This window comes from Akebia trifoliata, chromosome 14 (genome assembly GCF_017979445.1).
Source record: "Akebia trifoliata isolate Shusen 1 chromosome 14, ASM1797944v1, whole genome shotgun sequence".
NCBI lineage: Eukaryota > Viridiplantae > Streptophyta > Magnoliopsida > Ranunculales > Lardizabalaceae > Akebia > Akebia trifoliata.
Window position 1 is genome coordinate 34,772,007 of NC_141388.1, and position 72,089 is coordinate 34,844,095.

Below are 72,089 nucleotides of genomic sequence, written 5' to 3' on the forward strand. Positions count from 1 at the left end.
TTAATTCCTTGGTTTATGGTTTTGTTAGTCACTCCTTCACATTTTTCACATTGGGTGTTCTTAACCGTTTAATTGAATTACTTATATTTTGGGTGAAAAGTTATTTACATCGTCGTCAAGTTCTGAAGATGAAGATCCATTTAGTGACATTGATGATGAGCAAGAAGTACTGATCACACAAAAGCTAGTACATATTTGCTTTTATTCTATAATATTTGCTCTTTCATATTTGATTTTGTTGTTTCTCAAGTTATCGTCCTTACAATTTGAGCTCATGCCATGGAAGCAAAGCTGAGACGTAAGGGCCGCTTGATCACTGAGAACTTCCAATACTAGGACTTAGGATTACTTTTCATGGATTCAAAGGGAGTGCAACATACAGACGATGATGAGAAGAAAGAAAGATAATCCTTTCTATCTAGTGGAAGTTGCTTCTGTTACTATTCAAATGGGAGTGGAGAAGCTTTTTACTAATATGTTGATAACACTTTTTTTCTAGAGTGTGGCATTTGGAATGCTTATTGCAGGAATTTCATGTTGGTAGTTGGGGTCTAGGTCATCAATTTCAACATATAGGGGTATCTCCAATATTCCGCAACATGTGAACCGGCAGGTGTAAAATAAAATATTTTTTCAAAAGTTTTTATAGTTACGATCGTAGTTAAAGACCTAATATTTTTATTTAAAGAAAAAACCCTATAGCAATGGCCAATAACAGCTGTTGCTATATGTATTTGCAACATTTTTTCCCCTATAGAGATGGTTGGTGACCATTGCTATATCCCTATTTTACTGTAACACTTGGAGTAGCCGGGAAGCGTGATTGAAAAATATGGTTTCAATAAACCATAGTATAGGTTTCAATATTTTATTTGTGTAAAGATGATATTAAATAAATTTTGTTATTTATTTTATAAATCAGTTTATAATCCAAATATTTTCCACATCTTTTTCTCGCGACTCAAGATTTTGGATCACGAGCGGGGGGTCTTACATTAGGGACCAAGTTAAGAGTATCAGAAATCAGAGGCGTGATATGCTAAATTCTATTGTTAAGTTTTTCTCGTAATAAGTTTTCTATTGTTAAGTCATTTGCTTAGTGGATATGCTAAATTCTTTTTTGACCACACAAAGTCAATAAAATTTCCATCTCTCAACAATTGTTACATAGTGTTGTCTATTAAAATATTTCTAGATCTCTCATTATAATAACTATTTTGGCTTCTAATATGTAAACTTTACTATTATAATGTATAGAATAACGTGTACCAGCTGTGACCATTATGTTATGTCCATTAAAATACCTAAGCCATTTTGCTTCCTCCAATTTTATTTGAAGCTATATACTCTGATTCCATAGTTGATAGAGCTATGCAAATTTGTATGGTTGATTTTGAAGACTCAACACCTCCTATAAGGGAAAAAAACCATATATACTAAATTACTATTTTCTGTTCATCCCCTAATCAATTATAACAGTTTTCAGGATGCTCAGCTTCTTTGGACATATAAAAGATTTTACCGTGATTTAGATGAGATTAAGACTAAGATTATAATTGACTATTGTAATACATGGAAAATGAAACTTTACTATGATGAACCTATGGAAACATGGTCTTCTTTCTTCTAACTAAAGGGAAGGGCAAGCTATACAAAATACAAGATTAATAAGCAAGGCTGGAGAAGGAGAAAATTAAACCAATCACTATATGTAAATCACCCTACAAAGCAAAATTAATTCCATTCAAGCAATTTCAATACACAATCCTCCCCTCCAAATTATTCATGAATGATGATAGTGTGGCCTTGGACTTGATCAAGATATATAGAACTGAGCTTTATCATTCATTCATAGAAATCTTCCATTCGAAGCAAACACATCCACAAATCAGCTCCCCAACATCTCAAAGCCCATCTGTAAGAGCTATTGTCTCGCAATCCTCTCCTTCCAGATTCAATCCGGATATCTTTACTGATGGAAGTAGTTTTTTTTATTATTATTTGGATTGTAGAATTTCCTATCTACAGATATGGGTGATGAAGGAATCCAACTGAGTTGTAGAGGTCCCATTATTTGACACCGCTTGACGAACGGCTACACCTAATTGCTGGGCTCGCTTCCTCATCTCCTTCCCTTCCTCCGACACCATCAATTTTCTAATTGCACTTTCAATAGCAATGGAAGACACTACCTCTTCTCGACATGCCCACTCTCGAACAACAAGCCCTATTCTAAGCACCTTGGTCACCAACATAGTATTCGAAGGTTGGTCAGAGTGCATGGGCCAAGCGGCTATTGGCACACCCATGCTTAGGCTTTCCATGCACGAGTTCCACCCACAATGGCTCATGAACCCGCCAGTTGACGAGTGAGCCAGGATCTCAAGCTGTGGTGCCCAATCCCTTTCTATCAATCCGAATCCCTCTACCCTCTCCTCATAACCATCTGGTAATCGAATTTTTCTAACTTGTTCTTCTCCCTTATAAATGTCACCTCGGTCGGCATCCCTCAACACCCAAATAAACTTTTGCTTACTACGTTCTAATCCGATTGCAATTTCATTGATCTGCTCATCCGATATCGAAGTCATGGTCCCAAAAGAAACATAGATAACCGAACTAGGGAGTTGCTTGTCTAGCCATTCGAGGCACTTGTGTCATGGTCCAGCTGATGCATCAGAAAATGCTACTGGATTGAGTGGCCCAACAGCCCATTTTCTAGTTTTTCCAAGCACAGGATGTTGAGTCATCTGATTGATGAACCTCCCATCTATTTCTTCACATGTGTTATAGATATCACCAACGTCGAACTTGCTCCACTCTTCGTTGCGGGCAGCAAAGTCCCAAAAACTTTCATCGAAGCGGCCCTCGAATGAGATAAGAGGCAGATCAGGTGGAATTAAGTTTCCACCATCAGCTGGCTTTCCAAGGGATTCCCATACAAACTGGAGTACGGCAAAGGCAGAGCAACTAACAAAGGAATAAGCTTCAGTGTTAGGGTGGAAAGAGGCTTCTTCAGCAGCAAATGACGTTAGGGAATCATGTAGGACAATGATTCGTCGAATCGTAGGAGGGAAAGTTTTGAGGAGAATGGAAAGAGGTATGCGGAGATTAACGGAAGCATCGAAGATGGGGAGTAGGTGGGAAGGGAACTTGTTGGAGGCATTAGGATCGGGAGGAGGAGTGGGGAATGTTGGAAGATGGTAGTCATGGAAGTGGATGTTTGATATGGTGCAAGGGTCCCAGCCATGCACACGGCTCTTTGCTTGACGATTGTGAGAGGCTGAGCCGATATAATGTACAGGGATGCCATAGGAAGATATGAGTCACGATAAATGTACTAGCTGATTGAGGTGGCCTTGTGCTGGAAGAGGAACCATCACCACCACCACACCATGATCTTGATTCATTAATTCTTTCATTTTGATCTTCTTCTGTGTGTGTATGTGTGTGTGTATGTGTGTGTGTGTTTGGCTTTTATAAACTCCTTTGCTTGGTTGATGGGTTTGTACAGTCCAACATAGCACCCGAACTGGTCAAGGGAGGTGTGCCCACCAATTCATTTTCATCATCAACATCGTCATATATATGGAATCTATGGAATGAGAAAAGAGGACCAGACAATATAAATTATAAAAATTTAGTTTAAAACAAAAAACTCCTTTGTTAGTTTGACCGCACATTAAGCTCCTTTGGTTAGCCGATTTAAAATCTATGGGTCGTTAGGTCCACATAGATTGTCCCTTTTAGTATTTACAATCCAACACGACATACTTTAGATTTCTTGGAAAAACTCGGATTAATAAAAGAATCGTGATAATCTGACTTAGGCACATGGCATATTCAATTAATAGGCTCGGGAACTGTAGATCAACTTTCCTCAGGATACAAAATTATGGTTCCCCATAAAAAGGTGCAGTTTTATATTCCGAGAAGAGCAAATCTACGATTTCCGAGCCTGTCACGTTAGATTGAGTATACCATGTGCTTAAGTCAGATTATCAAGACTCTTAAAAAAAATAAAATATGAAACAAATTCCTTTTGAGTTTGATACAAGGTGTTGTTAATGGACAGTTACTGAACTCCAAAATTTTAAAGAGTCATTGTACACCGACTTTATTGGACATTGCATTCAACACTATGCTTATGCGGCAATCCACATATAACCAAAGAAATTTTTTCTTCAAGCTATAAGTAAAAAATCTAGGGCTCTCTATGCACTACACAGTGTCCAACACGGATTTTGTTAAGATGTCTTAAGGGCACACGTTAAGATGCATTAAGTACACCTTAGAAATAAGCATTTGAGGATATTTTTTTGTATGAAAACAAAATTTTGAAGACATTTTGGTAGGAAAATAAATTTTGAGGGTTTATTTAAATCATCTTAATGTGTTCCCTTAGGGTACATTTTAACGAAATTTGTGAAAAATAACTCTTTTTTTCTATTTAATTTTTTTTTTTCAAAGTTAGAATTTTGTCACCTACTTCCCCATGGCATTGAATCATGTTTTTGGATGCCATAAGGTGATGTGGTCAGGAAATTTTTCTTATTAACAAGTTCCTAATGAACTTGTCAAGGAAAGTGTGTTTCACTTTAAAATTAAAATGCAACGGTGAGAAATAATTTTTCTAATATTTTGTTTTGAAAGTTTTGGTGCTCTACAGCCCTATGGCATTCGATCATGTTTTTGGATACCACTGGTCCGGTTAGAAAACATGACTTGCTAACTAAGGAAAGTGTTTTTCTTACAGAAAAGTTGCAAGTAGTATACACCTAGAGAGAGTTGAAACCCGCCTCCTAAACCTTAAAACATGCCACATAATCAAGAATTGAGAAAGCGTAAATCAATATTTTTATGGCATTAATTGATCTCAATTCTTGATTATGTGATGTTTTTAGGTTTGGAGGGTTATCTCTCGATGCATACAATGCAAATTCAAAGAAAATAAAAGGATTATATTCAATACCCATACCCAAATTTTTTGATTTAATTCGTAATGTTATGATGTAAAATACTCTATTAGCCCACTATCCCTGCACATTAAGTTGATCTGATTAATTTTTATGGTTTATTTCAAGTCATATTCAAATTTGGCGTCCATTTTTTGGTATTTATCAAATCTTTTTGTTTTGTTTTGTTTGTATTTAGTTATTATTTTTTCTTTTTCTTTTTGTTTTAGTTTATTTATCTTTTCTTTTCTTTTTTCGTTTATTGTTATAAAAAGATATGGTCTGGTGGTGGGATCCATTTAAGGAAAATGCTGAAATGACAAAAAGTATTTACTGCGATTCTCACAAGTCTGATATTGGAGGTGCACATAACCATAGATGCATGCTCGCGGTACAAGTAAAAACCATCTAGGGTTATGTATGCATGCCCACGTCAGACTTGTGAGAATCACAGTAAATCTTGTGTCACCCCAGCACAACTCTTTAGTCAAATCATAATACATTGTGAAACACTTTCCTTACGAATATAGTCAGATTTGAAGTCTTACTAAGGGTTGTTTTATTCAAATGGATTACCAAATCGGCAATCCAACACCATTTTCATAAAAAAAAAACTTAGATTTGAATTATTTTTATTTCAAAAATAAATTTCTTTTGAGCTTGATCTAAGATTTTGAAAGTGAAAGGCTACCACTTAAAATTAAAATTAAAATTCAATGTGAAAAATAACAATTTTGGAAATGTTTTTTTTGAGATTCATAGAATTTTCTCCTTTACAAACCTGAGACATGGGATCATGTTTTTTGACGCCAAAAGATGAGCCCAAGATGAACCCAAGGACCCTTGTTAAGGGTGAAATCCTTACTAACGTAGTAAGGGTAGTCAGTCTCTAAGACATTTACATCAAATTGACCACCCAGGAAGCGAGTTGAGTTGTGATAGCTTTTGGCAATATGTTTGTTTTATTGAAGCTTGCTCCCATCAACCTTGTTAATCATGAATATAATAATCCCACCAAATTATATATTGTTTTCTTATGGTGAATGGTCTTCTACATTGATAATCCAAACCTCTTCACCGCACAGCCAGGGCAGTTTAGCATTTATTTATTTTTTAGAAAGAAAAATGCTGAACCGACTTAATGGGATACGGTGTTCAACACTGTGCTGATGTGACAGTGTTATTAGAAGAATCATAGATTTTGCATCTTGAGCAAAATAATCAATGATTCTTCGCACACTACAACTACAGCACAGTGTTGAACACAATGTCGTAGGAAGTCAGTGTAGGATGACTCTTTTGAAAAACACTTCTTTTTAAGTTAGTAAAGTTTCTTTGTTGCCCATTCATGTGGCATCTAAAACATGATTGGATGCCGTAAGGATGTAGAATACAAAATTTTATGAAATTCAAATATTTAAAAAATAATAATTTTTGCTTTGATGGCCACCCTTTTATAAAGTTTTGTGTTAAGCCTAAAAGAGGTTTTCTTTCATCCCTTATCATTTATTTTTTCTAATCTTCTACTCCATGAATTTTAAAACGTTGAGGTAATTGGCCAACATGATAGTTACATGAACCCCACAATCTTTAATATGATTTGAAATGTTTCAAAGGTAATTTTGTCTTCTGTCAAGGTACATTAGATGTTGTTGGATAGATTCTTATCCAAGACTTCTGCCATTTGATGATGCCATGTAAATTGTTAATTAAGAACATGTGAAATGTATGACTAACCCAATAACAAAAGTTTTGTTAGGGGATTGGAACAGATAATCATGAGACAAAAGATCTTTTTAAAGAGATTCGATTCAAAACTATTATACGTTTAAGGTCCTATATTGGATTTTATCATCCATAATATTTATGAAATACTAGATGTTCATTGAATAATTTCCACTTTACTAACTACCTTAGCCAAGCGAAAGAACTTTTACTGCATGGCAAAATAATATAGAGTTCTCCTGCCAAAATATAGAAAATAATTTAAGACTCAATGTAGAGAACGGGTCCTCAAGAGTCTGTTGTGAATGCATATGTTCTTATATTAGTAATGCAATAATTGAAAGAAAAGTTTGGTGCCCACAAAGTGACTGTCGACAACAAATTTCAAAAATCTACCTTCAGATTCGTGAAATAAGATCGCAGATGATTTTATATTGATTTTGATAACAAAGAGAGATAGATCTCAGTATTATCCTCTGATTAATAGTCAAGTACAAAAATAAAAATGGTGACGTGGGCGTGGCTTTCCTCTCTCCGGGCTTTGTGCGTGATCAGATGAGAATGTGGTTTTGATTGTGGCTTTGTTGGACTTGATCTTCTATAGAGGTTTTGCGTGAATTTCTTCATTTCGTACTTCGCGCTTTATCGACTGAGAATGATTTCTTGACTTCCAAATAAGCTCATTGATTTCAATCCCCATTTAAAATATCTTTTGGGAGATCTACGATCACCATTGAGAAAAGGAAAGGGCGTAGGAAATTTAGAAAGGGAGAGGGCACCTGGACTAAGGTGTCGTGACCTTGCTCAATCCCTTGTCATTTATAAATCTTCGCATGTTAATGACCATTTGAGCTCCTCGAGAGGTATGAAGTGTCGATTTCCTCATCAAAAAAAGAACTCTTCACCTCACGAGGCTGCATTTGACTTTGAAGATTCTATTTTTGACCTCCTTTTAAAGGTGGCACTTATTCTAGTCGATCTTGCAGTCTCTTTTCACGACATGAACACTATAACATCTTTTGTTCCTCCCAGAGATCTCGACGACATCCCTACACGTTTAGTTGTGGAATCTCAAATATGTTACATAAGTTATTCTAATGCAGTAGTGAATATTGTTGGTGAGGTGTTGATTCCTGGTCTTGATCTTTCTCTGATTGGTTCTTCGGTTTAGTCTATCAATAATGACGATGAGATCCCTTTAAGCAAGCTTTTGAAAAAATGAAAAGAGGGGAAGGTACACCTTGTGAACTTTATCTAGCTATTTTATAATTGTTAATGTGACTGTACCTATAATCGTTCTTTCATTTTGTTCAGAAATCAGACACTTCTTCTCCACCTGTCGTTGTTGACCATAGTCACTTTTTGTCTCCATCATTTAATCATTTAAAGCTTATGGCGCCTAAGAGCCCTGGCGTGGAGCCCCCACTTTTTAGCATCCTTTTAGATGGCTTTCGTTTTCTCAATATGATGGACGAGGCTATGTGTAAATTCGTAGCCGATATTCATTCTTATGCATAGGAGTGCTTCCAAGTCAAGTGCATTGTAATGTATGAAATAATAGGTGTTAGCCTTGCCCCGATATGTGACACCATTATCATAAAGCCAATATCTTCCCAAGAGGATGTGGCATCCCTTATTGGGACGATGCCACATATAATCTCATTTTTATATTTTTCAATGTTAAAAAAAAAAAAAACATTGACTTGTCACATTCTTCTTGCACTAATCATCCACCCAACCTATAAAATAAGGTGCAGGGTGTTGCATAGTAGGTAGCTTGAAATTATATTTTTCAAATTTTCACTATCTATAATTAATTGGCATAACTTGCCTTGCACCTTACAAGTACTCTGAAAAAGACTGTGTCAAGTTGAAGGATCAACATGTTGTACTGACAATAAGTTGCGAATAATATAACTAAGATGTTCACCTTCTTCAAACTTCTTGAATCGCGTTTCCAATTCACTTTTAGTGATGAATTTTCCTTCAACAACTATGAATGTGGATCATAACAAAAGTTTTGATACCATTTGACGTAGCGGAAGCATGTGAATCAATAGATTCAATAGAAATTAAGAAATTGTGTTCAATGGAACACACAAAATAAATTTGAATCAATAGAGGCAATTGATAAACAAATAATAACTTAATATAAAACAAAGAGATAGAAAGTGACTAAGAGAGAAAATAAAATTTAATTGATATGTTTGAATTTTATTGAATTTCATTTTTGAAGCTCCATGTATGGATAACTTCAACAACTTATAAACATTCTAAAAATACTAGAAATTAACTTTTTAATCTATCTATAACACATTACTAACCTTCTAAATCTATTAGAACTCAATTTGAATACTTAAAAATATTTCTAATTATAACTTAAAGAATAAAAACGAATTTAAATAAACAAATAGAAATTTTAAATAAATTAGAGACTAAATAAATTAGAAACTAGATAAAATAGAAACTTCCTAAAATTGAAATAGAAACTAACCAACTTCTATATAACTTAAAATTGAAATAACCTAAAAACATATAATTAAAATCAAAATTGGGTTGAGTATTGATCCAATCGAGTCAACCCCAACCAAGCTGGTCAAACTCGAGTTGACAAGGTTTGATTGAGTCAAGTTGGTCTGAAAATTTTGATCTTCCACATGTAGATGTCCTACATCAGATGTAAAGCAAAAACATTTATGAACATTAAATATTTAAAAAATAATAATTTTCACTATGATGCCCACCCTTTTTCAAAGTCTTGTGGTAAGCCTAAAAAAGTTCTTTTATCCCTTGTCATTTTGTTTTCTAATATTCTACTCCATGAATTTTAGAGGGTTGAGGTAATTGGCCAACATGATAGTTACATGAACCCCATGATCTTTAATATGATTTGAAATCTTACAAGGGTAATTTTGTCTTCTTTCAAGGATCGTTAGATGTTGTTGGATAGATTCTTATCCAAAACTTATATTATTTGATGATGCCATGTAAATTGTTAGGAATACGTGAAGTGTGTGACTAACCCAATAACAAAAGTTTCTTTTGGAGATTAGAGCAGACTATCATGAGACGAAAGATCCTTTTAAAAAGATTCAATTCAAAACTATTATATGTTTAACGTCCTATATTGGATTATATTGTCCATAATATTTATGAAATATAAGATGTTCATTGGATGATTTCCACTTTACTAACTACTTTATCTAAGGAAAAGAACATACCCTCCTTTTACTACGTGGCAAAGTAATGTAGAGGTCATCTGCTAAAAAAATGGAAAATAATCTAGGACCTAGTGTGGAGAACGGGTCCTCAAGAAAATAAGTTGCCCTGTTTGTTTCTCTCCACCGAAATTCAAAAAAACATTCCTCAAACCATTGGATTCGATCTGCAATTTCCAACAACACTTCCTTGTACTTCCATGATGGCATGATTTCCTTCTTAATGCACTTGATAGAGTATAACGAATCTAAAGATATCATAATTTTTTTTGAAATCCTTCAATCTTTCATACTTCATAGCTTCTAAAATTTCTTGAATCTCAATGTAAATAATGTCCTTTGCCCCCATTTTGCTCCATCCTGCAAATAGAATATTCCCATCGATATTTCTACTAATGAAACCAAATCCCGCACCCAGCATCGACCTCACGCCATCTGTGTTGATCTTCACCACGTTCTCTTCTGGCCTTACCCAAATTAAATGTTTAATATTTGGGTTTACCACAGTATAGCAGCATTTCCAGTTATTAAAAATCTAAACATTTACGTGATTAGAAATGTTTTTAACATTTGTTCCATCATGCTGGTTCCTAATCGCCTCTACTACTTGTTTCAACACCATTTCCTTTGGAGTGTTAATTTCTGCAATAATAAACTATTACACAAAAGGATGAATAAAGCATTAACATAATCTCCTTTTCTTGGTATTGCACACTGTTGATCACTTGCACTTCATCCTCTATTCTCCCCATTCTTTCTCTACTAATCCCAAACTTCATCAACCATTGCTTCTAGATCCAGCAAGTATAAGAGCATTGAAAGAATAGGTGGTTGTTGGTCTCTTGATGACTACAACACAATATGCATCGTGACACCCATTTGAACCCCCTCTTGTTCAGATTTTCTTCTGTCGATAATTTCTGATGAATTACTAGCCAAGAAATAAAAGAAAATATTGGAGTACAATTCTTACTCCATAAAATGCTTTTCCATCCCAAAAAATCTTGTCCTTCCTCTAACACTGCATATGCTGATTTCATGGTAAATTGACCATTCAATATTAAGCTCCATATTATTCTATCCCTCAAAAGCATCTTAGGAATTGGTTTGGAAGATATAAGCTCAATAATAGCTTACATGCATTTATTATACGACTTTGGAAACTCCCATCGTCTATGAACAGTAAAATCTTGAATCACTGCATTCACATGACTCTCAAATTGGTGTACAATTCGATTTCCAAATCTGGAAATAAGGCACCCTTCATGTAACCAAGGGTCCCGCCATATCTAAGTTCATTTTCTGTCACAAATTAAAGATCGCACATGTTTCTGCACAAACTATCTCTTCCTTATGATACCTCTCCATTCCCAAGAGGCATTATTTGGAATTTGACAACCCTAAATATATGTTTCCCCCACATATCTCTTCCTCATCCAATATGCCCAACAAATTTTATTCTCCACCAATCTCCAAAATAATTTTACCATACCAATTTTGTTTACATCCCTTAGACATCGAATGTTAAGACCTCCTTTATCATAAGATTTTTAAACTCTTGCCCAACTAGTTGGATGAGTAGAACGTTCGAAAGAAGAATCTCCTCATAAGAACTTGTTAAGAATATTCTCAAGTTTTTTCAAGACACTCACTGGAATGTTAAAAGACACTGACCAATATACTTGGAAGCTAGATAACACTGATTTAATTAATTCTAGTATTCCCGCATAAGATAACACATTTGTATTCCACCCCTCAGCCCTCCTAATGACTCTATCAATCAAAGGTTGACAAAGAGTATGGGTTGATCTAGACGAGAATAGAGGAATACCCAAATATTTGATGGAAAGATTACTTTTCAAAAACGCCAAGATAGAAAGAATAATATTTTGATTTTTGCAAGATTTACTAAAGAATAACGGACTCTTTGATTCATTAATTTGAAGCCCATAAATATTGTAGAATAGATTTAGAACATCTCGAATAGACGAAGCTAAAGAAATATCATTGTTTGCAAAATTAGAATATCATCTGCAAAAATTAGATGGGACACTCCTGGAATGCCCAAAATGCTAGGAATACTCAGATTATTTGAGATAATATTTTGAGTTAGAATACAAGAAAAAACTTCTATAACCAAAGTAAATAAATAAGGAGATAAAGGATCTCTTTGTCTCAGACCCCATTCACTTCTAAAAACCCATAGGATGTGCCATTTATAAGGATTGAAAAACTTGAAGTGGACACACATTCCATAACTCTGTCTGTCCAACTTAGAGGGCATCCAAGTTGAATAAGAATTGATTTTAAAAAAAATCCCAATTAATACAATCATAGGCTTTTCTAATATCGATTTTGGCACAAAAAGACTTCGGAGATTTTCGGCAATGAAAATTATGAACCATTACTTGGGCAAAGAGAATATCATCTTGGATTTTTCTCCCATTAACAAAAGCCAACTAATTTAAAGAAATGATATTAGGAAGACAGACGGTTAACCTATTTGCTAATAATTTGGAGATGACCTTATAGATAAAGTTGCAAAGGGCAATTGGTCTAAACTTTTCAAGATGATTGGCATTTTCTTCCTTAAGGATTAAACAGATCAATGTGGCGTCGATTTCTGTAGACACCTCATTTTTGCATCCGCCTAATTAATCAACTCGTCAACCCAATCGCAATGATTCCCAATGATGGATGTTTAGTCCAATGCTTTATTTTGTTACTAGACATGTTTCAGAAATCCGGATAAGGTATTTCGAACTAACAAAACTATAGAAATCACGCTATGCTAGGAAAATATGATCCTAGAAACATAGAAATCATCATCTTGCAGACAAAAAAAAATTTTACAATAAAAATCACTAAAAAATGATCAAATGACCAAAATACCCCTAATCTTGAAACATCCCTAGAGCCTACATTACGCTTAAGAAAACCCATTTGAACAGATAAAATAACAAATCGAAACCAAATAAATCATTTCACCAATTTTCATAAAATTTGACAAAATTACGAAAATGCCCCTCATAAAGTTCACGACCATTTCACACAAAATTTCATAAATGACACAAATCAATATTTTCATTGAATTTCTTATGAAAAATCGATTATAAAACATCCTAGAACATCAAAAATTGACTTAAAACGTGAAAAGTCCTCTCCGAGGGTAAAACGATAATTTTACAATTTTAATAATTAAAAATTTCAAAATTAATAAATAAACCATTAAACAATGTAAAGTGAAATATTAATAAAATTAATTTAAAAATTTAAACTAAAACATCGATCAATCAGGCTTTCGGGCAAAATTGTTGATAGTTGCCAAGATATTTATTCAAGGACCCTCCATCTAAGGGCTCAAAGAATTAAAGATATGATAAAAGAGGGTTCTCCAAAAATTAAAGTCAATCAAGTAAGACTAAAGTCAATCTTAAATTCAATCATGTAAGACTAAAGTCAAGATATTAAAGGTCAACCAAGAAAGACTAAAGTCAAAGTATTAAAATCAATCTCATAAGACTAAAGTCAAAACCCTAATCTAAACTAATCAAGTCAATCTCATAAGACTAAAGTCAAAACCCTAATATAAACTAATCAAGTCAATCTCATAAGACCAAAGTCAAAATCTTAATTTAAACTAATCAAGTCAATCTCATAAGACTAAAGTCAAAATCCTAAATTAAAACCCTAAAGACTAATCAATCTCATAAAACTAAAGTCAAAACCCTAATTAAAACCCTAATCAAACTCGAATTCTTCTAAAATTTTTTATAAATAGGAGCCTCCACACCCTATTTTCGTATCAAATAATAAACCTTAAGAGAAGTAGGTCAAAAAGCTTCCCTAGCCTCCCATAAACCCTAATTTTGAAGTCCTAATTCCTTACCTAACACCCATACTTCAACTTTAGCTCGAAAAACACCTAAAAGCCCTTCAAAAACGTCTAAAAATCCATAACAAATTCAAAGGATTCAGATACAAGAAAGAGATACCTTGCCTTGAAGATCAGAAATCAGATCTGAAAATAGAACGAAGCAAGGAGTATGGTACAAGGAGCGGTTTTTATCAGATCTAAGGGAATAGAATCGTTGCGTTTCGAAGGTAAACTTTCTTTTATTTTTTTATCTAATTTTTTTGTTAGCAATGTATTCTTATTTGGGATAAGTAGAAACCGGGATTGATCGGACGGGATTGGTGTCTAACACCATCAAACCGCGTAATGTGATCCCCGTATTCAGTTTTTCTTCAGTAGATTCGTTATTTTTTATCCGTTTAGAGTCAACATTTGATTCCTAGACCGTAATAAATAGGTGGCGACTCCCAAACCTCAAAGGTCAAAAATGGATCTGCGCACCCCGCGAATCGAGGGCGCTTTCAGTGGTGATTGCACTGAGGACTTTTGAGGATCAAACTTGAAAAGCCCCAAGTATGGGAACATTGCCATTTAGACCTAAATTTTTTTTTAATTTTTTTAGTTTATTTGACTCGTTTATTTTTTAGGTTTATATTATATTCTCTCGGCATTTTTTTAATATATTATTTTGGTTCAATCAAGTATTATTTCTGTGGTTCAATTGAGGGTCGTTTAAGATGATCTAAAATAATGTAAGATTGCAAAGAGGTGATTTTTGTTGATGGTAGAATAATGATTATCGGATCAGATTTTTATTTATTTATTTTTTCTATTTTTTATTTTTTTATCTAGATCTATCCTCTTTTTTTTTTTTTTTAAGTTTTGGGTGTGTGCCGATTTGTTCCTTGATGGTATACATAAGAGAAGATTATTTTATTGGTTATTCATTAGGTATGTATCAATTTGACCTTTGACAGCATATTTTTTTTCTTTCTAAAAAAAAAATGTGCTATTGTGTGTTGTTGGCAGTAACAACAACAAAAAAAATGTGCTGGTACTGCTGGGTGTTGCTGTTGTGTGTTGTTATTGTTGTTGTGTGTTGCTAGGCAGCAATATATACGAAAAAAAAATGAGTGTTGTGTGTGCTAACGCCATGTTGGATTTTTGGCAGCAATAAAAAATTGTGTGTTGGTTACCAAAAAAAAAAAAATTTCTTTAAAATCAATTAGTTTTTTTTTTAAATAAAAATAAAAAAGGGATTCATCACTCCAAATCACAACAACTATCATGCTATCTTCAATTTAATGTTCATTGAAGCCTCGATTTATTTTGGGTCACCCAAAATCACCTTTGATTGGACCATAAAAAGATTCTCTTTGGTTTGGACTAAAAATAATGAGCTTGTGCCAACGATTGGATCCAATTATTATTCGTTGTCTCAATTGCTTATCTAATGTTGCCATGATTTTGATAGGTTTGATGTGCGTATATTTAATAATGTGATTGGAATAATATTTATTTTGATTCATGTTTATGTGGTATCAATGTTATGATGGTATGATCAGGCCCATGGGCTCAGTGTTTGGAAAAGACCCCGGATACACCCCACCCTGTTTTGTATACACCACTAGCACATTTACTGCTTTGCACGCTTGCACGTCCCATATAGCCAATGTGGCACTAATGTGTGGCCCAGTTTTTTCGGAGATGCGGCGTCATTCATGAAAACTACAACTCCAGTCACGTACCTTAGGGTATATCAAACTGGGGCATTAGTACCGTCTGATCAGGTGACTCTGAAAGGTATATCGATGCACTCAGGCTGGAGCGACCTGAGCCTTTGACCTATTGTAAGCCACACAGTCACATGTCCCGATTGCCAACCTAGTACTAGTACGTGGTCAGTCCCTTCGTGGGATGCCAAACCATTTATGAAAATTACAACTCTTGACTCGTACCCGTAGGTATATCAAAGATAATCTAAGTACATCAATTGCACTTTTTGGTTAAAATCGGTGCCTAAGCGAGATCCTTCCCTGACGTACCCTGCTGTACGAAGGGGATAGACGACGTCTATTCTAAACGAGAAGTATTTAAGTGGGCCCTTACTCAGCATCGTACGCCACCTCTCAATTGGGGATCAAACTGGCCGTTTTTTACTTCAGAGAAGTGAATTGAAGTTTTAGATTATCACATATACGGTATATCAAATCAAGTCACCACGTACCATCTGATATATAGGTGTACTTAGGCAAGGGTGGCTAGATAAAAATGCATTGCATATAGTAAGCTTAGAATCTAAAAACCTCCCCTGTAGGTCACGACTCGAACTTATCGTGGGTGTTCTCGGGTTATTTATTGAATGGGACCTTATGATTGATGAATGTATGTGATGATGTGAATGATGAGATCAAAATGTACGTATGAGATCAAAATATTTTGTTGTCCTCAATGATTAAGGTTTTGTTTTACCTGATTAAAATGGGTGCACCAGTCCATCTCAATAAATAATCCATTTTTTGCAATAATTCATAATGACCCAGTCCATCTCGATCCAACAATCATGATGGGTCTGACCATTCAAATCAAAATAGTATTCAAACTTTTTGTTGAATTCAGACTTCCATTCATTTTTAAAAAAGATTTTCTCCAAAAAGAAGAATATTTTCCAAATGAAAAATATTTTTCAGAGAAAAAATGATTTTCTAGAAGAGAATATTTTTCAAAAGAAAAGAAAATGAAAGAAAAATGATTAACAAAAAAATCTATTTTTTATGTGGACCTTGAAAAATTACTAAAATATATTTTCCTAAAAAATGATTACGAAAAATAATCAGATTTGTGCAATAAAATTGTTTCCTTCTGAATAATCATTACATGAATGAATTGGTACACAGAATTCGATAAAACCTTAGGGTTCATCTAAAATTTTATCAAGGGGGTAATACTGAAATTGATTAGATTCACATTTGATGGGATCTCATGGTTATCATTGCACCTAAGCTCAATCGTTCACCGTTTTGTTAGGGTTACTAGTCCGGTCAGTTAGAACGAATGTTAACGCCAAATCAATCATCAAAAATCCTTTAGAATATCTCAACATTTCCCAGTTGTTCCTTGAAGATAACAGTGCCTTAGTCATGCCGGTTATAAGCAATGTCTCAGTCCTTAGTCCTAATTAAGCCCGTTGTGGGTAGTCTTGAGTTTTCATGAGTCATTTGGGTTAGCTCGAGTCCCTTTTTTTCATCAAGGTCATGTCCTCTTTTCGAGTCGACTCTTTTTTCTGTTGAGTCAAGTTAGTTTGTCGAGTCATAGAGGTGTCTGTCGCCCCATCTGAATTTGATTGCATAAATGAAATTTTTGAATACCTCGAGCGCATTAACAAATTAACCAATAATATAACTTTAAGGATAGATTTCTTTCGTGAACAAGAAGATAAGGGTCGGGCTCAACAACTTTCAATCAGAAAGCAAAGGTCATTGACATTGGAACATAAAATAATTCCTAAAGAGATTCAAATAGAAACCATCTTATCCCTTGAGGAACATGAAGGGACAATGAATTTACTCAGAAATTTCGAAAGACTTGTTCGCGTGGTCTGATGATGATATGTTAGGTGCAAGCTTGAATGTTGTCCGACATGGAATAGATACTCCCTCGATGAAATGAAAATACCAATGAGATCAAAGAAAATGTTACAGAACATTTCAATGTTGTCCTCACTGCAGCTATCATAAAGTCAATACAGAGTACCTTTGGGATTGATATCTGATAACGGGTCACACTTCAAAGTCAAGGATTACTTTGTGTTCAAAGTTTAAGATCCAGCATCATCTACCTACCGTCCTCAAATTAATGGAGTGGTTGAAGCAAATAGATAATAAGAGTCTCAAAACTATCATCAGGAAAAGGTGTCAATCATATCGAGATTTGTCAAAAAAATTGTCATTTGCACTATGGGCATATCGAACTTCAATTCAATCCTCTACTAGAGCTACTCCCTACTCCTTAGTGTATGGCATGGAAACAGTTTTGCTAGTTGAAATGAAAATTTCATTTTTCAGGGTCTTGTTGGAAAGTCAACTATCAGAAGCAGATTGGGTTCGTCAACGGTATGAAGAATTAAATTTGATCGAAGAAAAACAACTAAGAGCTTTGTACCACGTGCAAGTTTATCAAAGAAGAGTCGCCCGTGCATTTGACAAAAAAATCAAGGTCCGTTACTTACAAGTCAGAGATTTAGTACCTATTTTTGACCCTAAAGGGAAGTTCAAACCAAATTGGGGAGGTCCGTTCATCATCAAGAAAATATTACCAGGAAATGCTATCAAGCTTCAAGATCATGATGGAATCGATTTACCAGAACCAACCAACCTTGACCAAATCAAACGGTACTACATTTAAGGAGGCCATCTTTGGCCGAATCAATTATCCTATTACCCAGTTCAATATATCCTTTCTCAACCCCTTTTGCAGTCTTTTTAAAAAGAAAAAAATTATGCCTTTTTATTTCTCAACCTGATTACCTAACCTAAGGGAGGGAAGAATTCAAATTACGTTTTGGTCTGATCCCAAAATTCTGGGGTACATAGGTAAGTTGAGAAATTACTTCAGGCCCGACCACATCAAAATAAAAAAATAGATTCCTCAACAAAGAAAAAATCTAAAAAGAAAAAAAAATTAAAAGAAAAAGAAATATCTTCAAAATGGAGAAGAAAATTCAAGGTAAAATAAAAGAAATGCCACACAAGGGGCATTCGGGTTTTTGAGCCTCAAAATCCATTTCTTTTTATACCCAGTCATAAGCTTACCTATAAAAATCCTCTTATGTACCATGTGAAAAAGTCAAGGAAGGTAGGAAAGCATGATCAGACAGTAACTCCAGAAGTTCAGAAAAGAAAAAAAAAACGAAGCCTGCTAAGTTGAAAACGTAAAAAGGATGATTTAGGCAAAAATTAAGGCAAGCTCGCAAGATTAAAAATCTGAAAGGACGACTTTGACAATAATTAGAACAAAGAAAAAAAGAAAAAAAGAGCTCGCTAGATCGAAAACCTGAAAAGGCGATCTAGGCAAAAGCTAGAGCATGCTCGGTAGATCGAAAACCTGAAAAGGCTATCTAAGCAAAAGATAAAGTAACAAAGAAAAATAGAAAAAAATCTTAAGAAGTTCGAGCCGAGACATTTGAAGTCAGAATAATCAAGTTCAACAATTAGCTTAAACTAGGCAGAAACTCAGAAGCCACAAGTATCTTGTATACGATGGATCTGAAAATTTTCTACTTTTCCTAGTGAACCAAAGGGGAAAAGGGTGAATTCTATGATGAGTCTCAAAAAGAAATATTTTATTTTCTTGACCCTGACTCAAAATCTTTTATAAAATTAATCAAAATTAAAAGTTAAATCTTTATTACGCTTGTGGTAATCAAATATTTCAAACCTTCATACAAGGGGCATTTTCTTTTTCTTCTAAATATGTAGTTTTCCCTTTTTACTAGGGGTATTTTTTTCATGATTTATTCAATTATTTCCAATGTCACGTTTGTTATCAAACCAGGGGCATTTTTTTTTTAGCAATGTTAATCCTAAAAGATAATGGGAACCCCAAACTTAAGGTTACCCTATTGATAACAGTTTTTCGAAAGAAATAAAAACATGGGTTTTAAATTCATAAAACTTTTGGATAAAACCTTGAGGTTCAAGCAAACGCATTATGGATCTCACATAGGAGATAGGGCATTCATTCTGTCCCAGATCTATTCATTTCCAGATTCAACCACTCTTTTTCAGATTCATTTTTAATCATTATTTCCCAGATTTATTCATTCATTCTCAGTTTTACTTAGCCAAATATCGCTAAGGGTTTTCTCGGAATTATGCTTAGTTGCCGCCGAGGGTTTTCTCGGAATTATGCTTAGATGCCACCGAGGGTTTTCTTAGAATTATGCCATAGATACCGCCGAGGGTTTTCTCGGAACTATGCTCAGATGCCGTCAAAGGCTTTCTAGGAATTATGCTCAGTTACCACCAAGGGTATTCTCAGAATTATGCTCAAATACCACCGACGACTTTCTCGGAACTATGCTCAGATGCCGTCGAGGGCTATTTCGAAATTATGCTCAGATGCCATCGAGAATTTTCTCGAAATTATGCTCAGTTACCGCCAAGAGTTTTCTCAGAATTATGCTCAGATGCCGCCGAGGGCTTTCTCGGAACTATGCTCAGATACCGCCGAGGGTTTTCTAGGAATTATGTTCAGTTACCACCGAGGGCTTTCTCGGAATTATGCTCAGATGTCGCCAAGTTCTTTCTCGAAATTATGCTCAGTTGCTGCCAAGGGCTTTCTTGGATTTTACTCAATTGTCGCTAAGGGTTATCTTGGATTTTGCTCAGTTGCCGCCAAGGGTTATCTTGGATTTTGCTCAGTTGTTGCCAAGGGTTAACTTGGATTTTGCTCAGTTGTCACCAAGGATTATCTTGGATTTTACTCAGATGTCGCCAAGGGTTAACTTTGATTTTACTCAGTTGCCGCCAGGATTATCTTGGATTTTGCTCAGATGCCGCCAAGGGTTATCTTGGATTTTGCTCAGTTGCCACCAAGGGTTATCTTGGATTTTGCTCAGTTGCCGCCAAGGGTTATCTTGGATTTTACTTTCCTCAGTTGCTGCCAAGGGTTAACTTGGATTTTGCTCAGTTGTCGCCAAGGGTTATCTTGGATTTTGCTCAGTTGCCTCCAAAGGTTATCTTGGATTTTACTCAATTACCGCCAAGAGTTTAACTTGGATTTTGCTCAAATGTCGCCAAGGGTTATCTTGGATTTTGCTCAGTTGCCGCCAAGGGTTAACTTGGATTATGCTCAACCAGTTGCCACCGAGGGCTTTCTTGAATTATGCTCAGCCAGTTTCCACCGAGGGCTTTCTCGGAATATACTCAGCCAGATACCACCGATTTTGCTCAGATTTTACTCAGATAGTTCATTACTCTTTCACCCCGAGTAAGTAGAGTAGGACTTCCAGAAAAATAGTTCATTACTCTTTCACTCCAAGTAGGTAGAGTAGAACTTTCACAAAAAAAATTAGTTCATTACTTTTTCCCCCCGAGTAGGTAGAGTAGAACTTCCCAAAAAAAATTAGTTCATTACTCTTTCCCCCCGAATAGGTAGAGTAGAACTTCCCAAAAAAAATTAGTTTATTACTCTTTTACCCTGGGCAGGTAGAGTAGGATTCTCAAAAAGCTTAGTTCATTACTCTTTCACTCTGACTAGGTAGAGTAGAACTTCCAAAAAAAGAAATTAGTTCATTACTCTTTCACTCCGAGCAGGTTAAGTAGAATTTCCCAAAAAAAAATTAGGTTATTACTCTTTCACCCTAGGCAGGTAGAGTACAACTTCTTAAAATAATTTGTTCATTACTCTTTCACCCTGGGCAGGTAGGACTCCCAAAAAGCTTAGTTCATTACTCTTTCACTCCGAGTAGGTAGAGTAGAACTTCCAAAAAAAAAAAAATTTTAATTAGTTCATTACTCTTTCACCCCGAGTAGGTAGAGTAGGACTCCAAAAAAAAATCATTACTCTTTCATTCAGGGTAGGTAGAGTAAGACATTCAAATTTTACTCAGATTATGCTTAGTTTATGCTTAGTTTTTTCTCAATTTTTACTCAGTTTCACATAGTACACACACTCACACTTGCACTTTTTAGTCAATGAGAATTCTTTAAAATTCAAGGATCTGAAAATGTCAGTGAGAGCTCTCACTCGATGACCTCACAACCTTTTAGTTCGGGGAGAGTTTTATGCTCAAGGATCCAAACACCCTGACGAATTGTTAAATCAAGCTGCAAAATGAAGTGTTATTAACTTTGGCATTCGGATATCGCACTATCTACCAAAATAGACTTGCTATCTAATTTGCTTCAACCCTCTGCCAAAGAGGGGCATCTGTAGACACTCCATTTTTGCATCCGCCTGATTAATCAACTCGTCAACCCGATCGCAATGATTCCCAATGATGGATGTTTATTCCAATGATTTATTTTGTTATTAAATATGTTTCAAAAATTCAGATGAAGTATCTCGAACTAACAAAACTATAGAAACCACGCTACGCTAGAATAATATGACCCCAAAAACATAGAAATCATCATCTTGCAGACAAAAAGAAACTTTACGATAAAAATCACTAAAAAATGACCAAATGACCAAAATACCCCTAACCTTAAAACATCCGTAGAGCCTACGTTACGCTTAGGAAAACCCATTCGAACGCATAAAACAACAAATCAAAACCAAATAAATCATTTCGCCAATTTTCACAAAATTTAACAAAATTATGAAAATGCCCCTCATAAAGTTCACAACCATTTCACACAAAAATTTTCATAAATGACACAAACTAATATTTCCATTGAGTTCCTTATGAAAAATCGATTCTAAAACATCTTAGAACATAAAAAACTGACTTAAAACGCGAAAAGTCCTCTCCGAGGGCAAAACGATAATTTTACAATTTTAATAATTAAAATTCTAAAATTAATAAATAAATCATTAAATAGTGTAAAGTGAAACATTAATAAAATTAATTTAAAATTTTAAACCAAAAAATCGATCAATCAGACTTTCGGACAAAATTGTTGATGGTTGCCAAGATATTTATTCAAGGACCCCTCCATCTGAGGGCCCAAAGAATTAAAGATATGATAAAAGGGGGTTCTCCAAAAATTAAAGTCAATCAAGTAAGACTAAAGTCAATCTTAAAGTCAATCAAGTAAGATTAAAGTCAAGATATTAAAGGTCAACTAAGAAAGACTAAAGTCAAAGTATTAAAGTCAATCTCATAAGACAAAGTCAAAACCCTAATCTAAACTAATCAAGTCAATCTCATAAGACCAAAGTCAAAATCCTAATTTAAACTAATCAAGTCAATCTCATAAGGCTAAAGTTAAAACCCTAAATTAAAACCCTAAAGACTAATCAATCTCATAAGACTAAAGTCAAAACCCTAATTAAAATCCTAATCAAACCCTAATTCTTCTAAAAAACTTTATAAATAGGAGCCTCCACACCTTATTTTCGTATCAAATAATAAATCATAAGAGAAGTATGTCAAAAAGTTTCCCTAGCCTTCCATAAACCCTAATTCTGAAGCCCTAATTCCTTACTTAACACCCATGCTTCAACTTTAGCTCGAAAAACACCTAGAAACTCTTCAAAAACACCCAAAAATCCATAACAAATTCGAAGGATCCAGATCCAAGAAAGAGATACCTTGCCTCGGAGATCAGAAATCAGATCTGGAGACAGAACGAAGCAAGGAGTACAATACAAGGAGTGGTTTTATCAGATCTGAGGAAATAGAATCGTTGCGTTTTGAAGGTAAAATTTCTTTTATTTTTTTATCTAAGTTTTTTGTTAGTAATGTAGTCTTATTTAGGATAAGTAGAGACCGGCATTGACCGGGCGGGGTTGGTGCCTAACACCTTCCAACTCCGTAATGTGATCCCCGGATTCAGTTTTTTTTTCAGTAGATTAGTTGTTTTTTATCTGTTTAGAGTTAGTATTTGATTCCTAGACCGTAATAACTAGGTGGCGATTCCCAAACCTTAAAGGTCAAAAGCGGATTCGCGTACCCCACGGATAGAGGGCATTTTCAATTTCCTTCAGTAACTTCCCTTTTTTTAAGAAATCCAACACTGCTACACAAACATCCTCCCCAACAATATCCCATAATTTGATGAAAAATTCACTCCCAAATCCATTCAGCCTTGGAGATTTTTTTTTTTTAGAGTCAAAAATAATAAATTTTATCTCCTCCTTAGTAACAGGACTTGATAAAATTTGCACATTTGCCTCAAAAAATTTAAAATATAGGCACTTGCAAACTTACATTAGGATTCTGATTGGAAAACATTGTTAAGAAAACCTGTGTCGCCCATGCTACCATATTTTCTTCATCATTAAGTAATTCTCCTTGATATGTTTTTAGCTCTATAATTCCATTTTTAGCAATATTCATCACCACCGAAGAATAAAAAAATCTAGTATTTTTATCTCCTTCTCGTAGCCATTGAATTCATGACTTTTGCTTGTACATACTTTCTTTATTATCTAATTCAACATTATAGACCTTTAAAGCTTCCACTCCAACATTGAAAATTGTTGTCCATCGGAAGTCTCTGAATCTATTTTTGAATTCGAAACATATTTCCCTTAGCTTTCTCTTTCCGACTTTGGATATTACTAAAGGAATTCCTGTTCCATTCTCTGGCAGAGTTTTTCACCTCCCAAATTTTCTTAGTAGGTTTAAACATTGGGAGTATCCCTTACTTCCTGATTCCATGCATTATAAACCACTTCTCTAAAACCTAGTTTTCCTATCCATAAAGAAAAAAATTTGAAAACTTTTCGACCTCTAGCAAAAATTTTGGGAAACACCAATTTTAAAGGAACATGATCCGAAACTCCTCAAGGCAAATAATTCAGCGTCATATGCAGAAATTTAACCATCCATGACACATTAATTAACCCCTATCTAATCTGCATAGAATTTGACGAGCTCCTGTGAATTTATTACTCCATGAAAACCACTCATTGGTAGTCCTCATATCCTGAACACCAATTAAATTAATAACATCATTAAAATCCCGCATTGATCACCAAGAAGCAGGTCTCCCTTCAAGCTTTTCTTTTTGGAATCTAACAATATTAAAGTCACCCATTATAATCCATGGATCTATCGTAGATAAACTGCTAATGTCCGCTCAAAATCTTCTCCTGTCATTCTCAAAATTTTCAACATATATGAATGACATAAAGCTCACAAATTCATCCCGTAATCAAGTAACTCTGCAACGAATGATTTGACTTGATTCATATATCTTTTTTACAAAAAAAAAACACATCAGATTCCATCCCACCCAACTACGATCGTAATAATGGGATTCATAGTTATCGATGAATTTCCAATTTCTACATATCCCCTTATGAAATTTTGGTGCATCTATCGCTTGAACCTTCGTTTCACAGAAGCCCATCAAGTTCGCCTTCTCATTTCTAATAAACTTACGAATAGCTTTCCTCTTTCAAGTATAATTCAACCCTTGAACATTCCACATTATTACTGTCATTATAAATGATTGGTGGAATTTCCCTCAATGGGGATAGCCTTTGATCTTGTGACTCTATTGACAACCTCCCCCACATTCTTCTTCTTTAAATTCTTTTTCCCTTATTCTTTGATCTTGTGCCAATTTTGCTAATAACTTCATGCACCTTAGGTTCAGAATCTATCGAATCGTTGCTACTCTCCTTAGCTCGTTGTGAAAGATTTGCATCTGCATTTTGGAGAGCTTGGAAAGCATTTGTTACTTGCATTAGTTGGACGTTTAGCACTACCTTGAGATTAGCATCAAAATCCAAATTTCCTCCTACCTGATTCGCTCCATTTGGACTACCCATAACTGATCCAGTCTTCTTTGAAGCAGATCCACGCCTGCTAACAACGAGATTCCAACCTTTTTTGGTTGGAGTGGAATCCGACAATAAATTAGGAACTCCCACATATGAATCTGGTTCTCTACCCACATCCGAACCAATTTTTATATTTAAATTGATCACTCCTTGATTCCTTATAACTAATTCAGCCACGTCATATATTTCTCTATCTGCCACATCATTGTCTTCTTCTCCACTACGCTCCTCCATGACTGCATTTGCACCATTATCTATATTACCAATAATAATCAAGTTCGATCCTTCCACCAAATCTTCATTGCCCAAGATTCCCCTTGCATCTCCCCTTGCCTATTCATTTGCATCGTCCTTCTCTCCCAATGGCTTTACATGTTGGAATTATTATTTTATTATTTATTTATTTTCATTATCAAAATTATTTTGTGGCATTTTCACATATACAAATTTTCTATAAATACTGGATTATAATTTATTCAAAACATTACGGAGAAAATTGGAAATCATGTTAGTGGTCTGACATTGGTTATCAACATCAAATATGACAGGTTAGTGAACATCCTATTAAAACTTAAGTGATATTCACCTAATACTAGAATTCTATGATGGGTAGAAAATCTAGTATTCTTCTTTATAAATAGGTGGTCGTCCCCCCTTTCTACACACAAATTATTCTATTATTGAGATAGTGGTTCCCATCACCAAAAGTGTAGGCAGAATTGGGGTAGTACACCTATTCGTAGATCAAGATCAACGTATTCTCCGTGGGTAATCAGAAAAGCGAATCCAGGTATTTTACAATTATAGTTTGTTCGATTCGATTATTCTGTTTTTGTTCAAGATCAAATCCTAGATCCATGAATATATTGTTTACAGTACTTTTCCCCATCAATTGGTATTAGAGCCCTTATGGATTTGTTCTTGTTCAAAACTGTTCATTAAATCTGAATTGAATAGACTTAATTTTAAAATAAATATTATTTATTTATTTACGTGAAATAGATTTATTAAATCCGATGTATCTGATAATAAAATCTGCCATTTTTCTTTCTTCAAAGAAGATTAACGAAGGCAGAGATTCTAAATCTCATTCTGCCAATCTAAAATAATCGAACTTTGATTAAATTCTAAGACGAACTTAAATCGATCTTGATTGAATCTGATACGAACTCAGATTTATTTTTGAAATAAATTGATTATTAATTAGAAATCAAATGCTATTCAAACAGAAATCGAATCATTAAGATAAAGCGATTTGTGAAACTCTAAAATCTAAATCTGTTAAGATCGAATAAAAAAAAAGAGGATTTTCAATTCTCAAATTTCAGTCTATTAGATCTGTCGATCTGAGTTGCGAGCTTTTAATCGAACGCTACCGGACAGTTTTCGATGGCCGTATGTATCGTCTGACACCTTCAATCAGACCTGTCGATTGACGAATGGATGGTTGTGATTTGGTGGCGGCGCGGCTAGGATTTTTTTAGTCGTTCAGTTTTCTTGATGAAGAAGACGATGCTATTGGGTTTTTTCATTTGGGCTGGGCCAACTCGATAGTTTATTCAGTTGGGCTTATCTATTATGTTTGGGCTTTTCGTTTGGTTTCGGGCAAGCCCAATAAGCTGTTATGATTGGGCAGAGCCTACCGATAGTTTCTTCGTTTGGACCTTTTGTTTTATGTTGGGCTAAGCCCGTTGTTAATTAGCGTAGGCTAAGCCTGTTTAATATTCTGTTGGGCCAACTTATTTTAAATTACATTTGGACCAAGCCTATTCGGCTATAATGATTGGGCTAAGCCCGATTCATATTAAACCAATGTTTTAAAGTCTGTTGGGTTAAACCCATTTCAGACTTGAACCGACCCACTTATCCGACTTGTTTGGGTCAACGCATGACACGGTTTCAATCAAAATGGTCCAGCTGAACCGATTCAGTTGGTTCAAGTGTGAACCAACCCATAGAAAACCAATTTTCAATTTAGAACTTTGAAAAATCATAACTAATTTATTTTAATTTCGATTTGGACAAAACAAGAGTCCATTTTGAATATTTTTTCGAGATCTATTCAATAAAATCATTAAAATAATTCTTTGAGAGAAAAATATATCAGTAAAATTCAGATCAAGATGTACCCTTTGGAGAATATATCTATACTTGCTTTCTTTTATGTTGTAATTTTTTTTAGTTGTTGTTTTTATCACAAATAGTTGTATACACATCCAAAACAAGAACAATTAGAAAGTAAATTTAGATATATTAAGGTATAGGTCTTGCCTATAGGGGTTCAGGAAGACACTTTGAGTGATCGTTCAAGGAACGTGATGGAAATATGATAGTAGTCTACCTAAAGTGACCGTTCTATGGAAGTTACGGGTTCTTAAATTTTGAGACTTAGTATCTCACTAAGATTACTTTGTGACACTCTTTTGTATGAAATCACAAACTTCTACCTAAAGGTGATTTAGGGATGTTTGTGTAGATCGAGTGAGTAGAATAGTCACAAATGTGAAGGAGAGAAAAAAATAACCCTCTTGCCTAAAGGTGTGGATAGTGTCTGGAATGAACTGGAACATGAGTGGTTAGATCTATGTGCGTACTCCAACGTAATTTTAGGGAACATACAATATATTAAGATCTTAGCTCAAATGAGAGTCTTGATGATACGACTTGTTTGTACCTGCAGAGTGAAAATTTTCACCATTAATAAAACACTGTGAAACGATTCGACCAAAATCCTTGGTACGAATTGAAAGAATTGAATCCCACAGTATATATTAATATTTGATCGTATCTTATTGCAGTTATGGATGGGTCATTGATTCAAAAGAGTCTGACAGGGATTGAACCTCTTAATGGCTCTAATTACTCATCCTGAAGGATGAATGTTGATATTTTGTTGGGATATATAGATTTTGATTTTGTTCTTTTGAGGACATGCGACCGATTTCACTTCCAGATTCTACGGAGTTGGTGAAGACCCATTTTATTAAATGGGAAAGACTAATAGATTGTCTGTCATAATCATTCGAGCATCTATTAGTGAAACTCTTCGAAGTGGTATTCAAACCATAGATACAACTAAAGAACTATTACAGATTATGAAGAAATAGTTTGTGGAAACAAAGAGATATGTTTAGTATAAATATTTGGGTCAGTTGATGAATTTGAAATATAATGGTAACGAAAATGTACGGGAACACATACTTAAGAGGTCCAAACTTGTAATTGATTTCCGAGAGCAGGGGATTATTTTTTAAAGATGACCTTCTGGTGCATATGGTAATTTTATCTTTACTTAATTCTTTTTATACTTTTAAAGTTAATTACAGTGCACAAGAAACTAAATGAGATCTGAATCAGTTGATTTTCCTTTGTATCACTAAGAAAGCAAGATTGAGAGGTTCGAAGGTTGAGTCAGCACACTTGGCAGTTCACCCAAATAGCAAGAAAGATTTCAAGAAATGCGACAACAAGAATTTCAAGCAAGGAAAAGAGTTCAAAGGTTTCAAGAATCAAAAAACAATCAAGGAAAATACAGAGACTGAAAAAATAGATAATGAAGATTGTTGGTTCTGCAAGAAGAAGGGACACATGAAGAGAGATTGCTTTGTTTATAAGAACTGGTTGCAAAAGAATCCAGGAGGGGTTCGACAACAAAAGAAATCCCAGACCAGAGGATAGACTTTTTCTTAGGAATGCAGAGGCATTGTAGGTTGAGGTTATTGGAGCTTATCGTCTCATTCTCGATATAGGACATTCATTGATTTTAAAAGAGATTTTCTACATCTCGTCTTTTAGACAGAACGTTGTTTCTATTTCTAGATTGGACATTGTTAGTTATGTTTTTCTTTATTTTTCACAATAATAGGATGCACATTTTTTTTATTTATCATAATGACACTGTTGGACATGTTTTTTATTAGATGACCTTTATAAGTTATCTTTTGATAATTCGTTTGCTTATTCTCTATTATGTTTATATGTTGATTCGCATATTCCGAGGTCTATACATCCTAATTCATCATAAACTTTTTTATGTTATGGCTTTTGAAATTAGATCATATTTCTAATGAAGACTAGAATCTTTAAGTTTAGGAAAGAATTTTAGGTCCTCTAGATTTTTCAGATTTTGATGTTTGTGTGGATTTCCTTAAAAAAAGATAATTAAGCAACGGAAGTTTGAAGTTATTAGGGTTACCGATTTGCTAAGTTTCTTGAATATGGTCCAAATAGTGGGAGTGAAAAGCGAAAGAAAGTTATATTTGAAGAAAAACATAGTGATCCACCAATATATTTTATTCCGCAACCTTTACCTCATTTGGTGACTTCACCTATTTGTACAATCGTTGTAGAAGATGTAGTAATCCAATCAGAATCCAATCCTCAAGTGGTGGTGGTTCTAGTTCTACAACCAATCATTTTCATTAGGAAATCTACCCGAGAACGCAGACCAACTATTATAGATGATTATGAGGTGTACTTTCAAGAAGGATATATTATCAAAGGCGATGTAGATGATTCTTCTACATTCAAAGAAGTAATGGACTCAAATAAATCTCAATTCTGGAAGGAAGCAATGAAAGAAGAGTTGAGATCTATGAAAAATAATGAAGTATGAGAACTAACGATACTTCCAAAAGGTCGTAAGATAATAGAATGTAAATGGATTTTCAGTACTAAAAGAGATTCAGAAGGTAAGGCCAAGAAATTTAAAATAAGGTTTGTAGTAAAGGGTTTCATGCAAAAGCCAAGTATTGATTTCTATAAGACGTATTTCCTAGTTATCTACAAGCTGAAAAGATTAATTTATAGGTTGAAAGAAGCATCAAGACAATGGCACTTGAAATTTGATCAAGTGGTGACCGGATACGGATTTAAAGAAAATGTCATCGACAAATGTATATATCGCAAGATGAGTAGGAGTCGATTCATCATTCTTGTGATTTATGTTAATGATATATTGCTAGTAAGCAATGATGCTTATCTTTTATGTGATAATAAAGCTATTACTAATTTTGCAAAGAATGAAAGATTAATCAAATGAAATAAGCACATCGAAATAAAGTACCTTTTAGTATGTGAAAAGATTCGTGAATGATTGATCGAGATTGCCAAGATAGATTCTAGCAATATGATAGTTGACCCTATCACAAAAGGACTTCCGCTAAAGATTTTCAAAGAACATGTAACTCGTATGGAAGTTATCATGTCATTTGTTCATGTTATTTAAGTGTTAAGTTTATTTTATGCATGTTTTGATTTATTTATACTTTTGATAGACTACTTATTGCTGCTTAAAGAAATTGATTATGACTAGTCATTATTGTGTACACATGTTATCTTTGCCTATGAGTAAATGTACTCGTAAAGTATTAAAAAAAATGCTTGGACTAGACGTGACATGGCATCACATTGATGAAGTCTTCATTCTGGATAGAAAGGGGATGGAATATCACATAGCTGGTTGTTAGTAAGATATCAGAATGACATACGATGAGTATGAAGCTGGACACCTAGGGAATGTATACACAGACTATATTGAAGACTGTACATGGCCCTAATACCACAAAGAAAGTTCACGTAAAGGTAAACTCCTGAATTCATTGATGGTACTAGTTTTGAGACCATGAAACTGTATTAGGGTCGATAAACGAGTATTTTGTTACATCCATGATCCATCATTAGTGGCATCTTTGAATGAAGGTGACAGTTAAAGATTATCTAAATTATTTTGAACAATTATTTTTCAAAAGAGTGCACTCATTATTCAAAAGGTAACAATCTAGAGAGTCATTTTTAAACAAAAGGTATATATGAAGGCCAAGTGGGAGATTGTTGGAATTACTATTTTATTATTTATTTATTTTCATTATCAAAATTATTTTGTAACATTTTCACTTATACAAATTTTATATAAATACTGGATTGTAATTTGTTCAAAACATTAAGGATAAAATTGGAAACCATGCTAGTGGTCTGGCATTGGTTATCAGCATCAAATACAATGGGTTAGTGAACATCCTATCGAAACTTAAGTGGTATTCGCCTAATACTAGAATTCTACAATGGGTAGAAAGTCTAGTATCTTCCTTTATAAATAGGTGGTCGTCCCCCCCCCCCCCCTCCCTCTCTACACACAGATTATTCTATTATTGAGATAGTGGTTCCCATCACCAAAAGTGTAGGTAGAGTTGGGGTAGTACACCTATTCTTCACAGATCAAAATCAATATATTATCCGCGGATAATCGGAAAAGCGAATCCAGGTATTTTACAATTATTGTTTGTTCGATTCGATTATTCTATTTTTGTTCAAGATCAAATCCTAGATCCATGAATATATTGTTTACAGTATTTTTCCCCATCATTACAGCCCAAGCAAATAGCATTTTTACAGGTTTCTTCCTCTTTAATTTTGGGTATTGGTCGATACTATGATTAAACATTGTGCAGCTCTTACAAGGATTCAGTTTCCATTCATAGATAATCCGTTGATTATACTTTAATCCATTTTCCCTTTCTAAAATAATTACATCCGAGAATGTGCAAAGACAATCGATCTCTACACAAAGCCGAGCGAATCCAAGTCTAGATCTGTTTACAGTAGCCTCATCGGGATGTAATGGAATACCAATTCTACTTCCTATTTTACCCAAACAGATCGGGGACTAAAACTAAATTGGTAATTGTGGAAGTTGAATCCAAATTGAAATCGAAGAAATCATTTCTTGAATAGGCTTAGTTGCATTGACCATTTTCTCAGGATTAATGGTTGACCTCCAATACTCCATACTGCAGAATTAAGGACCATGTTACAGTTTTCCAAATTACTGAATTTAATAAGAAAAAACCATCCTCCATTGACAGCATCTCAATACTTCCTATAATTTTTCACATCCTTTGAACTGCAATTTTCTAACCATGGAAGTAAGGACATTTTCCTAGTAGATTGCCCACAATAGAGTTCTCCCATCTTGATCCTTTTGAAACAATTGCATCTTCTGGCAATAAAATTTTGTCACCATTAATGGCTTCAAGACAATATTCGAGTCTTTTTTCTGAAGACGAAGTAGAACCCCCCTTAAGCAAATCTTTCCAAGAAATGCCAAATGAAAATGCCGTCATTGAATCCTAGAGGAAAAACACGCAGAAAGTATGGAGATTACTTTGATCTTCTCCCCAGAAGGGAGGAAAATCGAATCTACCTAAAACTTTCTTTTGATAGTTTCTCACTCTAGAATTCTCACTCTTTGCTGGAAAATCACTATTGTGCAGTTAATGAATAAATTTGAAGCTACATACGATATTGTATTCTCATAGACTCACATGAAGTGATTTCCTCATTAGTCCAATCTTTCTGTAACTTAGTCGAAAATACCAGGGATTTTTTCCACCTCTTTTCTCTGTTGTAAATTATTATTTTAATGTAGTAAGAAAAGTATTCTACAAGTCTATGACTGGATCCTAAATTATTGCAAATTATTATTTTTAATGTAGTAAGAAAAGTGTTCTATAGGAGTCCATGACTTGGTTCCTAAGATTTTTCAGACTAATATTTTTAATGTACTAAGAAAAGTATTCCATGAATCTATGACTGGTTCCTAAGATATTGCAAATTATTAATTTTAATGTAGTAAGAAAAGTATTCTATGAGTCTATTCCTAAGATTTTTTCAGACTAATATTTTTTAGTGTACTAAGAAAAGTATTCTATGAATCTATGACTGGTTCCTAAGATATTGCAAATGGTTATTTTTAGTGTGGTAAGAAAAGTATTCTATGAGTCTATGACTTGGTTCCTAAGATTTTTCAGACTATTATTTTTAATGAACAAAGAAAAGTATTTTATGAATCTATGACTGGTTCCTAAGATATTGTAAATTATTATGTGTTGGTTCCTAACAATTTTTTTTTTTTAAAGGACATGTTAGATTGCATGGTAAATTCTAAGGGTCTGTTTGGTCGTAAAAAAAATTATTTTACATATCTTGAATAAGATTTTTGTTAGTCTTGTGGTAGAAATCCTTAACTAGATTAACTTCCAATTGTTTATCAAGACACTAACTCTGACAAGGGTTTTAGTCTGCATATGTTTGTCTAACAGTGGTAGATCTCACTGGATCACACTTAATGCCTATTCTAAAATCAATATATATATATTTTTTTATGAAATTTCAATTGAAACAGAAAGTAAATGGAAAGGAAGCTCAAGTGAGCATGTTTGAAACACTTAATGAAATCATAATATTAAAAATAATAATTTGGGAGGATTAGTGTGAGAAAATTGAGATGAGTCAAGCCAGCCTGACTAACTTAGTAAGATTAATCTGATTTGTCATTGCCTCCTTCAACTAACAATTTTGAAAAATCACATCTCTTGATGTTGAAAATTAGGCTTTCGTCTAATCTTTCAAGAAATGTGAAAAAATACAAAAAGAAGACCGTTCATAACCCAGTTGCACAAAAAAAAAAAAAAAAAATACAAATTATTTCTCTAAAGAAGCGTACAAAATTCTAAAGAAGATGAAAAATATTAGAAAAATAAAAAATTCCACTGACCCTATTGAATTCCATCGAATTCCATAGAAACTAAGCTTCTAAAAATCTATATTTAATTCAAAACATTGAATTAAATCATAAAAAGTAATATAATAAAAATACGAAGATGACAACCAATATAGAAAATTAATAATATTTTCAATAAAAAATATATATATTTGCAAGAACTATGTTGAATTGGTAGAAAAAGACAATTTACCTCCTATAATTGAATCCAATGGAAAATATTTCTTTTTTCCAAAATTCAAGAATGGTGATAAGGTAAGAGAGAGAGAGAGAGAGAGAGAGAGAGAGAGAGAGAGAGAGAAAAGACGTTGATGAGAGAAAGATGAATGCTAGGCTTTAGGTGGAATTCCTCTTTCCGGTATAGTTGGTTACACAATTCTTAAGTGGGACCCGCTAAGTTATTTTAATTATATCAGTGTGACGCAAACAAAAAACATGGTGGATATACTACGTGAAAATCTTAAATTTATAAAAAAAAATATTTGTTGGGCTTGGCCCGTCGAGTTTTAAAGTACAAATCACGTTTTCGGTTTTCATCACTCAAACTCTCACTGTTACTGTTTCTCTTTCTAACTGCCTCTCTCACTATTACTGTTTCTCTCTCTCTGCCTCTCTCACAATCATCGATCGATCGACCTCTCATAGTCTCTCTCTCTCACTGCGTCAAAACAGTAAATTTTCAGCATTACTATAGCGCTAAATTCGACAGCCCAAATCCATCGTTTATATTTTTTTCATTAAACAAAATATTTTTTATGATAGTCAACCCATTTTGAAACTTCTAACCATAACAACTGTTGAGTTCAAGTTAAGGCTGAAATAAAGACTCCATAATTTCTCAACTTGTTATCCATCTATGATGGGCGTTAGAGGTTTTAGAACGAGTTACTTATTCTGTGATGAGATAATCCTCACCAAAAATGTCCCTCAACTTATACACTTGTTGAGATAGTGTAGGTCCTTTGTACAAACAAACAAGAGTCCCAGCTTGTATCAAATTGGTGCACAAGCCCATTGATCAGGATAGGCCCACATCTCAAAAATTACAACTGATCACCAATAAGCACTTTTTAGTAATATATAATTGATGAAGATGTGGATGTGGGCCATCAATGGGACACTGCATAAATAGGCAATCAATCAATGGTTTACATATAGTTTGTATATCGGGCGTCTAACAGCCATATCCACCCTACTTGAGAGCAAATCAGCCCACTGGTACAGTCAATCCAATCAAGAAGTAGCTCTTTGGTAGGTCAGAATCTGAACATGATCCGGTGGGGGAACCAAGATGATCCAAATTACAAATATGTTAAAAGAGGATATTTCAGACACGAGGTTAAAAAACGCCATCTTTAAATGAGAAACCAGTCACTATTGTGTAGAAATAACCCGTTACATACTGCAAGGAAAAGCTTGAATGTCCACACCTAGAATTATTTTCACCAATTCTTTACACTTCGCTACACCAACCTCTCCAATTAATTCTTCCAAAATATGGTATTTTTGTTTTTGTCGTTAGAGATTGGAAAGTCCCAAACACTTATGTACATCAATGCTTCTAGAATAACAAAGAAATTCATGTTTTAGATCCCCAGGATATGTAATATTAACTTTGAGAACACTTGAGCAGTCTTAGGAGTGATATTTTTTTCGACAAGGCCCAATTCGATGGGCCAGTTCGACGGTCGAGACTGTTGAATTGATCCATAATTCGACGGTTTTGGACCGTCGATATTTGGGTATTTTCACGTAGTGTCTCACAGTCTCTATCTCGGTCGACCTCGCTCTTTATCTCTCTTTTTCTTTCTTTCGATCGATTGATCGACGTCTCCATCGCTTTCTCACAGTTGCTATCTTGATCGATCGACCTCATTTTTTCACTCTCTCGATCGATCAACTTCGCTTTTTCACTCTCTCGATCGATCGACCTCTCCATCTCTCTTTCACATTCTCTTTCCCGATCGATCTCTCTTTGAATATGTTTTCCTCGATAGATCTCATCTCCCACTCTATTTGATCAATCGATCTCGATCTAGATCTGATCCTCGTTTTCTTTGTATCTCATCTATATCTGTATCTCATCGCTACCTATCTCTGATAGCTCGAATTGATCAGATTGGTCACAAAGGGACTCTCACCTGCTACATCACCTCACGCAACAAGCCAGGAATCATTGCGACTTTGGACTAGGTACTCTCTCTAATCTATCTTTTCTTTATATAGACTGTATTAAGGTTTTTTATCCGATGTATTTCGTATTAATCTCGATACCTATAGATTCCTATATTTTGAAGCATGTAATTTGATGCTTCTAGATAATGTCTGAATGTGGAGAAGAATATTACTCATGACTATAGTTATTTGTTACAAGAATATTCGCAAGCTCTTGAGGAATCGAAGAAAAGTCTTCAATGGTATAGAAATCCTTAACTTGTGTAGATAATATATGTTGTTTTGTTAGTCTCTTAATGTATGTTAATTCTTAGTTACAGAGCAGGAAAGAAAGAATCCAACACAGATTTTCGAAAAATAATGAGGGGAAAAATAAAAAAACAAAGATTCTAAGACAAATAATTACACATGATGTGGAGAACAAGTAGTGGAAAACTCTGTAATTTCCTCCCTTGTAGCAAAATATCAATATGTACATAGCAACACATGTAATTTTCTGCTTTAGTCAAAAAATGCATTTTAATTTATATGAATTGTGTACACAGAACAAGGGAAATTTTTATGTAAATGGGGACAAATACAATAGAGCAAAATGTTGGATAACAAAGAAATTTTATCACTATATATATATATATATACTAAATGCAGAGAGGAAGATGTTGAGATAATTTAGTGACAAACTATGATACTAGGAAACTTCAAAATAGATGTCACTCATATTGGTTACTTCTAGTTTAAGTGTAAATGCAGTATACATACAGTGCAGTCTCATATTCTATGGATTTTTTATTTTTTTATTTTTGAAGCTTATTCTCCAATAATTTAATAGTTCAGGGCCGTCAAAAAATAATTTCTACAAGAAAATATTTGACGGGAGAGTTCGTCAAATTTCTCAAAATTTGACGGGCTAAGACCGTAAAATATGGGCTTTTTTCACATAGTGATAGTGTATCTTACACCTAGATGCCTACAATATACTAAGCTAGACGAACACAGCTTAAGGAAAATAGCTTGCGCCAGAAAACTTTTATTTAATGGTGTTCGAGTTCACAACTAATACAAAAAGCGAGTAAAATAATTTTTCAGTGTATAAGATTTCCCATTTTTAGATGGAATATCTTTTCTCACCCCTCCCCCTAAGAACATGATTTACCACATGACACTAAATTTGGATCTCATAAATGCTCTCATGTTTACATTTAAACATGATAAAAACAAGGTCATTTTGGTATATTAAAAAAACAATTAAAATTGTAATCTACGACCCTATAATCTAGGTGGTTAGTTTTCAAAACTACAAAAAATAATAATAATAATAATAATAATAATAATAATAATAGTAATAATAAAGAAATTTGCCAAAATGGTACAGTTTTCATAATTAATTATCAAAACGGTAAACTGTAGCAATTACTTTCAAAAACGGTAAATTACCATTTTCGAAATTAATATTTTTTATCAAAATGGTAAAAATAGTAAAATATAATTTTATTTTTTTTTACCAAGAATACCTTTTTCGTTTTATATATGCATTTACCATTTTAACCTTAAAAATAAATCAAAATCCAACTAAATATTTCTCATCTTTTTAATCTTCCCAACATTAACAAAAACCTACATTTCGTCTTGTCCATCTTCTCAAATCTGACCCAATACAAATGACACCAAATAGAAATATGAAAGTGGAAAGGATTTTTTTTTGTAATTTTAGTCAAAAAATAAAAAAGGGTATTTTCGGAAAAAAAAATTACATTTTATTATTTTTACCATTTTGGTAAAAAAATGTTAATTCTGAAAACAGTAAATTACTGTTTTTGGAATTAATTGCTATAATTTACCGTTTTGGTAAATAGTCGAAATGTAGTGCATGTTTTGATAAATTTGCCTTTTAATCGGATAAAAATAAATAAAAAATTACTTTTTTTATGTATCCAAACAAGGGTGTATCTCAATCAAACCAAAATTGTAAATTAAAGGTATGCTCTCTCTATAATAAGTATTTTATGATTCATTAATGGATGCTTTTGCTTGCTTAGCCAAAAAGAAAAAAAAAAAAAAAATTAGGGTGAATTAGTATTTTGTGAGCTGAAAAGGAGTTATTTACGATTCTGGCCACTTTGCATTTTAATTCCTAAACGTGAAGAATCATGTTTTTATTAAAAAAATTCAGAACAAAGTCACTATTTCATAGGTATAAAGTAATAATTTCACAAGTTCAAAGTGAAATAGTCACTTTAAACCTGTGAAATAGTCACTTTAAAAACCTCCGAATTCATGATCGTTCACATTTTGATAATTAATATGAACAATGAGCCAGATTCGTAAATTCGTCAAAAGTTGATCACTTTTTAACAATTATCTCCATCCCATGCCTATTCTTCCATCTATGTATTGCATGCACAACTTCAGCCATGCAAAAGAAGCATACCCTCGTTTTACCACATGGAATAATAATGCTGAGGTGGCCAAATATGGAGACCTCTTTGGGCGTAGTCAATTCAGCAATGGCATACCAAAAATTAAAAACAGAAATAGTCTAGTGCAGCGAAGAGTTTTGTGATCCGATCTAGAGAACTTATGAAAATGTTTCTTATCCCCAGGCAACCAGTATTTTTCTGTTTTTCTCAGCATAGTGAATAATGCTGAAGTGACTTAAAGATTGAACGTCTTGACGTGAAAAGGTATGGAAACCACAGATGCTTTTCATAGAAATATGAGTGAAAAAGAACCCATGATTCTTACACATTTTCACGTCAAGATGTGCCATATAAGATACAATCTTGAGGTCACTCCAGCATGACTCTATATAATGGAAGGGTTCGAGTGACAAACTACCACATAAAGATTTGGACAAAATGTCATGACTGCCTCCACAATTCATAAACGAAAAATCAAAACAATTATACTTCAAAATCATCAAGGAAAAGAACTAAGACTAGAGCTTATAATTCTACTTCACAGGATAATTAAAGGAAGATTAGATCAAATTTATATTTTTAATTATTTTTCAAATAACATCAAATTCTATCTTTAATTTCATTGTTTCAACATCTATCGAAGATCAGATCAGATAAAATAGTCTAATTTTTATTATTATCAGTAAATAGTCTAAAATTTCATTTTCAAGAACAACAGGTAGATACAAGGCAAATTTACCAAAACGGTAAATTGTAGCAATTAATATTTTTTACCAAAACCGTAAAAACAGTAAAATGTAATTTTTTTTACCGAAAGTACCCTTTTTTTATTTTTTGACTAAATTATGAAAATATCCTCTCCTCTTTCATATTTCTATTTAGTGTTGGGAAGATTAAAAAGAAAAGAAAGATTTAGTTGGATTTTAATTTATTTCTAAGGTTAAAATGGTAAATACATATGTAAAATAAAAAAGGGTATTTTCGGTAAAAAAAAATTATATTTTACTGTTTTTACCGTTTTAGCAAAAAATATTAATTCCGAAAATGGTAAAATTACCATTTTTGAAATTAATTGCTACAGTTTACTGTTTGGTAATTAATTTTGAAAACTGTACCGTTTTGGTAAATTATTCTAGATACAAATCCTAAAACCAGATCGAACACAAAAAAAAAAAAAAAAAAAGATTGAGGAGAGAGAGGTTTGTCTGAAACATCTCGTGGTCCTCTCCTTCTCGATTATATTGTTATCTTTGTTAGAATTTTTCTGTATCATGGTCGATGGTAGAATTTCCTACTGACAAAAAAAAAGGTTAGTGTTTTTTTACTTCTGTGAAAATTTCGAAGCATAATACGAAAAGAAAATATTTCCCACCTCTCTTGTAAACCTAAAATATTTTATCTCTCCATGGTAATAAAATTTGACAGTGTTTTTTCCTGAAAAAAACTGCATTTAAAATATTAAAAATAAAAATAATCTGTGCTATTTTCAAAAACTCATGATTAATCGTAAAATTTTTGAAAAATGAAAGAATTTTTTTTCAAAACTTGCCCATTTAAAAAAAAATGTGATTTAATTGCCAATTAATAAAATTATGATTTAATACTGAATTTTTTGAGCAGATTTTTGTCACTATGATTGCAGTTCACAACTTCAGCCCGGAAAAAGAATCATGCCTTCCTTTTACAATTAATAAAATTTAATACTGTTTTTCTCAAAATGCTGATGTGGAAAATGTGGAGATGTCGTTAGGCCTAGTGAGTTCAGGAATCTCAAAAAAGTCTATAGTGCAGCCAAGAGTTTTGCAGTGCTGGTCTAGAGAACCTAATAAACAGGTTCTTATCCCTGACCTGTATTTTTCTGTTGCTCTCAGCTCATATTTTGGATTCTAGAGAAACCCGTACGAAAAACACGCGGGCGCGCACATACGCTAATTTTAAAATTATTGTAAACGTACTGCACTAATTTAACTTCTACATTGTAGACAACCCAATGTAGTCCCTGCATATATATGTTTGACATAAATGGATGGGGGTCGAGACTAATGTGGCCCTCCCCCTTGTTAGCAAACTATCTCCCCTTTAATTCTCAAAAATTTCACTAATTTTTTGTTTTCTTCGATGAAAGAATTATATTCCGCATTATTAAATTATTCTAAATAACAATTTTTTAAATAATTTCTAATATATATTATTTTTTATATTTATCATTTTTTTTACCCATTTTTTTTCTAAGTTTTCCCTTGCCATTTTAAACCTGTAATCCGATTTGTGTAACTATGCTCCAACGTGTTTGTCGTTAGAGTTGAACTAAAGTGACTTCCTAGGACGCTGCACACTTCATTGACACTGTGTTTGCACATAATCATTGATTTTCCTCGAGCGTACACAATTCGTATCTCAAAGAAAAATATCGACAATTTTTTACAAACACCATATGGATCCATATTCTGAAAATCTAGAGATTTCTACTCTTGTGGATTGGAGGGGGATAGCTGGGAGAGTTCTTAATTGATCTCGTCCCCACTACAAGAAAAAAGGATCGAAGATCCAATCTTACCAGTAGTAATTCCCAATCATGTTTTTCAAATTATGCTACATCTCATTCTTAAAATTTTGAAATCCAATTGAATAGGACCCTATCTATTTAGGGTTAATGTTCTTAATTTAAAAATCTACAATGAATCAAATTCGTAATTGCCTATCAATATACTTCAATTAATAGAAGTCATGGGTCTAGAAAAAAATGAAATAAGAAAGACTCAAATCTCTCAAATTCCAATTTTATCAAATTACAATTTTATTTCATTTATTATGTTTTAGGTTAATAAAAACTTAACCTTCAACAAACCTATATATATTGAAAACAATCAATTTGAAACAAATCAAGAGAGAATAATAATTAAACCCTAAAAACCAAGCCCTCGACGAGTAAGAATTTTTAAAACAACAAATCAAGGAAAAAAATTGTCAGTTATGACAACTAAAAGAGATCTAAATCCCGAAGAGTCCTCAATTCTTACAAAAAAAAAATCTCACCAAAAAAAAAAAATAGAATAAATAAAAAACACAAGATTCAATCGACTTACCTAAAGATCAATCTGTAGATGGTAGAAATTTCCTATTTAGTGATATGGTCGATGAAGGAATCCAACTGAGTTGTAGAGCTCCCACTATTCGACACCGCTTGACGAACAGCTACACCCAACTCTTGGGCTCTCTTCCTCATCTCCTTCCCCTCTTCCGACACCATCAATTTTCCAACTGCCCTTTCAATGGTGGTAGTAGACACTACTTCTTCTCGACGTGCCCACTCTCTAACAACAAGACCTACTCTTAGCACCTCCGTTACCAACATAGTATTCATAGGTTGGTCAGAGTGCATTGGCCAAGCGGCCATTGGCACACCCATGCTTAAGCTTTCCATGCACGAGTTCCACCCACAATGGCTCAAGAATCCGCCAGTTGATGAGTGAGCCAGGATTCCAAGTTGTGGTGTCCAATTCCTTTCAATCAATCCTACTCCCTCTAACCTTTCCTCATAACCATCCGGTAATCGAATATTCCTAACTTGTGTTTCTCCTTTATAAATGTCACCTCGATCCGCATCCCTCAAGACCCAAATAAACTTTTGCTTACTACGTTCTAATCCAATTGCAATCTCGGTGATCTGCTCATCCGATAATGAAGTCATCGTCCCAAAAGAAACATAGATAACCGAACTTGGAGTTTGCTTATCTAGCCATTCGAGGCACTTGTGTCGTGGTCCTGCTGCTGCATCAAAAAATACTACTGGATTGAGTGGCCCAACAGCCCATTTTCTAGTTTTTCCAAGAACTGGATGTTGAGCCAACAAATTGATGAACCTCCCATCTATTGCTTCACATGTGTTATAGATATCTCCAACATCGAACTTCCTCCATTCTTCATTACGAGCAACAAAGCCCAAAACACATTCAGGGATGCATCCCTCGAATGAGATGTGAGGCAGATCGGGTGGAATTAAGTTTCCCCCATCAGCAGGTTTCCCAAGGGCCTCCCATACAAAATAGAGTACAGTGAAGACACAGCAACCAACAAAGGCATAAGCTTCAGCGTTAGGGACAAAAGAGGCTTCTTCAGCAGCAAATGACATGAGAGAGTCATGGATAACAATGATTCGTCGAACCGTGGGAGGAAAAGATTTGAAAAGTATTGAAAGAGGTTCGCGAAGGTGAATAGAGGCATCGAAGGTGGAGATTAGGTGGGTAGGGTACTTGTCGGTGGCGTTAGGGTCAGGAGGAGGGGTGGGGAATGGTGGAAGATTATAGTCATGGAAGTAAATGTTAGATATGGTACAAGGATCCCAGCCATGGACACGGTTCTTCGCTTGACGATTGTGGGTGGCTGAGCCGACATAATGTATTGGGACACCTCGGGAAGATATGAGTCGCGAGAAGTGTAGTAATTGGTTGAGGTGGCCTTGTGCTGGAAGAGGAACCATCACCACCACCACACCATGATCTTGATCCATTATTATCTCCTCTCTCTCTCTCTCTCCCCCCTTTGTTTGGTGTTGTGATGGTTGATGGTTACATAAACAGGTAAGGGAAAACTTGGGAATAAGAATCTGGGGATATTTTGGTAAAAAAAATATTTATTCGAGGGTTTTTTCAGTACAAAATTCAATATTTATTTGTGGTCTGTCTACATTTGCCTTAAAAAATATCAAAATGTTGAATTGTGCCGGCTTGGCATGGTTGTTTTATCTGCCGTCCTTGCATCAACCTTGTCGTTTCTCATTATCTCCGTAAATATAAAAATCCCACCAAATTATTCATTATTTTCTTATGGCCGAGTTGTTTCCTAGATTGATAATCTAGAATCTCTTCACTGCAGATGCAGTATAGTCTAACCTTTTATTCAATGAGGTGTCATGTTCCTATTAAATAAGTTAGGTGTCTACGTGGCACGTTTTAATTGGTGTTTAAAACACCTTATTGGACTCTTAACCAAGCCGTTCATGTGGTCCAATGTATTTATTTCCTAATCAAATTGTAACATATGAAATTGCCTCGACCTTTTTTACTAAATAGTTTAAAAGAGTCCGATTGATAAATTGAGAATTTTTTAGAAATGATACTCACCACCTAATTTATGTCTAGAAATCAATAAATAACTCTAAATGAATTTAGATAGACCTACTGATAAGAGAAATGGGTAAGGGGTCAAATTACAGGTTTCAGAAGGTGTTAGACATCGAATCCGTCCGATTGAGATGATCGATCTTACTATGATCCAAGAAAAATCCTGAGGTCAAAGAAGACTATGGTCCAAACTATGATTCAATCATCATCATCAATTTACATCGGATGTGTTAAATGAATTTTACAACTAAAATTTTCTAATTATTATGTGATTTCTCAAATTTCCCACAAGAAAAAAATTTGTGAAAAAATCCTAATTATCCCATGATTTAAAGTTAATTAAAAATCCATATGTAAATATGTTTCAAATCAGATGAAATAAGAATTTGTGAAAATTTTTCAAATTAGAAAATTATGAATGTCAAACTGTTAAATTGACAACTTATAAAGTTTCTAAATTAGAAATTTAATATTTCCTAAAATAGAAATTTAAGAATATGTGATAAATCCTCAAATTAGAAATTTATAAAAATAAAATTTTCAAAACAGAAACTTACAAACATAGGATGAATTCCCAATTAGAAATTTGCAAAATATGAATACTCTAAAATAGTAAGTTTCAAAAAGTACAAATTTCTGAATTAGAAAACTACAAATTTCCATGAACATGAAATTTCTAAATAGGAAAATACAACATTTCTAAATTGAGAAATTACTAAAAATGTAAAATCTCTAAATTAGAAATTTATTAATGTGTGTTTCCCCAAAAACAGAAGATTATAAAATTTTCATATTAGAAAGTTCAAAATATGAATTTTCCAAGACAAAACTTTTGCTCACCAAACTTTTCAAAATAGAAAATATGAGAACGAAATTTCAGTAATTTACAAATATGACTTTCGAAGAGTAAAAATTTAAGAATATGGAGCTTCTAAAATAGAAACTTATGAACATGAACACTTTCTTTTCTTTGAAAGAGAAAATTTGCAAATATATGATAAATTATCAAATCTGAATATAACCATGCACATAAAGTTCTCAAATTGGAAACATCCCATATTAGCATGCTTCCCAAATCAGAAATTGAAAAAAAAAAAAAAAAACTGCTTGCTCATCCGATTAATCTGATGGACATATATATGTACAATTCTGGACTTTCCAAAAATGGTTCTCATTCAAAACATGTATAGTCATCATCAAATAGAAGTCCTCAAAAAACTCTAGCCACAAAATCGACAATATTGCCAACATAGAGGATAGTAAAAAAATTTAAACTTCCGTCATCATGATTCGCACAAATTCGATTCAAGAACTACAATCATAAAGTCTATAAAAAAAAAACTATTCCTCCTAACCTTGTTAACATGCAAAGGAGAAAAATAATGAAAGAATGAACCTCTCTGATCATAAATTAGTTCAAACGTGACAATCATGAGATTATCGCAAAAAAAAACTAACATGATACATAATTCGGCAAGTTGGAAAAGCATGAGAACAATAAAAATATACAAAACCACAGCTGAAAAGAAGAAAAGAACAGTTGTAGATGAGGCTGCTGGGTTTAGGACATTTTGAGAAAGAAAGGGGGATTGTAATGACTGCTAGGTTCAAGAGAAAAAATGATGCTTTCAAAGAGACAAAATTGTGATTGTTGTTAGTAGTTAAAGGGAAGATGGAATGGTTGGGGCTGCTATCAATGTGAGATTCCGACTGAAAGAGAAAGAATTGTGGATAGGGGGGTTGTTGTTATAGAGAGAGGAATGTGAGAAAATGAGAGCAGAGAGAGATGTGGGTAGGGACGTTGTTGTAGTAGGAAGAGGGAGTTGGGGTGTTGGTGCAACCAAAAGAGAAGAAGAAGACTAGAGAAGAGACCTCTACCAGATGGATGTGAAGAAGAGAGGGGTCTGAGAGAGTTGGAGAGAGGGAGCAAGTTGTGCAGCCAAAGAGAAAAAGACGTACCCAAAGAAAGTTGATCGCCCTTCTCCTTCTTCTTCTCTTTCTTCTTGCTATCCAAAAAAATTAAGAAAAGAAGATGTCCCAACAAAGAAAGACTTTAGGGAGAGGGAGAGTGTGTAGAGAATGAGAGAGAGGACCTGTTGACTAGAAGACATCAGCCAAAAAAGAAGAAGAGGGTCCTTGAAAGAGAGAAAGACATCTCTCTTTATATATAAAAAAAAACTTTCTAAATTTTTCCTTTTTTTTTAACGTTCTCTTTTTTGGAGAATGGGGGTGGGGATCCCAGACTACTCACATCTTAATGCTTCGTCATCAATTAAGTCATGATCAGTCGATTTTTATATTCCCTTTTTTTCAATTTTAAATGATCCCTTCAATTTTAATTTTCAATTTTGTGAGTTAATTGATTTTTGAATTGAAATTTTTATTGGTCGATTAAATTTTAGTTTCAATTTTGATCGTTCGTATTTTACTTCGAATTTGATTAGATTGGTCAATTGAATTTTAATTTAATCTTTCATTTGTTGATTTAATTTTTTCTTCATTAGTCGATTGAATTTTGAATTTTTGTTTTATTGGTTGATAAATTTTGATTTGAAATTTTAATTTGATTTTGAATTTTGATTTGATTTTAATTGGTCAATTAATTTTTAATTTTAAGTTGATTTTAAATTTTAATTGGTCGGGTGAATTTTAATTTTAGTTTGATGTTGATTTTACTTTGAATTTTTTATTTGACTATGAATTTTAATCGATTGTTTAATTTCAATTTTAATTTAATTCTAATTAGAAAGTTTTTCCAATTTGTTTAATTATTTTTTTTATATTATGTTTTTTTAAGAATCAAAATTTCTAGGTCAAAGTCGGACATTGAGGGACATTTCCGTCATTTTTGTGATTTCTCATAAATTTCTCTATTTTCATCAATTTGAGTCTCATTAGACTCGAAAACATATTCTGAGTGCAATGGAGGTACTTTCGTGATTTTTTAGGAGGTCCGAAATTCATGAGGGGTATTTTCGTCATTTTGATGATTTTTCAGATTTTTATAAATTTTGATGTAAGGTTTCTTTCAATCCCAATGTGATTGTTTCTAAGTCTCGAGGTCATATTTTCCTAGCGTAGCGAAGTCTCTAAGTTATCAAACTATATAACGAATCTAAACGTACGTACTTGCTAAATCGGGTGTAAAGTGTAGCGATCTTAAACGTGCGTAAATTTCTATGCCGAGTTGTAACGAGTAAGAGAGATGGAAGGATTAGAAACAAGAGATTGGGAATAGTACTCACAAGTCTTCGAGTTCTTTGAACTTATCATTAGGAATTCACCACAACCGAGGAACGAATTGTTGAATTAGACAAATACAAAAATAGGGTGTCTACACCATGTAGACATCGTTCGTATCTATAGAAACAAGACATCATATGGGATCTCGACTCTTTATGGGTTTGCTTTGTTTGAATTTGGGTTCTCGGTTCGCCACCCTAGAGTGAATCCGATTCGTATAGATAATTGACTGAAATTATGAACTAATTCATGGTTCAGCATTATGAACTTATTTGTGGTATCATGGCTACTCTCAAGAGTGCATTTTTAGAGACTTGCCTTTTAGAGAGAGAGAGAGAGAAAATCCGATTCGTATAGATAATTGATTGAAATTATAAACTAATTCATGGTTCGGAATATGAACTTATTTGTGGTATCATGGCTATCTCCAGAGTACCTTTTTGAAGACCTACCTTTTAGAGAGATAGAGAGACCCTAAATTTCCATTGATCCACGTGCATGGAAGGCCATTTCGAATTTATGAAAATGATGTTTGATGCTTTTCTAATACACTTGGACTATTGGAATTTGGGGCCTCCAAAATCAAACTTTCCTCCCACTTTTGTATTGCAATTTACAATTTCAGTCAAGCAAAACATACACGCCCTTTACCATGTGGCACAATAATGCTGAGGTTGTAAAATGTGGAGACCTCTTTAGGTCTAGACAGTTCAGCAAACATGTTCCTGTAGCAACCTTGTATCACACTTTGAACAGTTGGAAGTGTGGAGAAAGATAGAATTCAAAATTTCGGAATTCCGCTTCTTAAATAGTATAGAAAACACTAGCCCAAGTCGCACAATTAAGAAGAAGAACAACAACAATTACAATGACAAAAGGGAAATACTAATTTAATTCAAAAAGAAACTTTACAAATTGGAAATGAGACCTCCACTTGTACAAGATATGAAATTTGGAGTGCTGATGGTTTCTTACTCACTTTCTCTCTTTTCAAGGGTTATTTCAAGGACTTTGTGATGAATGAGACTCCCTACACACACACACACACACACACACACACACACACACACACACACACACATATATATATATATATATATATATATATATATATATATATATATATACAGGGAAATGTTCAGCAAACATTTTGGCAAAAAAATTTTTAAAAACATGGGTTAGAGTTTTGGAATGGGCTGATTTTTGGTAAGGATGATCTCTACGGTGAGGAGATCATCATCACCAAAAATGAGCCCATTCCAAAACTTCTAACCCCATCAAAAATGATTTACAAAAAATGGACGGTCCACAATTTTTCAACTTGTAAACTGGGGCTAGAAGTTTTGGAATGGGCTGATTTTTGGTGAGGATGATCTCCTCACCGTAGAGATCATTCTCATCAAAAATCAGCCCATCCCAAAACCTCTAACCCATGTTTTGAAAAATGTTTTGCCAAAATGTTTGTCAAAATGTTCGTTGCTGAACGTGACCCATATATATATATATAAGGTAGCATTCAAGGGCAAACTTTTTAGCAAACTTTTTGGCAAAACATTTTTCAAAACATAGGTTGGAGGTTTTGGAATGGGCTGATTTTTGGTGAGGATGATCTCTACGGTGAGGAGATCATCCTCACCAAAAATCAGCCCATTCCAAAACTTCTAACCCCATCAAAAACTGTTTACAAAAAATAGACGGTCCACAATTTTTCAGCTTGTAAACATGGGTTAGAAGTTTTGGTGAGGATGATCTCCTCACCGTAGAGATCATCCTCACCAAAAATCAGCCCATTCCAAAACCTCTAACTCATGTTTTGAAAAATGTTTTGCCAAAAAGTTGGCCATTGAATGCCCCCCATACATATATATATATATATATATATATATATATATATATGTATGGTGCTAGAGGAAATTTCTAATATGTGAAAATGCTTGTTCAAGAAGTTTCAAGAGGGTTAAAGATGGAAAACAAAATTGCATTGGGACTTGAGGTTGGTTGCATAGGAAAATAGAGATAATTGATGGTAATGGGGTTACATGGGAAATGTAAATGTAATGAGGTAGAGAAGAGAGAAAAAGTGATATGTGTCAACCACACATGTGAAGTGGGGCATATACAAAATTACATAAATACCCTCACTACAACTCTCAAAATAAAATAAGATTTCTAGAAAATTAACTTTAAAATTTAACACTCCCCCTTAAAGTGATTTCATAGAAATAATACTAAGCTTAGCTCTTATAAGAAATTCAAATAAGCCTTTGGAGAGCGACTTGGTGAAGATGTCCACAAAGTTGTTGCTTCGCATATCCAAAACTTCAATTGTTGATCAAACACCTTCTCATAAATAAAATGATGTTCAATTTCAATATGCATGGTCTTTGCATGACAAACAAGATTTGTTCAAGTTTGAAAACACTTTGATTATCATAATATATAGTAGTTAGTTTGTGAATTTTTGAAGAAACATCATTGACCAACCGACGTAGCCACACATATTCTTGTACAGTAAGAGCTGTAGCCTTATAATCTGCATCTGTCATAAAAAGAGACATCAAATCTTGCTTCTTACTACACCATGAAACACATGTCAATCCACATGAAAAAACATATTCAGATGTAGACTTACGATCATCTAAATCACCACCTAAGTCGGCATCGGAATATCCTTCCAATTCGAACATAACTCCTTTCTTGAACAAAAGATTCATGTTAAGTGTGGAGTAAACATACTTTAAGATTCATTTAGCTGCCTCCAAGTGTGGTTTATATGGAACTTGCATATAACGACTAACAAACCTAACAGAAAATGTAATATCCAATTTTATAATAGTTAAATAAATGTGACTACCAACAAGTGCACGATAAGGTCGAGGATCCAGAAGAAGATTACCTTTATCATGCTTTAACTTTATGTTAGCATCAAGAGGGGTGGAATATCGCTTACTTTAATCCAAACCAAACTTGCGAATAAGTTCCTCCACATAGTCTTTTTGTGATATGAATATTTCTTCATCCATAAAATCAACTTCCAAATCTTTCATCTCGAAGTTAATGGCAAGTTCGGCTCGAAGTTTTACAATTTCATCTCGAAGATAAAGGGGTGTTGGACGTTGTTTTTGCATGCTATATGGATATTATTTTTGACAACGCCCCTCTTTCTCTCGTGCCCATAGTGAAAAAAAAAAGAAGCAAACTTTGTTATTTGATCACCTTGTGACATTCAAAAACATGATCCGATACAATGGAGTTATAGAGGACAAATTATATGAACTTAAAAAAAAAAAATAGTTGTTTTTCACTATTGAGTTTTATTTTTAAATTTCGGTGCTCGGTGGCCATCTCTTTTCAACACCTTGGATCAAGCTCAAAAAACAATATTTTAAATTATTATTATTATTTTTTTATGTAATCTAAAAGGCTATGTTATTGGATTGTCAATGTGATAATCAACTTGGGCCCAACAATCCTTTCTAATATTTGAAATCTAAAAAAAAAAATATGTGGGTAACGGGCAAGAGAGAAAAGTTGTCTCTATTACTAATGTCATTGCGCCACATGTCAAACGTTTGTTGGACTATGAGCCAATACGTAATAGGGTACACCAAAAACAATGTCCATTTAGCATTTCTCTTTTTTTTTTTTTTTCTTTAAAAAAAAAAAATTGAAACTTACCACAATTTGAGTTTGTTTATAATAATAATAAAAAATTGGCACTTTAAGTATTGAAATTTTACTATTTTTTTATTTTTTTTTAAATTTGACACTTGAAGTGCCGATTTGGTTTTGATTTGATAATTATAAAAAATGTATTACTTTTTCTATAATAACTTTTTTTAGGTTTTTTTTTTTTATAATCTCCTCTTTAAAAAAAAAAAAAAAAAAAATTGACATCTTAACCTCTTGTGGCCATGACTTAGCTATGATTTAAAAAAAAAATCAAAAAACATGTTTTTTGATTGCGACCCAAGTCTTTAAAAATGAAGGGCTACTGATCTCCCCATCTAAAATGTGCTACAGTAACGTGTGCTACAAGTGGTGAGATCTAATTTTGTAGTTGATGTGGCGTTCTTCCAACCATTCAAAGTGTGCTACAAGGTTGCTACAAGAACGAGTGCTAGGATCCGCTTCCACCAATCACACCCACAACTTATTAAGATTTGAAATATAAGTAGAATAATGAATAACTTTCTAGATCTTTTTCCTCGGGATGCACAATTACACATCTCCTATGATTACGTATCCGTGCCAGATCATCCGAATATTGACTGAGTGAAGACTTTCAAGATAGAAAGTCAGCACTCAAATAAAAAAGGTCAGTGACCTCAGTGAGGGACACACAGGGACATCTTGATGTGGGGGCGCGTGCATATCCATAGATGTATTTTCTATGTATCTCGAGAAAAATGCATCTATGGGCATGCACTTGCCACCACATCAAGACGTTTGCTATGTATCCCCCACTGAGGTCACTTCAGCATTAATCAAAAGGAAAAGGTAATGATACCTTATCTCCCTAGATTTAGACTACCTGTATTTTTCAAAAACACATACCAAAAACATACACACGCCCACAATAATTAATTAATTATTATTATTTTTTTAATACAATGGTAGAGGTGGAAAGATATCCCAATGAAGACTGATCCCAAGGAGAAATATACAGATCCCTAGAAAATCTATATATTTTTTATTTATCTCAATAAGTTCTAGAGAATTCTCAAGTAGGGTCAAAAGGGTCTAAAAGCTTTGACTTTCGATCAAACATGAATGAATTAAGCTAGATGACATGTAAATATGGATTTGAATTTTGGATATTAATGTCATTTCCCTTGGCTAGCTCTCTAACAATCTAGGGATAATCTAATATTTGTGCACAAATTCTAGAGGATTCTATAAGTTAGGCAAAATTGTCACAAACCATGCAACTTAGTCAAATTACATTGAATCTTTTAGGATTGAGGATAATCTAGAGGGGGCGCATAAGAGTAAACTATCGTAATTTAGTTATAACAAGATGGGGTTAAAATAATAATTACACTTATGTGAGGGCCAACACTTGACCAAGAGTCCTTATTAGAAGAATTTATAAAATTAGGAGAAGACTAAAGTGGGGGAATTATTACAAAATTAATGAAAGAATAAAAAAATAAAATGAGAGTATTTCTTGAGGAAAAAAATCATTAAAGAGGGGGTTTAGAGTGTAATTTAATTTCTCTTAAGAAAATTCGAGCACGCATGGACTTGTAATTGTTCAACAAAATTGGCCTTAGGTGAGTAAAGCCAGAATAAATTTATACTTGGCCAAGGGTCACTTATGGCCAGGCTTGAATCCAAGTTGAATAATCGCTTTCAAGCCTGGTGGCTACTTGAAAATTGGGTTTTAAAGCCCTATTGAAATATACCTTTGGTCAATCCCATTCTTGGAATGCTTTTGGTGCTCTTAGACTCGACCTAGACAAAATAAGGTGTTTGCAACGTCTTGTCTCGTTCATAGATGAGACCGATCAAGTTGTCCTGGACGAGTCAACTCGTATCAGACAGGATAAATCATTTAACCCATTTTATAATAATTATTATTATTATTAAAATAATTATAATTTTTTTAAAAACTAAGATAGATTAGAAGATGTTTTATTATAAAATCATATTTTATATAAACAATAAGTATTTAAATTACAAAAAATTAATTACTTGAATTAAAATATATAAAATCCCAATTGACTCGGACGAGTTTTACTAACTTGTTCGAGATTTTCAAAATATCATCTCGTTCGTCTCATGAGATTTGCACAAGTGTGACGCTTTGTCTATCTGTCCCATTCATGGATGAATTTTAGAGTTTTTATCTCATACAATTTTAAGGTATGTTTGATTGCACATGGAAAATAGGGTAAAAAATCAATTTCCATGGAAAATGACATTTTTCAAGTGTTTGATTGCACATGGAAATGGAAATTCATTTTCCACCCCATTCAAAAAGTTCACTAAATCATGGATTTCACTTTCCCACCTATATGGGTGGGAAAATGAAATCCACCCATATTTTCCATCCTCAATTTTTGCTTACCACCACCACCACTATTACACTAAACACGCCGTCGTCGTCATCGTCACCATCGTCGTCACCGTCATCGTCGGCTCTCCTTCTTCTTCTTCTTTTTCTCCTTCTTCTTCTTCTTTTTCTCCTTCTTCTCCATCCCTCACCTCCTCCGCCACCACCACCTCCACTACGTTCTTCCCCCATCTTCCTCACTTACCTCCGTTGCCACCACCTTTGCCATCACCGTCGTTGCCACCACCTTCGCCGTCACGGTAGCCACATCCTCCCCCCTCCCTCCCTCTTCCTCTCCCCCTCCTCTCATCTTCTTCCTCCTTCTCCTCTTCTTCTTTTTTCTCATATTTTTTCCATGATTTTATCCAAGTGAAATCAAACAATGGAATTTGATTTTTCAATCCTACCTATTTTCTACAACTAATTTTCCATGGATTTCAAATTTCATGGAAAGTGACTTTCCATGCAATCAAACATACCCTAAAGTGTTTTTATCAAAGTGAATAATTGATTTTTTAGTGTTCAGAAAAGTATGAGTAAATTTAACAAATCTATGACAGGAACTCAGATTTGATCATTCTAGAACAAATTTTGTTGGTAACCTCCTTTTTATATTTGCCGGGGGGGGGGGGGTTTCAACCTCCCAAACTTCCTAATTTCTTTTTCTCTTTCTTCTTAATTTCCCTCACTGTTTATTGGCAATACTCTTAAAAACTGTTTATTATCTAAAGTAAACTATATAAGTTTAAAACTTATTTAAATAATTTATTTTAAGATAAATATCAAACTGTATAGAGCTTAGGTTGATTTGGAATTCGATCAACGTAATATGAGCCTCTCGATGTGGAGGCCTACAAAACACATAGGGTATGGTAAAACCCTTTCCCTGCTATTGGAGAACTCTAGGACTCCGATGCCCTTTAGATCATGCATTAAGAAAAAACAAGGGATTTATTTTTTAATGCCTCATAAATAATTCGCCATTAAGAACTGGCCCAAATTTTAATGCAACAAAATATATTAATGAGAAAATTACCATTTTGTGAGCTAAAAATCTCGCTAAAAGTAGCAAACCAGCGAGATTGTCACTGTATACCTAAGGAGATTATCACTTTAAACCTGAGAGATTACACTTGAAAACCTACAATGTCGTACGCTCAATTTTGGGAATTGGAATTTAGTTAAAAGTTGATCACGTTTTGGAAAAATTCCCCATATTAATTATTAATTACCGTCTTACATATATACAAACAGAAAGGATAACAAATTTACGTTTGAGAATGTATGCAATGGCTTCATACCTTATGTTGAAAATGAGCTACAGTTCAAGGGGAGCAGATCCTCTGTAGCGAGGTATCCCTGTAGCTCTCTGTAATTTAACGATTCTGAAAGCGCCATGTCAACAAGTTCGTAAAAGTAAGATAACGGATCATCTAGAAAAAATATTTTCTTTTTCATTAAATCAGATCTAAGCCATTAGCACAAGAGGGCTGTGGTGTTATTTTTTCGTAAATGTGATATTATCTTAGACTGTAGAATCGACGCTATAGGAATATGGCTTTACAAAGGATCTGCTCCGTGATGCAAGTTGAGTTCCCTAAAGTGAGAATGGAAGGCTTACTTGAAGTAGATTGAAGTAGTAGTAAGAAGAATCTAAATACACAAGCCTTGACAAAATTTATAGCTCAAAAAAAAAAAAAAAAACAGAATCATGATAATCTGACTACCCCATGTGGCACACTCAATCCACTCTCCTGACATGACAAGTTGGGGAACCATAGATCTGTATGTCTCAGGATACACGATTCCCTTGGGATACACTTTTTATGGAGAAGTATAGTTGTGTATCCCGATGCATACAGATTTACGGTTCCCGAACTTGTCTCGTCAAGAGAGTCGATTGAGTGTGCCACGTGGGGTAGTCAAATTATCATGACTCATAAAATAAAAATGATTATTGAAGTATGATTCATGTTGCTAGCCCAAAACAATTGGAATAAAGAGTAGATGGTTAGGAAAAATGTTAAAATCTCCTAACAAAAAACACCAAATGAAAAAAAAAAAAAAAAAAAAGTTGAGATAGTCCTCAGGATTGAAATATTTTGGATATTATGAAACATTTATATTTGACATTTCAGGGTCAATGTTTAATTTTGATCTTGGCCATAATTAGAATGTTCCACCGAAACTTTCTAATACCAAAATTCACTTATGGAGAATAAAGTTACTCATAGATATAAAAATAACATTCAAGTACATTAATACCTTGAATTCTTGCACATAATGCACATGGATCATCTACTAATTAAGTTTTGTAGAAAAAAACATTTACATACTAATGTGGATAGAGATAGACCGGAAGACCTTTCTTTGATGTGGGCATTGGATCCACACTGATTATCTCATTTGGATACACAAGCTCCCATCTAAATTCCTTCACAAGATTGTGTAGAAAAACAAGTATTGCAATTCTTGCAAAATTATTACCAGGGCACATCCTCGGCCCTCCTCCAAAGGGAACAAAAGTATAAGGAGTAATCACGTCTCTCTCAAATCGCAATGGATCAAATTTCTCGGGATTTGGGAAATACTCTGCAACATGGTGTGTAGAAACTGTATTCCACCAAACCTAATTAAAGAAAAAAATGTTATCCTTACTGGACGAACTGGCACTCATGTTCCTTGAAAAAAATTTAAAAATTCAATAATAATGTGAAAGACTTACCATCCAACCCTTTGGAATAGAAAATCCGGCATAGGTGAAGTCTACTTTGGCCTTCCTAAATGTTCCTTGAACAGGAGGTGAGATTCTGAGGACTTCGCTCGCAACATTCCATGAATACTTCATCTTTTGGATATCGTCTTTGTTCAATAGTTCCCCGGGCCTTTTCTGTGAAGCTATCTCCCTTTGTTCTGCAAAATTATAGACTGAATTTACACTCAAATATATATATATATATATATATATATATATATATATATATATATATAGGGTCCCTTTCAGCAACAAACATTTTGACAAACATTTTGGCAAAACATTTTTCAAAACATGGGTTAGAGGTTTTGGAATGGGCTGATTTTTGGTGAGGATGATCTCTACGGTGAGGAGATCATCCTCATCAAAAATCAGCCCATTCCAAACTTCTAGCCCCATGTTAACAGGTTGAAAAATCGTGGACCGTCCATTTTTTGTAAACCATTTTTGATGGGTTAGAAGTTTTGGAATGGGCTAATTTTTGGTGATGATGATCTATTCCCTGTAGAGATCATCCTCACCAAAAATCAGCCCATTCCAAAACCTGTAACCCATATTTTCAAAAATGTTTTGCCAAAATGTTTGTCAAAATGTTTGTTGCTGAACATTTCCCATATATATATATATATATATATATATAGTTTACAAATCACCTTATCTTCAAACCATATGCTTGAACCTATCCAAGAAAGCCCTAAATTTTTTTAAACAGAAATCCATATAATCTCTAAGCTTTAAACCCATTTAAACTTCATCTTCAATCCATCAGTTTCTATCTATTGAAGAAAACCCTCAACTTTTCTACTCTAAAATCCATGTCTTCTGCATCTCCAGAAATCTTCCCATATTAGTTAGCAAGTGAGGTATGAATGCTGAAAGTGAGGGATCTTAGGCTTTAAGATGACTTGTTTTGAGTACAAAAATCATAAGTATTTAGCTAGAAAATGAGCATATATTTTGGTCATTTAATATTTTAATTTGACTCAATTAATAGTTGAGCTATGCTTCCATGGCCTAGTTTTACATGAATTAACCTTAAATTTGACAAGGAAGAAATTAACTACCAAACCTTCAAGAACTCGTCGATAGCAATCGGGGTTTTCAGCCAAATATTTCATGATCATCATCATTGTAGAGCTACTTGTACCATGCCCTGCATCTAGTAGAATCATCACATTTTCGACAATCTCCTTATCATTTAAAACCTTCCCATTTTCATCTCTTGCGTCCATCAAATGAGAGAGCAGATCTTTTTCAACTCTACCCTCTAAAGTTATCATCCTTCTCTTCCTCTCAATCAATTCTATCAGCTCTCGACGAATCACCACCGCAGACTTCCTAGCTTTGTAGTGTCTTGTGCCAGGCAAGTAGATGGGTAGGCTAAATGAACCTTCAAACAACATATGGAATTCTTCCAACATCTTTGCTTGCCAATTGGGATCATCCATACTAGCAAATATCTCACAAGCGATCGAAAACGCGTACTTTTTTATCAACAATAAGGCCATCACCTTATTCTTACCGATCCAATCGCTTTGAAAGCAATTCTTACAACTCTTATCAAATCTTTCGACAAGTTGTTGCATCACTTCTTGCTGCAAGAAAGCCACAACCACTTTTCGTATTCGAATTGCTTCATCGTAAGGGGCTAGAAGGAAAGCGTTACCGTAAAATTTCTTGAGAAATTCAGGCCACCATGTGGTGACCAAAGTCCTTTCATTGGTGAAGAGGAATTTATTTCCATGTGCACCACAAAAGGTGATGGTTTTCTCAAGTACAATTGAAGTCTTGAAGATATCTCTGTTGTATTTATTCATTCTTGTTTTGATGAAATCTTCGGCTTTTCCCTCTCGGCATAAGCGTTGGATCTCTAATGTTTCACCGATTATTGGCCATCCCATGCTTCCAGGGGGCAAAGGGGGATTATGTTTGGTTCTAGTGAATTTGAAGAGAAACAAATATGCAAGAGATATAACTAATAAGATGAGGTACAACAGGTGTTCTTGAGTGAAATCCATTGCAGCCAAGGTGAAGGAGAAGGAGATGATCAAAAAACAGTAAACAAGGAAGACCACAACAATAAAAAGATTAATTAATAATCGCCACTCGCCAAGATCAAGTGACTAAGATGGGGCCCATCTCTAATAATTTACAAATCTATATGTGATGGCAACCAATCACTTTATGTTTCCTATGTTAGAGCTGTCTTCTAATGTTCCCTTGTAATTTTTCTCGTTATTAATATATCGCTTACTCATTTAGCAACCCAAAATAAAATAAAATGTACTTACAAAAAAGAGAATAATTTTTGAAAAATTTACTATTCAGATTCAATGTTCATTTTAATTATCAAAACGTCAACGATAACAAATTCAAAGGTTTTTAAAGTGATAATTTCGTAGGTTTACAGTGACTAATTAAAAATAATCACTTTATACTTACAAAGTAATTAATTTATTATTATTATAAAAAAAAAATTATATATATAAAAAATGTGATCTTTCAAGTTCGTAAATAACTCATTTTAAACTCACTAAATGGTAATTCATCCTAAAAAAAACCTACCTACCCATTATCAATAATGGGTATATAATACATTCAATTTAATAAAGAACTTTTACTTCAAAGATGCGTATGCCAATTACAGATTGTAAATTGAAATTACTTATATTTGAGATCAATTTTTTTTTTATCGAAATTGATAAAATGTCTCTTAACCTTGATCTTAACTTATAGACTAATGAAAAATGATCTAAATGTTTTCTTCTTCAACCCGTTTTGTAAACACATTTATATCTCAAATTTAACACATGGATATTACAAATTGAAATAACTCCCTCCAATTTAACACAAGGAAATATTATATTTAAATTGGAAAAGAAAGATTTAGGGGGCGCTATTTCATCTTGAAGGTAGAATATGTAAATAGTACTTTGGTGTGGGTTAAAGACCCAACATAGAATATGATGCATTTGTGTCCTCCTGGTCATCACGGTACTTAATTGGACACAAGGTTGGACATCAGACAAGTTGGCACGGTAGTCTGTATTATTTGAAACCAGTCTGACTAGGTTGGTTTCACTAAACAAGAACTGTAACCAAAATCGAATTGACCCCAGAACCAAACTATCAAAGGTTCGATTTGATTCTTGTGTTCCAAGCACTATAGTTCTGCTTCAAAACAACGTATATTTTAATGAAAGTAGACAATAATATTTCCTATAATAAATCATTAATTTGTGTCCTAACTCCTAAGTTTTACCCTCAATAAAAAATAATCATCTACCACCTTTCTTCAAGCTGCATTCTATAAACACACTTGAGTTAATTATTTATTTTATAAGGGGTCGATTCTTAGTTTGGTTCAGTTCTATAGCTATTCTGAATTGAGAATCGAACCGAAATTTGTTCCAAATTAAACCAAACCTATCAAATTGGTTCATTTCTCGATTTAAATTTGACCAAGTTGCACTCCTTATAACTTCATACAACACTAAAAGTCATTTGTAAAGTAGTTGGACGCATCTTATAGTAGGTTGTCACTATTATGGTTTGTGGAGCCTACTGGTACTAGTCAGCAAGGTGTATTATTCATCATTTAACACAGTGCTCAACTGTTGAGCACTATGTATATATTTCTCTTTTTGGGACGGGTGTAATATGTAACTAAATTTTTTCGCTTTGTAGTGGAATCTGTGTGATCAGTGGACATGCTTCATTCTTGAGAGAATCACGTAAAAACTTTTTATATTTTTTCTTCTTGTTAGATTGAATCTTTTAATTTTTATTTTGTTTTTCTTGGATCGATTTCTCTAAAAATAATGGATCGTGTTTGGATGGGATTGGTACTGATCCAATAAGAAATTTAGTTGTAAGGGTAATTTAGAAAATAGCACCTCCCATACAGTGCATTAAATAATTTTCCCTTGTTACGATGATCTTCTAGAAATTCGGACTCCCTGAATTTTTTTTCTTCTTTTATATTCTAATCAAAATCACCTTAATTTATAAACATTGATAATCGGTATCACGTAATGGCCCCGTGGACCTCGTGACAATAAATAATGAGCTAAGATAATCTTAGAGATGCTTCCATCACCTCCTTAAAAATTGATCATATTTCTAATAATTATATATACTCCCAATTTAGTAACTGATTTTATTCACAAATGATTTTCTGAAGTACAACCACATTTTCCAATTATATAACAGCCTTATTTTTTTTTTTAATATTTATGGAAATACCCATTTATACCTTATTCAAATTAATTAATTTATTATTTTGTTTTTTATAAAATGGCTTTTGATGTAAAGTCACGTTTGCTATTTATTTATTAAATAGATCCTATGAATCTACTTTCGACTGAGGGTATAAAGGTAAATTCATCAGCTTGTTTTAATAATGATTATTCATCAAATAATCGTTATTCCAGAATCCCAATTTCACGAAATTAAGAAAATGAATGGTTATGTAAATATTAAAATAGGAAAAAATTAATTAAAGAACCCTGGAAGGGGGGTTCCTTTATAAATAGTCTCTAAGTTTTGAGAATTTTTCAATTTTTCTTTATCTTTTTTGGAATTTCCACTTTGGATAAATAGATACACATTTACCTTTTCGGAACAAAAACATTTTGTTTATAGTGAGAAAAAGATTTCTATTTTATAAAATAATAAATATTTTCCCGTGTTTGATTAAAAGGTTTTATCTTATAAATTGTAAACTTATCATACACTTTAACGAAAATGTTCTCATTTCAAAAGAATAATTTTCCATTTTTAAAATTAAAATGAATAGTCCACTATTTTGGCAAATTTTCAATTTTCTATGCATGTTTAGGTAAAACAGCTTATTCAATGAATAGTCCACTATAATAATCTCATTGAAAATTAATGTGTATGACGTCATCGTCGTTTATAGGATAATGATTACACATTTATTAACATTATATTTACATATTTGTAAGTATTGGATTAATCAGCAATGTTCCCACAATTACTTCCTAGATATTTCTTATAACTAGCCCTTAAATAAAGTTGAAGGATAAATGGAAAAAAGGATTATTATTAAAAAGTAAAATAGTTATCTGCACCAAGACACTAATTTTAATTTCATTTCTTTGGTTTGTGGGGTCTTGACTTGGATTATTGACACGGGACAAAGTGATTCTCGTTACATTAATTGTGTGGATTGTTAGGTTCGGTATGAACCTTCATCTAGTCAAATTATGGGATCCCAAATGTGTTACGCACTTTGATTTATTGACTACTTTACGAGTTATTAAATTGAAATTTAGTTAAATTTGCATGAATTAGAGTAAATGGGAGATGCGTGAAATTGATTTTGGGTCAAAAGTTAATTATGCACTAGATTGGTGTGTTGTTAACTTTAGCACCATGTGGTTCTACAGTCTTTAAGCATGCAACTTGAAAACAATGATAGGTTATTAGTTTTGGGTTCAGGACTAGTTTCTGGTCACGTGTATCATGGATTAAAATGCACGGTCATTTTAAATATAGGAATTAAGGAGAAATCCTTTTTTTTCTTGTTTTGACAGGACGCACATACCAACCACCCTAGCATATTTTCAATTTTTAAATGTAGTCACTTTTATGTAGAAGGATAAGGGAACAAATCCAGTCGTTCTTACCATCTCAACATTTAAATTGCGAAGAAATCAACTGTGAGGAGTCTGTAATACTAGTGTTTGGAAAAAGCCTCAATCTTTATAAATAATAATAAACAACGTCGATCGATGGGGTTAGTATAAACAACTCACAGTATGTAAGGTAATGGAAGCTTCATTTGGGTGGCTGGATTTTGTGATGATTGTAGATCAAGTAATGTTGACAGTGACCACATAAAATAATAATAATAAATCTTATTGTGTAAAGTCAAATTGTTTGCTCCACGCGTTCATGGAGATCACATGAGATATAGAAACAAGAAAGTAAAAAAGATTCCTCCAACTTCTTTACATTATTTGACTTTCATTAAAGTGCTGGCCAGAGACTTTTATACTTTCCAAGCAGGGTTGGAGCTAGGATTTTGCCTACAAATCATTTGCAATGAAAATTTTACTATTGCTTGTCAGCCATAAAATATATATATATATATATATATATATATATATATATATATATATATATATATATATATATATATATATATATATATATATCTTCTGAAATCATTTTTCTTTCTGGGTAATATTTGCGACAAAAGATTATTTTTTTTTTTTCTAATGATTTTTTCTTAAAATAAAAGATGAAAATAATATTAATTTACTTGACATCATCAAAGAATTTGTTCCAATTAAAAAATATCCTCAATACTTATTGCATTAACATAGACATAAATTTTAAAGAAAATATCCTTGTTGAAGGTATAATAACCTACATATTGAAATTAAAATAAAAATAAAAATTCCATTATCAAAGAAACTTTCAGAGGCGGAGTTACGGAAGGATGAGTGGGGGCTATCATCCTTAATGAACTTTTTGAAATAACAAAGAAAAAGGGACGACTTACCTCTTATGTTTTGACCAATATTAGAGTTAGCCCCCATTGGTGTATTTAAGTTTTCAAAATAATAATATGCCCTTAAATGTTTTTTTTTTTAAATATTTATAATACCCCCTTATTTTATTCAAAGTGATGGCATGCCTCCTAACTTTGGTGTTTCATATTGACTAATGAAAAATGACTTTGATGCCCTTGTAAACATCATCATAATTATTACTATCACAACCATCATCTCATCACTATCATCATTGTCATAATCACCACCTTCATCCTCAACATCTTCATCATATCCCAAGAGGATGAAGATGATTAATAATTTTATCATAGAGATTAGTGGTTAATCATCGTAACAAGCCCAACATTGGCATAAAAGGAAATCAAGAATACTGATTGTCCATCGTTAGCACTTAACCCCTACTAACCACAAATCATGGCTCTATCCTTGCTCCTACATTGATGAGGGGCATTTTGTAATTTTTCGTATATAAGTAACTATATCTTTGATGAGATGTATTTTTTGTGAATTAATATTTTAGTTGTAGTTATGCGATTTTTGATTACTAAGATTAACATTATGTGGATTTGGAGTCACCACCATTGTTTTTAAGAAAATGGTGTGAATGGACACCCGGATAACAAATTTTAGAAATTTTATTTTTCTAAACATTGTACTGACGCTCATACAAATAAAGGACATTAATCTACTTAAGATCTAGATAAGGGGCTAATTTAAAAAAATAAGAAAGGTGTTAGGCATCCTATTTTATCCATCTTGGGTGATAACCTAAAAATTGGTCATTTTTTAAAAATTTAAAAAAATAGAGAAAACTCGATTTTATGTCTTTAAGTACGAGAGACTTTAATTCTGACCTAAATCATAAGGGCCACCCCCAAGCTCAGGGGGGATCAGTGAGGATCACGAGGTAGAGCGAAATTCTAAACCTATAGAAATCATTTTACTATAATTCAGAGAAAATCCTATTACATATCATCTTCCAGAGTGATTTACATTTTTTTCTTTCTAACTAAGAAATGGGTTAGTGATTTAGGGAGGTGAAGGACGTAGGTTCAACGGGATCTAACCCCAGCTCATGGGATCGATCAACTCCCCTCAAGCCTTTAGTTATCAACTTGGCTAAGTGGCACCTTGAGATCCTTTACAATATGTCATCCTCCTTAAATCATAGTTTTAAATCTTATTCAAGATCTAGCTGACTTGCTCATCTTGGTATCGATCACCACCAAGAGGGATTTAGATTTACACAATGTTTTAGGTTTCACACCATCTCATATTTGGAAAATTTTGGCCAAGTCGAAGGGATTTTGTATATTTTAATTAAAATAAACTCTCTTTTTTTTTTTGGAATTTAATTATTTATCACCTAAATAAAATAGGATTTTATGACTAAATATTTTTTAATCTACCTAATTTTATGAAAATTATAATTATGGATATATATATATAGTCCCATTCAACCTACAACATTGGGAGACAAAATTTATCCTATATAACTTAAAAGTTTTAAAGTGGGCTGATTTTTTTTTTTTTTAGGATGATCTCTATGGTGTAGAGATTATCCTCACAAAAAATCAGTTCAATCTGAAACTTCTAACTCCATCAAAAGAAGTTTACAAATTAACGGTAAAAATTTTATGATTCAAAATTCTTTCACTTTTGAAGGGATTAGAAGTTCCAAATTGGGCTGATTTTTTGTGAGGATGATCTTCTCACCATAAAAATCACCTTCACAAAAAATCTGTCCTATTCAAAACTTTTAATCCATATAGGACAAATGTCTGCTGCAAACCGAATTAAATGATTTATTTTATTCAAGATAAGTTGACTCATCTAAAACGACTTGGTCTTGTTTATGAACAAGATATCACACCGAGATTTTAAACCATGTATTAAATAGATAAAGACTTATCCTGTAAAGAATTCTAGTCCTTCTAAACAAAGAAGGAAATCTGTTAGACCAGCTTTTCCTAATTTACAAGTGTCTTCTCATGATTCAATAACTAATTTAATTGTGGAATTTCATGAAAGATTACGACCTTAAAATCCATAACATCTCAAAAGTATACATGCATATATAACCTAATGCAAATGGTTTCAAGAATGCTTACCTTTTGTCATTGTTGATTTTTGTTGAGCAATAATCTGGCAGTGAGATCCATAATCCAACTTATCCCATTAGATTAAATGTTCCAAAATGTAGACTCACCTTCGCTTCTTTAATCCATCTCGAATAGGATGGCTCAATAGCTTTAATTGTTGGAGAAAATTAACACCAAATCTGTTTTATCGTGTATTTAAAGGGGTTATCTTATTAGTTTATATAGATGAAAATAGAGGGCCTAGACATCTCCAATAGTAACTTTCTTAATCCATTGAGGTCTCCTGCCAAACGTTGCTATTTACTTGACTGACTCGAATTGTCTGACAAAAAGATAGAGTTGAGTTTGAAATTCCATTCCAAGGACATCTGAGTCTGAGTTGAGTTTTAAAACGTAGAGTTGAAGGTGTTCATTTCCCAAAAAGATAAAGTACATAAAGTAGGTTTGAAATTATTGGAGTGGGACCACATCTCAATTAATCATGTGATCTTGGCCATTTTAATCCTCCACACCCCCTTCCCCTGTTGTGGTCCTCCTTGTTAACTTCTTCATTGATTTTGATCATCTCCATCTTCTTCACCTTGGTTCCAATGGAGTTCACCCAAGAATACTTACTGTACCTCATCTTAGCTATGTCTTCACTTGCATTTTTGCTCCTCTTCACATTCACTAGAACACAATACAATCCTCCTTTGCCCCCTGGAAGTATGGGATGGCCAATCATTGGTGAATCCTTAGAGATCCAACGCTTAGGCCGAAATGGAAAACCCGAAGAATTTATCAAAACAAGAATGAATAGTTACAATAAAGATATCTTCAAAACTTCATTCTTGTTGGAGAAAACAGTCGTCTTATGTGGTGCAGCTGGGAATAAGTTCACATTCACATCCGAAAAGCGCTTAGTCTTGACATGGTGGCCTAATTCTCTTAAGAAATTGTTTGGAGACGCCTTCTTTACTGCACCATATGATGATGCTGTGCGGACACGGAAGGTCGTTGTGGCTTTCTTGCAACAAGAAGTGTTGCACCAACTTGTCGAGAGGTTCGATATAACTTGCAAGAAATGTTTTCAAAGTGATTGGATTGGTAAGAATAAGGTGATGGCTTTACCATTGATCAAGAAGTATGCATTTTCGATCGCTTGTGAGATGTTTGCGAGCATAGATGATCCCAATTGGCAAGCAATGATGTTAAAAGAATTTAATATTTTGCTTAAAGGGGTTTTTCAGCTGCCCATCTACTTGCCCGGCACTAGGCACTACAAAGCAGTTAGATCCGCGGCCGTGATTCACCGAGTGCTAATAAGAGTTATTGAAAGCAAGAGGAGAATGAAAATTTTGGAGGGTAGAGTGGAAAAAGATTTGATCTCACATTTGATGGAAGCGAGAGATGAAAATGGGAAGGTGTTGAGTGATAAGGAGATTGCAGATAATGTAGTTCTTCTCATGGATGCAGGGCACGACACAAATAGCTCTGCAATGATGATGTTGATGAAATATCTGGCTGAGATGCCTGATTGCTACCTACAAGTCCTCAAAGGTTTCATAAATTCTTCCTCGTTATATTCTTCAATGAAGAATAAAAAAATACATCATCTTCAAATTCTTAAATCTATTCAATTTCGTCTTCAACCACTTCAAGAAAATCTTTTTCTATCTAAATTTCTTTGTCCTTTCTATTTTATTAAGAATCTTATATTGTTCAAGAGGTATGAAGGTTAAAGGAATAGTGTACAACATTTTACCCTAGAGATTGAAGATAACTTATTCAGTAGGGAAAAAAAATCAATGATATTTGTCTAGGTTTTGAACATGAAGGCATTATAGGTCATTTAATATTTAAATTTGACACATCTGAGTTGGCTCATGGGTTTTCGACTTAACTCGATGCCACCAAGTCAATTTGAAACTATGTTTGCATTTAAGGTGAATTCAGGTTAAAATTAGCTTAGTTTAGGACATAAAAATTGTCTTTATATTCCATTTGACATTAAAAATGTATAATTTAACAGAGCAAAGGGAGATAGCTTCACATAAAAAGCCGGGGGAGTTATTGAACAAAGACGACATACAAAAGATGAAATATTCATGGAATGTTGTGTGCGAAGTCCTCAGACTTTCACCTCCGGTTCAAGGAACATTTAGAAAGGCGAAAGTGGACTTCACCTATGCCGGATTTTCCATTCCAAAGGGTTGGATGGTAAGTCTGATTCTTCAAAATTGTTATTGAAAGTTAAGCTAGAAAATCTAACATATAGTAACGAGAAATGGGAGAAGAAGAGTATGATTTTGCTGAGAGGTGAGAAAATTTAGGTCTACTCTCCTAATTGGTTTTAGTTCAAATCAATTTTTCGTGCATATACAGTTCAAATATGTTTTTTGATCATCAAGAAAAAAACTACCTTGACTTACAGTCAAAGGTGTACAACCAAAGAGCACAAACTTTTGAAAAAAAAATCTATTTTCTCTAAGATCATATTCCTTCAGAAAAAAAAAAAAAAAAAAAAAAATTCCGAAGAAAATGTTTCTTCTGCAATCATTGATACCTCAAGTCTATAATGTAGTACACTGTGACACAAACCTTTACGGTGTCATTCTTAACAAGTTAAAAATCTGATGTTTTCAAACAAAGTTCTTAAGTTCTTTGATTCTTTAGGTTTCGTGGAATATAGCTTCTACACACAAGGTTCCGGAATACTTCCCAGATCCCGAGAAATTTGATCCGTTGAGATTTGAAAGAGACATGATTACTCCATATACCTTTGTACCCTTTGGAGGAGGGCCGAGGATGTGCCCAGGTAATAATTTTGCAAGACTTGCAATTCTTGTTTTTCTATACAATCTTATCCAGGAATTTAGGTGGGAGCTTGTTTATCCAAATGAGATAATCAGTGTGGATCCAATTCCTGCATCAGAAAAAGGTCTTCCTGTCTATCTCTACCCACACTAACATACGAATGTTCTTATGCAAATTAAATTTAGGAAGCTTCTACTGCCACACCAACTTTTGCTAACTTCACCCCAAATTGTGTTTTAATTCTTTGGTGATTTACATATAAATTGGGGTGGCAGTAGCAGAAGTTGGTTTGGCTATAGGATCTCTCTAAATTTAGTAGGAGATCCATATTATGCTTAGGAACTTGTTGAAAGTTATTGTAGATGGAAGAGTAAACATTTTTTTTTTCTTAATGAATGGAGTGTAAGCAATTTTAAGTTAGAATAATTAACAATTGTTCAAAGTTTCATTTCATTTTGGAATTTTTCAATGGAGCATTCTGATTTTGGCCGAGAGCAGAACTAAACATTGACCCTAAAATATTGAATGTTTTGGATTGTCTTGAAATGCTTTGGAACATTTTAAAATATTTTAATTAATCCTATCTTGATTTTTATTTTTTACCGCAATGAAATTTGCATAATATTTGTGGTTCTTGTTGTGGTGTAAATGGCTTGCATTCTATTTTTGGAGATTTTCTTTTTAGGGTTACTAAAAAGGAATTAAGTAATATTTTCTTTCGGTTATTTTTTATCCTATTTTTGGGATTTCTATTTTTTTTTTTTTTTTTTTTGAAATAAACATGCTTTAGTAACTCACGATTTTATAAATGGAGATCTTTAGGGTTGTAAACATACAAGGGTTTTAATCTTCAAGGATTTGAAAGAGAAAGAGAGGAATGTGCAAGGGTTTCAAAGCTTAAGTTTGGGATTAAAACCTTAGGTGTTTTTTTTTTCTTATATTGTTCTCCTTTAATTTCTTAATAAAGAAGATTATTCTGATTCGTGGATAAAGGCATATTGCCGAATCACGTAAATATTTATTCAACTTTCAACTAAAAATCTTTGAATTTCTCTCCAAAAGTATTCATATTCAAACTTTTCAATTGTACCATTAATTATAGTTTACCCCCACTACAATAAGATCCTGACTCCACTCCTGAAAGTGACCACAAATTAAATTAGAGATGACTCAAGATATACAATTTATGCTTGAAAAATCTTTGGGATTTTTTGTTTTTTTTTTTTTTTTTTTTTTTTTTTTTGTTCATTTTATACTAGCATGACCCAAGTTTTGTTCGATCATATTTTTAGAATAACAATGAAATCACATCAATATTTAAATTTTACATCAATGTGGGAAAAAAAAAATACTTACAATTTAATGTTATGGTGTAAACTTGAGTCTGATCTAGTAAACCTAACTTGAGTTAGCTTAGCCAGCCTAAACTTTTATTACACATCTTTTTCTTAAAATTTGGAGCGAATCTTTCTTGTTTATTATTGCTGGAGTGACTGTGAAATTCATTCACACTGTGCTGATGTAGAGGTGCGCACAGAACCGTAGATGTTTTTCAATCGTATCTCAATTAAAAGCATTTATGATTTTGTACATATGTTCCTGTCTGTACAGTGTGAAACTCAGTGAATTCCACAATCACTTCAGCATTTTTTATTTTGTTTTAGGGAAATGCTGGAATGACACAAAAGGAGACACACAAGTGAAAAAAATGATGCAATGGTGCGCACATAACCGTAGATGCTTTTTACTCATATCTCATGGAAAAGCATCTACAGTAATGTGCACGGCACCACATCATTTTATCACCTTTGTGTCTGCGTTTGTGTCACCTCAGCATGACTCTTTATTTTATTCTATTAAAAATCATGTTTTTAATTAAATTACATTTACATCAGCTATCAACCCAAATTTTAAAATATTACATATTTTTCAACTTTCAAAAATGTCTAATAGATTATACACCACTACAATCTCTCTGTTCTCTCCCACACCTCCCACTCAACAGTTGTAGAGTCGAGTAGGGATGAGTGGGGGGGAATAACCCCCACTGAACTTTTCCAAGGAAAAAAAACATTCAGTGATTTAATCCCTCAGATTTTAATAGTTAATAGATATAACTTCACGTGCTTTTCAAACTGACAACATACAACTAGACATGAAAAATGACTTAACGACACTCGTCCTCAACCTCTATTCAAACATTAAGATAAAAAAAGGTTATTTAGCACCTCGCAGTTTAATTGATATTAGTGATACCCTTGTGTTTGCACCCACTGTCCCCAGTGATCTTTGAAAAAAGAATTGATTCTCACCCCACCATGTGTTTTTCAAGTTGATGTTACACATCTATTGTCCTCAATCTTCCCAAACTAATGAAAAATGACTTCAGGGCCATCACCTTCAACCGCTATTCAGTATTGGGAAACAAAGTAATGAAGTTCACATTTCATGATGCTTTGGAGTTTCTTGTCAAAATCCATCATCTTCAACTCCCTAAATATCCTCTCTTACTCTTGAGATTTTAATGTTGAAGAATATAAAATTTTAAGATATTAAACCTAAGCCAATTCTTTTTACGTGTCCTAACATTTATGGTTTTAGTGGAAATCTTATGTTACTCTTATGGAGTATTGTGCGGAAGCATAACAAGAGTAAAAAATAAAAAGGAAAAACGAAGGAGAGGGAGAAAAATCAACTATCAACTATAAAGATTATAGTCTCTATCCTCAGCAGCAAATAACCTCGTAAAGCACAAAAACATTAAGAAAACCACTACGTGAAAATTGGAAAATTTGACATAAAAATTTGATGGGTCAAGGCCCACGAATTTTAGAAACTGAATTTTGACGGTTTAGGATTGTCGAAATTCTTGATGTTCCCAAATTGGACAGTTTAGAGTTGTCGAATTTCTTTCATCCTTCATTAATTTGAGAGTTTCGGCCCATCGAAGAAAAAAATTTGACAATAAAAATTCGACACGAATTTGACCCTTTGGTCCATCAAATTTGGAATTTTTTCACATTGTAAACCTAGTTCAAAAAATACAATATATATCCCTAAAAAAAATTGCATGGAGAGAACTTCCCCTGAACCACCGCATGGGACCTTTCCCTCTATCTATGAGTCAAGCCCACTCCACTTTGAGAAAAATCTCTTTTAATACCTCTCGAGTCCAAGCCCAATAAGAATACTAGACATCTCACAACATGGAGATTATTGGCGAATCATATTTTATTGTGACAAACTCAACATTTGCATAGAAGGAGACTATGATTATTGGTTGACCCTCGTTCTTACTTAGCCCTCACTAACCAAAAATCCTAAATCTGTACCTGCCACGCACTATCTCTTTCATCTCTCAGTACCTCTCATCTCAATCTTCTCTCTCTTCTCTCTCTCAACTCAAGCCTCCTTTATTTTTCTTTTTCTTTTTTTTGAAATATAATAGAGAGTAACTCAATTTTTGTAGAAATGTAAGAATGTGTTTTTTTTCTTTTTTTTTGAGGTGCAATGATTGGAATGAAGTACGAAGGGAATTTTTTAAGTGATAAGTTGCAATTGGTTATAGGTAATCTCCAAGTAGTCATTCTCAATAGATATTTGAATCACAAATCTTATTTTATATATAATAAAAATATTTAAATTCTGAAATATTATCTGTTAGAAAAATATTAAAATTAGTCTAAACCAGTTGATCATTAGCTAAGTTTTTCTAAGGACCAAGTTCTTTGAATTGTCTTTTGATTGACTCAATCAAAGGGATTGGACTTGGCCGAGTGTTGAAATTAAAATGGGAAAAAATTAGAATAACAAGACATAATTAACTACATTGTCTTATAAACAATAGATGTCCCACTCAATTGGAGAAGAGAAGATGCAATTAAGTTTCTAGCAAACTTGTTTTCAGGATAGAACAAAGTCCAATTTAGTAACAAACTAACTCGTTGGACAGTCCAGCATTTTAACACACTAAATTACATTATTTTATCAAAAATGCCCTTCAAATGACTAAAACATTGGACTGTCCAACGTTTTAATAGCTTGTTTTAAAATATTAGCCTCCACCTAAAACGTTGGACTAACTTGGACTATCCAGTGACATAATTCGCTTTTGATAATTTTTAAAAAAGTAGATTCTTTTTTATAAATATTAAAATATTTAACCCTTTTTAAGTGATTTACCCTATAATTATTTAATTTCGTTCAATATAAATATGTATTAATTTAATTTGAATCAAGATTAAAATATATAAGTTTGAAAATTGTTCTTTTGAGTGACCTGGGGACCATATGCCAGAGAGACAAATACTAAGAACAGCCGCTACCCACCCCACAAGATGCCCCCAACATCCCATTTGTCTTGTAGTGCAATAATACCTTACTATAATACCTGATGTGCGTGCCCAAGCACGTATATGTGAGCAATAAGCCGTTGAGAATAACATGGGCTATTTGTTACGGTAACTTGTGTCTTTAAAATAGCCGTGCAATAGGTAACACTTAGTCTCAACGCTATAATACATTCGCCTCAATACAATGACCCGATATCAAGGTGTATTAAGAAATTTTTCTCCTTTTTTTATATTGTGAAAGATGTACAAATGTGTAAATAAAAAGATCATTAATCCGAGAGCATTCAATGTGAAGAAGCACCAACAACAACAAAGCCAATTCTCTTATTATTAGAACTACTTAATCTATTTTTGAATGCCATTCACATCCTAATTTTACAATCTTTCTTAAGCCTTTTTACTCATTCAACCCAACATTCTCGTCTCTACTACATTCAATTTATGAATATAATGCTTCTTGATTATCCAACATTCAGCTTCAAAATCTTGAGGACATGACTTTAAAAAAAAAACACACTTTAATCATTATGGTGTGGGTAGAGGTAGATGGGAAGCCCTTTAGACGATGTGGGCATTGGATCTACACTGATAATTTCATTTGGAAACACAAGCTCCCACTTGAATTTGCTCACAATATTGTGTAGAAAAACAAGTATTTCGATTCGTGCAAACTCTTTACCTGGGCACATCCTTGGTCCTCCTCCAAAGGGAATAAATGTATATGGAGTAAGCCTATCTCTCTCAAATCTCAA

At 33.5% G+C, this 72,089-nt stretch overlaps 4 protein-coding genes and 1 pseudogene across 4 annotated transcripts in view; 1 reads left to right on the plus strand and 4 right to left on the minus strand.

The window, feature by feature from the left end:
- Positions 1-1,888: 1,888 nt before the first annotated feature.
- On the minus strand, positions 1,889-3,410 carry LOC147386948 (zeatin O-glucosyltransferase-like; annotated as a pseudogene).
- A 36,198-nt stretch (positions 3,411-39,608) lies between these two features.
- LOC147386949 (zeatin O-glucosyltransferase-like) lies at positions 39,609-43,756 on the minus strand. The gene is made up of 2 exons (XM_086424247.1): positions 41,449-43,756; positions 39,609-39,657 (listed from the first exon to the last, which is right to left on the minus strand). Exon 1 carries the CDS (start codon positions 42,874-42,876, stop codon positions 41,485-41,487), a length of 1,392 nt encoding a protein of 463 aa, XP_086280373.1. The 5' UTR covers positions 42,877-43,756; the 3' UTR covers positions 39,609-39,657; positions 41,449-41,484.
- Positions 43,757-55,027: 11,271 nt separating this feature from the next.
- LOC147386950 (beta-amyrin 28-monooxygenase-like) lies at positions 55,028-57,619 on the minus strand. Its single transcript, XM_086424130.1, has 3 exons — positions 56,615-57,619; positions 55,516-55,703; positions 55,028-55,419 (listed from the first exon to the last, which is right to left on the minus strand). Exons 1-3 carry the CDS (start codon positions 57,561-57,563, stop codon positions 55,126-55,128), a joined length of 1,431 nt encoding a protein of 476 aa, XP_086280256.1. The 5' UTR covers positions 57,564-57,619; the 3' UTR covers positions 55,028-55,125.
- A 7,080-nt stretch (positions 57,620-64,699) lies between these two features.
- Positions 64,700-67,435, plus strand: LOC147386951 (beta-amyrin 28-monooxygenase-like). Its single transcript, XM_086424360.1, has 3 exons — positions 64,700-65,728; positions 66,201-66,388; positions 66,845-67,435. The coding sequence occupies exons 1-3, from the start codon at positions 64,780-64,782 to the stop codon at positions 67,136-67,138; spliced, it is 1,431 nt and encodes a 476-aa protein (XP_086280486.1). The 5' UTR covers positions 64,700-64,779; the 3' UTR covers positions 67,139-67,435.
- A 4,207-nt stretch (positions 67,436-71,642) lies between these two features.
- Positions 71,643-72,089, minus strand: part of LOC147386952 (beta-amyrin 28-monooxygenase-like) — a 3,182-nt gene continuing 2,735 nt past the window's right edge. The window contains exon 3 of the mRNA XM_086423381.1: positions 71,643-72,089. This exon is cut by the window's right edge and continues 69 nt beyond it. Coding sequence (XP_086279507.1) covers positions 71,856-72,089 — 234 coding nt within the window. The 3' untranslated portion in view covers positions 71,643-71,855.

What these genes read in the sequence shown, in the direction of transcription:
- LOC147386950 (XM_086424130.1), bottom strand. Translation starts at nt 57,563, where the DNA reads ATGGATTTCACTCAAGAACACCTGTTGTACCTCATCTTATTAGTTATA. An exon ending in CTATCGACGAGTTCTTGAAG is followed by an intron (nt 55,704 to 56,614) that starts GTTTGGTAGTTA and finishes ATAATTTTGCAG; the next exon opens with AACAAAGGGAGATAGCTTCA. An exon ending in CTATTCCAAAGGGTTGGATG is followed by an intron (nt 55,420 to 55,515) that starts GTAAGTCTTTCA and finishes TTCTTTAATTAG; the next exon opens with GTTTGGTGGAATACAGTTTC.
- LOC147386951 (XM_086424360.1), top strand. Translation starts at nt 64,780, where the DNA reads ATGGAGTTCACCCAAGAATACTTACTGTACCTCATCTTAGCTATGTCT. An exon ending in CTACCTACAAGTCCTCAAAG is followed by an intron (nt 65,729 to 66,200) that starts GTTTCATAAATT and finishes ATAATTTAACAG; the next exon opens with AGCAAAGGGAGATAGCTTCA. An exon ending in CCATTCCAAAGGGTTGGATG is followed by an intron (nt 66,389 to 66,844) that starts GTAAGTCTGATT and finishes TTGATTCTTTAG; the next exon opens with GTTTCGTGGAATATAGCTTC.
- LOC147386949 (XM_086424247.1), bottom strand. Translation starts at nt 42,876, where the DNA reads ATGGATCAAGATCATGGTGTGGTGGTGGTGATGGTTCCTCTTCCAGCA.